This window comes from Miscanthus floridulus, chromosome 4 (genome assembly GCF_019320115.1).
Source record: "Miscanthus floridulus cultivar M001 chromosome 4, ASM1932011v1, whole genome shotgun sequence".
In the NCBI taxonomy this organism is placed as follows: domain Eukaryota; kingdom Viridiplantae; phylum Streptophyta; class Magnoliopsida; order Poales; family Poaceae; genus Miscanthus; species Miscanthus floridulus.
The window spans coordinates 35,001,638-35,073,726 of NC_089583.1; the positions used below are offsets into that span (position 1 = coordinate 35,001,638).

General features: G+C 47.8%; 2 protein-coding genes across 2 annotated transcripts; both read left to right on the plus strand.

Moving 5' to 3' along the window:
* The first annotated feature begins 1,806 nt into the window (after positions 1–1,806).
* On the plus strand, positions 1,807–41,497 carry LOC136551298 (protein SLOW GREEN 1, chloroplastic-like). Its single transcript, XM_066542868.1, has 16 exons — positions 1,807–2,012; positions 2,342–2,482; positions 2,738–2,781; positions 4,559–4,596; positions 5,172–5,262; positions 5,913–6,018; positions 6,110–6,180; positions 6,936–7,005; positions 7,435–7,497; positions 19,357–19,428; positions 19,664–19,765; positions 19,877–19,951; positions 30,069–30,191; positions 30,626–30,742; positions 31,351–31,407; positions 41,107–41,497. Exons 1-16 carry the CDS (start codon positions 1,998–2,000, stop codon positions 41,164–41,166), a joined length of 1,245 nt encoding a protein of 414 aa, XP_066398965.1. The 5' UTR covers positions 1,807–1,997; the 3' UTR covers positions 41,167–41,497.
* A 17,161-nt stretch (positions 41,498–58,658) lies between these two features.
* Positions 58,659–59,487, plus strand: LOC136551299 (putative lipid-transfer protein DIR1). The gene has a single exon (XM_066542869.1). It carries the CDS (start codon positions 58,816–58,818, stop codon positions 59,143–59,145), a length of 330 nt encoding a protein of 109 aa, XP_066398966.1. The 5' UTR covers positions 58,659–58,815; the 3' UTR covers positions 59,146–59,487.
* Positions 59,488–72,089: the final 12,602 nt, after the last annotated feature.

The following is a 72,089-nucleotide window of genomic DNA, read 5'->3' on the forward strand; positions in this document are numbered from 1 at the left end:
TGAGTCATACTAGTATAGGTCGAGTAGCTGCTATGCTTAGGGTATGGGTAGCATGAGTAATCTGCCGTTACTCACAATAGGTGATAATTATGATCACTCATGATAAAATGGTGGAAACGAAAATAGAGACCGGACAGGGATACAGTTTGGGTATTGGTGGGTATAAGAGGTTGTGTCATGCGGCCAACAAGGCATAGCTTGGTTACACTTTTTCTCTGTCTGTGTCAGTTAAGGACCGACCATTGCATTGGGTTCTAGACAAGTCACAGACTTATTATCCTGAGCATATACTTGGATATGGGCGCAGGGAAGACTTATTGCTCTCTTATCGTGGGTTCCGGCTCTTTCTGGACTGACTGATTGGAGGCGAGAATGGTGGAGGTTCTTGCACCGCACTAAGTCTGGGAACTTAGGAGCGAGGGCTTGGAGTCCAAGTTTGGACGGGGACCTAGACCCCATGACAAGAGGGTAATGGGTTGGTCTTGTTTGTGCCTAGGGTATAAGCGGGGCGTGTGTTTTTGGGTATCCAACTGGGGGCATTGATTCATAAATCGCCGGCGTTTCGGTACGGCTTGTCTACAGTCTAGCACCGTAGTAAGAACTAAAAGATGAAATGCGATGAAATAAAACTGATTGCTCAACCCTTGCTTGAAAGTAGAACATGTGCTTACATAGAATGACTAGATAATAAATTAATCATGACTGCTAATAATAACATAAATAAGGATTCAATACTAGAATTGCTTTCTGCAAAATAAAACCCAGCAAACCATAAAAGCTTTGCATATTCCTTAGAGTCGGAAAATTATTCCCACTAGTTGGATAAGTCTTACGAGTACATTGTGTACTCAGGGTTTATTTACCCCTGTTGCAGATTCAACTTGAGGAGTACCCATTGTGTGAAGGATTCTTCTGGTAGGCACAGACGGATCCTTGTTCGTTATCGATAGATGTTTATTATCATTCCGCTGTTTAATATTCCGCACTCTGAATTTAGCAATGTAATAATGAATTTCTAAGAACTCTGGATGTATGAAATGGACTAAGTATTGTAACTCGCTCTCATTATTGGATCCTTAGGGGGAAAATATGGACTATTCAGGCTCTCCCTTGGGGTGTGCCCGACGGAACTCGCCCACTATAGCTCGCTTTCGGGGTGCTTAGGTGTCTGGTAGAAGACGAGCGTCTCCGTAAGTGCGTTATTTCGGACGATTCTGCCACAGTCGGACACGACGAGGCCACTGCGGCACGGCGCAGCGCGGCCATCGGGCACAGGCGGCGCAGGGAGGCGGAAGCTGAGGGGGGCGGGCGACGTGGCCTAAAGCGACGCAGTTGCTGAGCGCAGGTGGCGTGGCGTGGTGGCCGGATGTCAGGAGCCAAGCGGATGCGGCGGTGCGGCGCCTAATGCTTCCATTCACATGGTGATTAGCTGTTCGTTTATCTCTTTCTCGTGTGAGTTTCCTTAGGCAAGCGAGAAGGAAATGAAAAGATTTGAGTGGATTCTTTTTTTTTTCTAGAAAACGAGCGTCTGCCTGCAGGATTCCAGAGGAAAGGAATTGGGATTTTCTTTGTTCCAAACGAGCATTTAAACTTCCTTTTCTCCCTTTTGCGATTCACGTACTTTTCCTTTGATATTCCTGCGATCCAAACGGGCCTTAAAAGGAATTACACGGGCTGAGCCCAACTAGCACATCGAAGCCCTCGAATCCATTCTGGCCCAACGATGCGCGTATTCGGCCTACTGTGTCGCGAGCTAGCTCGAGGCCGTGTTCGTGGTGAGCCCAACTGAGACTAACAACATCCCGTTCCTTCCTCTTGATTCGAACGCCTTATCCCGTTGCTGGACGCTCACACCGCCGCATTCGTTCACCTGGCTTCACCCCGCCTGCGCTCCCTCCCTCTCCCAGTCTCTCTGCCACGACTGGGTGGGGCGGTGGGCTACCGCCGCCGCCGCCCAACGCCAAGTGCCGAGGCCTTCGTCGGTCTATTCGCCGGCGATGAGCACCCACCAGGTATTCCCACCCCTTCTCTTCCCTTCCTGCCGGCTGCCGTGCGAAACCGAGCACCCAAACCTTAACTTAGAGTTATTTGCTAGTGTTTGATGTCTATTAACTTCCAACTTTTGGCAAAATTATCGACTGTAGATGTGTACATCCATGTCCCTTTACTGGGTCCGCCCCTGAATGGTGGGACATAAATTTGTTGCAGCTCTTGATTACAGTATTTTGCATAAAATTAGAAATGAAACAATGACTATCTTTGGGCTTTTTTTATTATTTTAGGACCAGTACTTTATTCAGAGGATAAGTTCATCATGGAAGAGAATTTGACTATGTTGTAGGGATGGTTGATACAATCTGGGCATAGCGTTGATATCAGTGGTTCAAAGATGGTTCTCCATATGACCCACAGGGCGTTCAGTTTTCGATGCTTTGCTGCCAATGGGCGTCGCTTTGGTGCAGATTCTACCAATAAGAGAAAAGTTGGTAGCCTCAATGCTCTATTTCCCTCCCTATTTCCTTCCATCTGCAGCATACCACATGTTTCACAAGCACTAGTGTTAGCAAATAAGGAAATGAAATCATCTTCAAAAGATACTACATATTCCTAATTATGTTAAATTCTGCAACTGCAATGAAGTTGTGCATCTTGTTCTGTGATTAGGAAAGCCAGTTTGCACTATATCTGAAGAAATTGGAGTCACTGATGGCCTATTATGCCTTTGCTTTTCTCCCAGATTAAAAGCAAGAAGAGGCCAAAAGATGTTGCACTGGAACCAAGGTACTCACCTTGAGCATTGTATTATTATAGGTTTTATCCTCTTCGCACTAGAAACAAAGTATATTCTTATCAGGAACTTTTTGTGATTGGCATTTTTTTTAATAAATGGTCTCTTATATTTTTCAACAGTTATAGTTGATTTCAAAGTACAAACTTGTCACAGAAGCTACTCAGATCCTAGAATCACATGCTAACAGTAAACTTTTATGCAAAGTCCAGCTTTGTTTGTCATTACTCGGTGATCCAGTGTAAGAACATTTGAATAGAGCTGCTCCTGCTGATTTCTTTTCTCCTTTTTTTTGGTTATTAATTACTACATGGAGTCAAATTGGGGAAAAAAAGAGAAGGAATTATACTAAAGGGAAATTTAGCTATGCAGTTCCAACATTTTGATCAGTATGTGTCTAAACATTTATGTTTACTATAAAAGCTAATTATTAGTACTAAAATTAATACATGTAAACTCTGTGCATACTATGAGGGAGAAAAGAATATCTGACTTGGTTTTACCGTTGGTAACTCCAATGGGCAAGTGAGTAACTCCTGAAACATTAAGGGCTAACTAGCCTTTTAGAGTATTTGTTTCATAGGATGTGCACAAACAGCCTCGAATGCACAATACTGCTTGGTACTGTAGCACGTCATATAGCAGCCACACACGAGTTAAGGTTTAATTCCAACATAAGTTGTTATCAATATAGAAGAAAATATGTAATTATATGTGCTATAATATGAATTAGGGGTAATATTTTGTGTTTGTCATAAAATAGATATAAGACAAGATTTTAATTGTAGGGCTACCTCCAATATGAAGTTGGCAACGACTTGTTTTCAGATTAGTGATGAAGATTTATATAAATTTAGTTTCCCATCTCAATTTGTTTCTCCCATTTATAGTCACCTCATCTCCTACCAGTCGAATCTACTGGCAGTCCTCTTGGTGGTGTTTGTCCCGTGATGATCTTGGAATCATAACATCATCATCCTGGATTTCGGATTTTCAGAGTCTGACACCCTTTAATTTAATTCCTATGATATTAAATTATTCCATTCCCTTCTGTTCCTTTTTGTTAATCCAATAATTAATTAACTAAACTCTTTGGATTGAGAAAAGAATCCAAAGATGCTAAGCAAGTCCAATAAGCCATAGGTAAGTAGGTCAAAGAAGCCATATGTAGAAGAGTGTTGCAGATGGTAATGCTGGCTTCTCTGTTTGTTCTTCTTGGCCATATAAGTTCCTCCCATTTCCTCATTCTCTCTGTATGCAATCTTTTTTGGCCCACGTTCTAAACCTAAACTCTATTTCTTCTTAATGAAAAGATACACAGATGTCCTGCTTATTGTTGAAAGGAAAGTAAGCAATAAATGAGACGGGTAAATCAGTTGATAATGTTATACATAAGTGAATCATGCATCTAAATCTGAATTTTGTAATTTGTTCATTTGTTTAATGGTGCCTGAACCATGACTTGGGGCTCTTGGTGGGTTTCAACTCTAGCCTACCCCAACTTGCTTGGGACTGAAAGGCTATGTTGTTGTTGTTCATTTGTTTAATGGTGTTACTTATTTCCTTTTTTATGGCTAGAATCTGTTGCTCAAAACTTCCAACTAAGGATTTTAGCAGCTCTTGATGAAATCTGTTTGTTCAAAGCGTCGAACCAAGGGTGTGACCTGCTGTAAATAGCTCATACTTATTTTAGAACTTTAAAGCAGTACTATGTTGTTTCATACATATCTTTGTTTCTTTAGTCATCATTTTTTTTTTCTTTTGATGTAGTGAGGTAATATCTGGAAATCCAAAGAACAGGGACCAATGTAAGTTAGCTTCAATTTTTAGTTAACTGCAACACCTATCTGTTGCAAAAGAATACTGTTGCACTCCTGCACGTTCTGTGTACATTATCCTCATGATGACCAAAGTATTTTGTGTTCCCTGAAATTGCAAAATACTTGATCAATGGCTAAAGTTCATTTAGGCTCTAGCCTATCCATGAAAAACTTATCTGTCTGATCTAGAAATAGTACAATTGTTGATTGACTCACTTTAATGGTTGCCCTACTATTTTATGTTTTTTGTTCATTGTGGAACTTTGTTTTTCTATTAACCTGTAAGTCGAACCACTGAGTTGCAAAAACCAATTATCTGGATTGATAACCCATTCTTTTGTTTGTCTTACATGAATAGTGACTAGAATCGTTGCTAGTGTTCTGATATAGTTGTATCTCATTGACTTAGGTTTGGTATTCTTGAATTTCTGCTTTTAGCTTTGATATTTGGTATATATGTCATTATTTTGTTACCTTGCCTATTTTTCTCTTCTCTTTACATAAAACTCAACTTTAGTTTTACCAGCTGCATATCTCAATACTTGTTCATTCATTGTTTTTAGGGGTGCCAGAGTTAAGAACTGGAAGTGAAAACAAATCTGTTAAACAAGTCATGGATAAGAAATTTTTGGAAAAAGTGGAAGCAGTTCGAAGGTACTGTCATATTTCCTCTATCATCCTGCTACATTTAGTTAAAAATAACTTCTGTTTTTGTAGGATTAAGTTTATTTGTTCTTGCTGTTGTTGGATATATAGGTAGAAATGTTGCTGATTCTTGACAATTTATAGATGGTACATAGAATGCTTTGCTAATGTAAGTGGAAATGTTTCTGGTTACTGACCAATTATAAATAGGACTCAGAATGCATGGCTAATTTATTACAAAATATGAAATAATTGTGTGAGGCGTTTGGCTGAGCGTTCCATTTTAGCCTTTACCTTGGCATGCTGTGTTCTTGAATTTCTGACCTTTGTTTTGTCAAGGACTAGCCTACACCTGATCCAATTCTGCATAGACATCCATATGGTCAATGTCACTTTGTATCTTTGAGGTTATTGTTAGAATTTCTTCAGCTTTGCTTACTTATTCAGAAACATTCCTTACATGAAGGCATGTATCAATCAGTGCAATTTGGATAATATTTCATAATTTGCACCATTATTGCTAGCTCTTGATAATAGATACACTCCTATTTACTATATAGGCTCTGAAAAATATATATATTATTTGGTATATTCCTTGTGAATACTTCTACTTAAGCATTTCTTGTTGCTCTTAACTCGGTTGCTTCTGTTCTGTTTAGGTCTGCTCTTGAGAAAAAGAAAGCTGAAGAGAACAAAGATTATCAAGCTATTGATTATGATGCTCCAATTGAGTCAGATAAAAGTACAATTGGCTTTGGTACTAGGGTCAGTTTTATTTTATGGACTTTCTCATGTTTTCCATGGTAAATTAGTAATTGATCTTCAGGTCATATACTTATCAGAATTCTCTCAGTAGGTTGGAATTGGCGTTGCTGTTGTTGTCTTTGGACTAGTCTTCGCTTTTGGGGATTTCCTTCCTTACAGAAGGTGAATCTACATCTACCACACAAATGGGCCACCAATAGTCCGTTCTTCATTACATTCTATCCATAGTGTTTGCATTTTATATTATTTATTTTATAAATGATTTTCACTTGCCAAGATAGTGCAATGCATTATATAACTGTTGCAACCAAGAAGTTTTCTGTCCTTGTCAAATGTCCTGGTAGCATGCAGAATAATGAAAGAGCAGGCAAAATAGGAATATTTTTTTTTTCAAAATTGCAATTGAAGTGAAATTTTGAAAGTTGAAAATTGAAGTCATTGATAAAAAATTCCAGGCTCAGTTAGAATGTTTTATGTTCTCTGTTAAAACTACATTTTCTTGAAAGAAAAGGGCAGGGGCTCTGCCATTCAAATTGGAAAGGAAGCAAAGAGAGTTGTGTGCAGGGTCGCAGGGAGCACCACAGCCACCCACAGGTTGCCCTCAACAGAGCACTGGAACATAAAAAATGCAGAGTTGCAGACACACAAAAACAGCCCCTCAGGGAAATAAAACAACACCAAAATAGTGGGAACTCAAGTGGAAAATAAAGCTTCTTATTTAGTTCTTTAGGAAAGCAGACTATATTTTTTTAATAAAAACATCAAAACTGGAAGACTTGTATGAGGACTGAAAAGGGGAAGAGCATTCTCTCCTACGGTAACCATCAGATGACTGTAGAAATGGAATAGATACACTTATGAATATTTTTCTTGTGCTTGTTGTGACTACATTGTACCTCCTACACTTCCTTTTTCAGTGTTAGCCCTAGCAAAGAAAGTGCAGTAGTTAAACAAAAGCTTTCTCAAGAGGAAGAAGAAAAGTTTAAGGTAACCATTTCTCCCAATTTTGAATGTTTCGTTTGTTTACTTGCATGTGAAAAAAGAAATGAATTAATTAAAAGGTAATATCCATTGATAGACAATATTTCAATGACAATGGAATATACATTTTTCTATCAGCTATTCACCTGCACCGTAACATTATTCAGGCAAGAATTTGCAGTGAAGAAAATATTTAAACTCTAAATGGCACATAGCCGAGTATCAAAGAATAATAGCTTGGCTCTAGGGTTATTTAAAAGTGGCCACACCTTAAGTACTCAGGTATTGCACAAGTTCTGAATGTGCAATACTGCTGTTTTGTACTACTAATGGTATGATTGTTTTAGAATTGAAGGGCCAAAGAATTGTATTCATTTGCATTCATTTTTGCTAATTTGTTATCATACTAAGATATCATCAGTTCTTTTTTATTAGAATGCACTGCAAGGCTTTCAAGCAACACTGAGCAAGTCGCCTAATGATCCTACCGCTCTTGAGGTGAAGTGCTATTCGACATATCAAATTCGTACTGAAGTTTCTTATGTGCTGGTGCATGTGCACAAAAGTTTCTTAACTATGTCTATGGATGCTCAATTTTAGATTAGTGGTGTAAATGGGGAAAAAGTGTTTGGAGGATTGTTGGTGGTACACCTTGGAATAGCTTTTGATCTAAACTTTTTGATTGGGAGTTTTTTTTTCGTCGTACATGCAGGAGAGCTGCATATCTTTAATATTGACAAGAGAAGGGGGGGGGGGGGGGGGGGTTAAAGAAACGCTTACAACACACCTACACCACACACGATTAGAAGTGCACTATTTTCTAATCTTGCCTGAAAATGAAGGTTGTTTTGATAATATCCTTCAAATATATTTGTAGCCTCTAATTGATACACAGTTTTAATAGCCCTTAGGGCTTCTTTCGATTCAACCATTCCCCTAGTGGATTGGAGGGGACTGAGGGGTAATTGAACTAAATTCCCCCTCAATCCCCTCCAATCCACTAGGGGAATGGTTGATCCAAGCACAATTCCTCTGTTATTCGTTCATGTTCAGGGTGGATTCTCTTTTCAAAGAACTGTTAATTTGGAGTCAGTGAAAGACACCAGGTTAAAGTACAGCATGACCAAAAGTAGCAACTGGGAATTGGGATTCCGGGAAAGTGTTTTGTCGGTGCAGAAAGTGACCAACACGTAAATATTTATAGTTTTGCCGTGCGTTGTGATCGGAGGTGGCCTAGCACTCAATGACACATGATTTATACTGGTTCAGGCAACGTGCCCTACGTTCAGTTTGACTCGGTCGGTGATTTTATTCCTGAGCTCAGGTGCTCGAAGTTTGCAGTGGGGTTACAAACGAGAAGGAGAAAGATGGGGGTACAAGAGGTCCGGTCGGACTCTGGCCAGAGGGGCCGAGAGTGACGGGAGCCTCGCTATGTGCTAAGTGTTCGAGCGTGTGCTTGTGATTTAAACCTGGTGGTTCTGTTGTTATGTCCTAGTGAACTTAATCGATCTGAATGAACTGAATTTTGGGAGAGAGCGCATCCCCTTTTATAGATGAAGGGGATGGCCTTACAAGTGAGAGGGAGAGAGTAAGTATGCTGCTAAGTCTTGCTGCCCACGCCGGCGGGTACAAGATGATGCTAGGCGCCCACAATACTGTTTAATGTCAGATGCACGTGGGAGATTGCGTTGTCTTCTTCAGGTATGGTAGACGTCGGTGCCTGCCATACTGTTGATATCCAGAGGTATGCAAGGGGTTTTACCATGTTTGCCTGGAATGGTAAATGCCGGCGCCCACAACACTGTTGATGCCTCAGAGGCACGTGGGGGGAGCCTTACCGTATTTGTCTAGTATGAGAGTTAATGGCGTCCACAACAATGTAGGGGGAAAATGTCGGTGTCTACAACACTGCTTCGGTTCTGTCATGCTAGGGAGGTCGCAGGGTACCGTTTTGCAGATGTTCAGGGTACGGTCCTTGGTATTGCGGTTGACTTGAGTGCCCTGCCTTACTTTTTCCTTCCGTTTCCTAGTCCTTACCGAGCGGGCGTCCCTAGTCGGCTAGTCCCAGTCGGCGCATCCCCTGTCGGAGACGCGGGTCGGAGTCGGAAGCGGTGTTTGGCCAGGTCTTCCGGTCGGTGAGGCCGTCCGGAGGTGGGCCGGTGTCGGAAGCGAGTACTGTTCCTTCTTCGTGAGGCCTTCCGGTCGGAGAGGCGGGCCGGAGTCGGAAGCCGGTGCCTTTCTTCCTCGGCCAGGCCTTCCGGTCGGAGATTGGATTGTCCTTCTGGCTTGTTTAGGTGTTTTGGGCCGGCCCAAGAGTTGCGCGTCGTTGCAACGTTGTCTGCTGGGCCGAGCCTTTGTTGGGAAGCTGGTCCGCGAGGGACCCCGGGTTTATGAACCTGAAAGGCGCCCCCGAGCCCCCGGGCGATTCGGGTAGAATCGTCTGGGGGATTTTTGTCTTGACGGCGGGTGCGCGCGAGCGCACCCCCGGGTGTAGCCCCCGAGCCCCCGGTCGATTCGGACAGAATCGTCTGGGGGTTTTTTCGTGTTGCCAGCGGGGGATGTGCTCGGTGAGCTCGCTAACGGGTATGATCGGGTGGAATCCGGGTCCGTCGTTCGTGACGGGGTCAGTATAGCCCTCTTGTGACATTCCACTGCTCCTTAACCTGCAACCCGGCAGATGCCTAGGTGGTTCCGGAGACCGACCTGGGTGGCCTGCTGGCCTCCCTTCGATGGAGATTCTGTGGGTTTGGCGAGGTTTAGGATCGAACGAGAAGGTTGAGATGACTCTGTCCGCTTTGGGGCAGATTGGGCGCGGGCCGCTCGGGGCTCATCTACGTTTTCTTCCTTGGCTCTGTTTGACGCGAGGCGGCCTTGGGCCTTTCGTGGGCCGGCCTTCGAACCCCGGTCGGTCGTCGCTCATGTTGAATGAGGCAACTGCCGTTTCGTGACGCAACACGGAGCGCCGTGATGCATTTGACTGCATACGTAATGCTTTAGCCCCCGAACCTCCAGGCGATTCGGGGTAGAATCGTCCGGAGGGCGCGGGTGTATGGAATGAATGCGTGTATGGATGTATGAATGATTTATATAAAGAAAAAGTGGGGGTTGGTAATGTTACCTTGGTGACTCGAGTGACGGGGTTTGAAGAGCTCCAATCGGAAATATCCGACCGGGATCCGTGCTCGTCGTTCGTGACGGAGCCGAGGTAGTTATGTCCGGCGGCATGCGCCGTGGCCTCTCCTTTGGTATCAGCTGATGCCGCCGAGTGGCCACAGTAGTATTTGGAGTAGTAGTCAGTAAATGTAATCATTAAGTTCGCGGGGGAGCCCCTGTGTGAACAGTTTTTGTATCAATGAATACATCAGTTTTGTTTTGTGATAGAATCACTATCCGTTCCTTGTATTTTATCCTAGTATAGCTTTGTTTTTATCCTTTCTTTTTCGTACCTGCCTGTTCGTTCCGTAGGCTGCAGCTTTTAAGAACCTGGGCATGGCCCGCGGGGCTCGGCTGCTCGTAACCGTGGCGGGGTGCGTTCGGATGGGAGTAAGAACAAAGTCACGTAGGGTAATCAAAGGAATGGAATGCGCTTTTGTTCGGGCAAAAAGTTCTTTAACATGTGATAGTAAAAAAGAGAGGTAGTATTTAGTATTGTACCCTCATGGAGCCCCCGAGCGACCTGGGCTGAAAGTGTTCGGGCTGGGGTGCTTTACAGGAGCAAGTATTGAATAAAAGCGGTAAGACCGAATTTAGGGAAAAAACGACGTAGCTGTTCAATGTTCCAAGTGTTGCTGAGAATGTTGCCGTTGTCGTCCTTCAGTCGGTAGGCGCCCGATCGGATCACTTCGGTCACTGTATAGGGTCCTTCCCATGGTGGAGAGAGTTTGTGTTTTTCATTCGTTGATTGGGTCCTCCAGAGCACGAGATCACTGACTTCGAGGATCCTCCTCCTGATCTTTCTTTCGTGGTACCTGCGGAGAGTTTGCTGGTAGTCAGCGGAGCGGATGACGGTCGTCTCGCGTGCCTCTTCGAGCAGGTCAACTGCGTCTTGCTGAGCCTCCGCGGCTTGGTCGCCGTCGAAAGCCTTTACTCTTGGGGCGCCGTGGTCGAGGTCGCAGGGCAGCACTTCTTCAGCTCTGTAGGCCAGGAAGAAGGGTGTGAACCCTGTGGATCGGTTCGGGGTCGTTCTCAGGCTCTAGAGGATCGCTGGGACCTCTGCAACCCATCGCCCGTTGTACTTGTTGAGTCGGTCGAAGATGCGTGGCCTAAGTCCTTGGAGGACCATGCCATTGGCACGCTTGACCTGACCGTTAGTACGTCGGTGTCCGACCGAGGTTCAGTCGATCCTGATGTCCGTATCCATCACTGAAGTCCAGGAACTTCTTCCCGGTGAAGTTAGTCCCGTGGTCAGTGATAATGCAGTTAGGAACGCCGAATCGGTAAATGACGTCGAGGAAGAATTTGACCGCCTCTTCCGAACGGATGTTGGTGATGGGTTTGGCTTCTATCCACTTGGTGAACTTGTCAACTGCTATGAGTAGGTGAGTGAAGGCGCCCGTGCCCTTTTTGAGGGGTCGTACCATGTCGAGGCCCCAGACCGCAAATGACTAGGTGATGGGGATGGTTTGAAAGCTCCGGTGCCAGTAAATGAGTTTGCCGAGCATAGAATTGGCATCCCTCACACCTACAGACGACCTCCTCTACATCTCGCAGTGCAGTGGGCCAGTAAAAACCTTGGCGAAAGGCTTTACCGATCAGCGACCTCGGGGCTGCGTGATGTCCACAGATCCCGGCATGGACCCCGAGGAGGAGCTGCTTCCTCTGGTTGGTGGGGATGCACTTCATGAGCATCCCGGATGGACTCCGTTTGTAGAGTTCGTCACCGAGCGCGACGAAGGTCTTAGGCGCGTCGAGCGATCCGTCGGACTTCAGTCCTTTCGGGCGGGAGAACCTCCTTGAGGAGGTAGGCGAGTAGCGGCGCTCGCAAGTCGGTCTGATCGAGCGCCAATACGGCTACGTCAGCGGATGACGTCGTCATAGAGGCACTAGGGTCGGAGCCCTCGGGCGCCGGCTTGGCGTCGGGGTGTGTTTGGATCGGACCTTTCAGGACGCGGTTGTACGGCTCGTGGAGATCGTTGATGAATATCTTGCTCGGAGACGAATCCCGCCTGACGACCAATTTTGCGAGAAAATCGGCAACATCGTTGTCCTTTCGGGGGACGTGATGCAGCTCAATCCCCTGGAATTTGTCCTCGAGCTTGCGCACCTCCTGACAGTATGCTGTCATAAGGGGGTTTTTGCAGGAGGACTCCTTCATGACCTGGTCAACGACCAACTCCGAGTCGCCGCGGACGTAGAGTCGCGTTGCGCCGAGCTCGATGGCGATGCGCAGCCCGTTGATGAGGGCCTCGTATTCCGCGGCGTTGTTTGAGGCCGAGAAATGGAGGCGGATGGCGTAGCGGAGCCTACTCTCGTCCGGGGAGATCAGAACCACTCCAGCCCCCGAGTCGGGCGCCATTACGGACCCGTCGAAGTACATTGTCCAGTACTCGTGGGTGACGTCCGGGGTCGGTAGCTGCACCTCTGTCCATTCGGCGATAAAATCCGCGAGAGCCTGAGATTTAATAGCGGTACGGGGGATATACTTGATGTCGTGGCCCATGAGTTGGAGTGCCCACTTGAAGATTCGTCGCGGTTGCGGATGATGTCCCTGAGCGGGGATGAAGTGACGACCGCAACTTCGTGGTCGGTGAAGTAGTGCAGGAGCTTTTGGGTCGTCATTAGCACGGCGTAGGTACCGACCTTGGGGTCGGTGAGTACCTCGCCGACGAAGTATACGGACCGCTGGACCTTAAGGTGGTGTCCCGGCTCCTCCCTTTCGACGACCAGGGCGGCGCTTGTGCTGGTCGCGACGTAGAGGAGGGGTTCTCCCCGTTCGGGAGTGACGAGGATTGGGGCCGACGTCAGGGACGCTTCGAGGCTCTCCAGAGCCTGCTGAGCTTCCTCAGTCCAGACGAAGGTGTCCGTCTTTTTGAGGAGCTTGTAGAGTGGCATCCCTCGTTCGCCGAGTCGAGAGATGAACCGGCTCAGGGCGGCCAGACAGCCGGTGAGCCTTTGCACGCTCTTGACGTTGCGTATGGGGCCCATGTTGGAAATGGCCATGATCTTTTCGGGGTTGGCCTCGATGCCGCGCTCGGACACAATGTATTCTAGCAGCTTCCCCTTTGGAACCCAGAAAACATATTTCTCGGGATTCAATCTGATGTTGAATCTTTGGAGGTTCGTGAACGTTGCGGCCAAGATTGCGATCAGGTCGTAAGCTTGAGCCGTTTTGACCACTATGTCATCAACATAGACGGCGATTGTCGGTTTCGGCCGCTCGGCTTGATCAGGTTGATCGAGAGGGTCGATTTGGTCGGCGAAGCATTGCTGCATGCACCTTTGGTAGGTGGCGCCAGCGTTCTTCAGGCCAAAAGACATGGTTACATAGCAGTACGAACCATACGGGGTGATGAACGAGGTTGCGAGCTGATCGGACCCTTTCATCGCGATCTGGTGATAGCTAGCCCGAGTAGGCGTCCAGAAAGGAGAGGATCTCGCAACCCGAGGTGGAGTCGACTATCTGGTCTATGCACGGCAAAGGAAACTGATCCTTTAGACATGCTTTGTTGAGGCCAGTATAATCGACGCATATTTTCTATTTCCTGGTCTTCTTTTTAACAAGAACGGGATTGGCAAGCCAGTCGGAGTGGAATACCTTTCTGATGAACCCGGCTGCTAGGAGTTTGGCGATCTCTTCGCTTATGGCCCTTCGTCTCTCGTCGTCGAAGCGGCGCAGGTGTTGCTTAGCGGGCTTCGAGCTCGGGATGAGGCGCACTGCGTGCTCCGCGACGTCCCGCGGTATGCCCGGCATGTCAGATGGCTTCCATGCGAAGACATCGCGATTGGTGTACAGGAAGTCGATGAGCTCGCATTTCTATTTGGCTGGGAGCTGGTCCCGATCCGCACCGTCTTGGTTGGGTCAGTGGGGTTGATCCCTACTGCCTTGGTTTCCTCGAGTGGACGGAAGGCCGTCGAGGAAGTCAGTTTGTTGCAGTCCGGGACTGCTGGGGTCGACGACTCCCCGAGCTGCGGGAGCTCGGACGAGTTGATGACCGCGGTGGCGAGCTCGAAATGCTCACGATCGCACGTGAAAGCGTGTGAGAAGGTGTTGCCCACGGTGATGACGCCGTTCGGTCCCGGCATCTTCAGCTTGAGGTAGGTGTAGTTGGGGATCGCCATGAATTTGGCGTAGCATGGCCGCCCCAAGATGGCGTGGTAGGACCCTGGGAAGTCCACCACTTCGAAGGTGAGGACCTCTGAGCGGAAGTTGGCTTGGTTGCCAAACGTGACGGGCAGGTTGATCTGCCCGAGCAGGTATGCTTACGCTCCCGGAATCACCCCATGGAAGGGAGAGCCCGCTGCGCGGAGTTTCGATCGGGGGATGTGCATGGCGTCGAGGGTGTCGACGTAGAGTATGTTAAGGCTGCTTCCTCCGTCCATCAACACCTTGGTGAGGCGCTTCTTGCGGACGATGGGGTCAACGACGAGCGGGTAGCGTCCCGGTCTCGCAACGTGGGAGGGATGGTCCCTCTGGTCGAAGGTGATCGGAGATTCCGACCAGCTAAGGAAGAAGGGGACGGCCGTCTCGGCGGCGCGTGCCTCCCTATAGCGCACCTTATGCTGGCGCTTGGACCAGAAGGCATCGGATCCACCGAAGATCATGATGCATTCCTCAGGGTCGGGGAAGCCGTCCCCAGTCCTTGCCCTGCTGTGCCTCATTTCTTGGCTGCCGTCTCTTTGCCCTCTCCTTTCGGCCCGTTGGCCTGTCGCAGGAAACGTTTGAGGAACTCGCAGTCCTTGTACAGGTGTTTGATGGGGTAGGCGTGGTTGGTGCACGGGCTATCCATGAGCTTGTTGAAGTGGTCAGGTAGGCCCTGCTGGGGCTGCTTGCCCGTGCGATCAGCTGCGGCGACCAACTCGGTGTTGTCCGGTCGGCGTCGATCCTTTTTGTTCTTCTTGCCCCTTTGTGTGGAGGCGCCCTCGTCTTGGTCTACGCGCTTGGCCTTGTCTTTGTCCCGGCCTCCGTTGAAGACCGCTCCGACCGCCTCATCGTCGGAGGCGTGGTTAGTGGCGACGTCGAGCAGGTCGCGTGTGGAACGGGGCTTCAGGCAGCCAAGCTTAGATCAGGGACTCGCAGGTCCTGGAGAGGAATGCGCTGATGACGTTCGCGTTGACGACATCAGGGGGGAGTTGCATCGTTGGAAGAACCTGCGGGTGTAATCTCGCAGTGACTCGCTGGGCTCCTCCTGACAGCTCTTTAGGTCCGAGGAGTTACCAGGCCAGACATACGTCCCGTGGAAATTTTCGACGAAGACCCTCTTGAGGTCCGTCCAGTTGCGGATGTTGTCGTGTGGTAGGAATTCAAGCCATGCCCGAACGTGTTCCCCCACGCAGATGGGGAGATATTGAATGATGAAAAGGTTATCATCCACCCCTCCGGCTCGGCAGGCGTGCCGGAAATCTTCGAGCCAAATTCCGGGGTTCGTCTCCCCGGTGTATTTGGTGATGTTGGTGGGCGGTCGGAAGCGCTGTGGGAACGGCGCTCTCCGGATTACGCCGGCCAAAGGCTTGTGGTCCTGGGTCCTCAGGTCTGGGACTCCGGTCGTTTGGCCGGCGACCATGCCTGGGGTGCGTTTCACCTGCTCCCTTCGATGGTTCGGCCGGGACCCGTGTCGTCTGCCCTCATCGCCGCCCGGTGGACGTCATCATCATGCCGGGCCTGATGCCAGTTGCTGATGACGTTGCGAGCGTCTTGGTGCGGACCGGGTCGTTAGCGTACCGGCGGTCGGTGTGGAGCAGGCGCTAGGTCGGACCGCGGCGCAGCCGCTGCCTCCCGAGCCGCGCTTGGTGGCTGTAGCGGTGAGTGGATGAACCGATCCATCTGGTGCGTCCCCACTCCCTTAGTGGGGAGAGAGGGCGCGTGTCGGAGTCACAACGCGGAGCTTTCTGCCTGTTGAACGACGGCGGCTTCTATCAGCGCCCGGAGGTTCCAGTAGATCGCCCGCTCTTAGGGGTCGTCGGGCTCGGGAACACCGCGCAGAAGCATTACCGCAGCAGCGATGTTCTGGCTAGCCCGAGCGAACTGTGGGGGGTCGTTCCCTTCGTTCATGATGTCGCGCTGGACCTGGCGGGCGCGACCCCGGGCGCCGTCCGTCGGGTCATGCGCATGGGGCGCAACGTGCTGCACCGAGCGCGCCGGCGCAGGCGGCGGCTGGGCCGTAGCTCCTCGGCGTTCTCTTGTGCAAGCGTGAGGGCCCCCGCACACTAGTTCGGAGGGGTGTGAGTCTGCACAGACTCCGCAACCACCGGCGGCTGCCCCGGAGCGTCCGCCATAGCGCACTTCCGGGACGGATGATGGCTAGGCGCCACGTCGCCGATGCTGGAGCTGTCGCTCTCAACCTCGTCATCAAGGAGTTCGTGGAAAGTGGTGGGAGCATAGCTCGCCATTCCCACGAATTCGGATATGAGAGGGGGCGGCGCCAACGTCCTTCGGAGTCCCCGAGTGCACGCGTCCGCGGAAGACGTGAGGCCGTAGGGGAACCAGTCGTACGGTGTTTGCGGTGCGGACAATACGGTCCCTCCGGATAATCGGAGGGAGATAGTAAATAGAGAGTAAATAACAGTATGCACATTACTCACAGCGGGGTTTGAACAGAGAGTTTGCTCGAAATGAAGTGCAGACGCCTCGTCGTTGAAGTCATCGTGCGTTCCGGAGCTGATGGAGGGCGCCCCTTCGACAGGCGTCGGAACGAGTGCCTCCTTGCGGAGGTGTAGTACACTGAGCCGGTCGGCGATGAAGTTTAGGCTTCCGAAGAGGAAGGCCTGGGACGGCTCGAAGACGGGAGGAACCCACATCCCAACAGATGGGAGTGGGGGAAACTCCAGTGAGCCGAAGCGAGTCGTATCGCTTGAGCCCGCCATGGCGAAGGTGGCGGAAAAGTGGGCTATTCGATGACCAAAAGTGTGAATGTACAGCGTCTTCCCCACGGACGGCGCCAACTGTCGGTGTAGAAAGTGACCAACACGTAAATATTTGTAGTTTTGCCGTACGATGTGATCGGAGGTGGTCTAGCACTCAATGACACAGGGTTTATACTGGTTCATGCAACGTGCCCTACGTCCAGTTTGAGTCGGTCGGTGACTTTATTCCTGAGCCCAGGTGCTCGAAGTTTGCAGTGGAGTTACAAACGAGAAGGAGAAAGATGGGGGTACAAGAGGTTTGGTCGGACTCTGGTCAGAGGGGCCGAGAGTGACGGGAGCCCCGCTATGTGCTAAGTGTTCGAGCGTGTGCTTGTGGTTTGAACCTGGTGGTTCTGTTGTTGTGTCCTAGTGAAACTTAATCGATCTGAATGAACTGAATTTTGGGAGAGAGCGCATCCCCTTTTATAGATGAAGAGGATGGTCTTACAAGTGAGAGGGAGAAAATACGTATGCTGCTAAGTCTTGCTGCCCACGCCGGCGGGTATAAGATGATGGTAGGCGTCCATAATACTGTTTAATGTCAGATGCACGTGGGAGGTTGCGTTGTCTTCTTCAGGTATGGCAGATGTCGGTGCTTGCTATACTATTGATATCCAGAGGCATGCAAGGGGTTTTACCATGTTTGCTTGGCACGGTAAATACCAGCGCCTACAACACTTTTGATGCATCAGAGGCATGTGGGGGGAGCCTTACCGTATTTGTCTGGTATGGGAGTTGATGGCGCCCACAACACTGTAGGGAAAAATGTCGGCGCCTACAACACTGCTTCGGTTCTGTCATCCAGGGAGGTCGCAGGGTACCGTCTTGCAGGTGTTTAAGGTACGGTCTTTGGTATTGCGGTTGACTTGAGTGCCCTGCCTTACTTTCTCCATCCGTTTCCTGGTCCTTACCGAGCGGGCGTCCCCGGTCGGCTAGTCCAAGTCGGCTCTGATTGCGCCAGTCGGAGAGGAGCTGTAAGCAAGTGTTCGGCGCATGCCCGGTCAGAGACGCGGGTCGGAGTCGGAAGCGGAGTTTGGCCAGGTCTTCCGGTCGGTGAGGCCGTCCGGAGGTGGGCCGGTGTCGGAAGCGAGTGCTGTTCCTTCTTCGTGAGGCCTTCCGGTCGGAGAGGCGGGCCACAGTTAGAAGTGGGTGCTTTTCCTCCTCGGCCTGGCCTTCCGGTCGGAGATTAGATTGTTCTTCTGGCCTGTCGTTTAGGTGTTTTGGGCCAGATCAAGAGTTGCGCGTCGTTCGGAACAGTTGTCTGCTGGGCGAGCCTTTGTTGGGAAGCTGGTCCGCGAGGGACCCCGGTTTTATGAACCCGACATGTTCTTATCAATCAGGACTGCAGATTTCACCACCTTCATAACAAGAAACTACATTTCACAATACACAACTTCATATCAATGTCCACAGAAAACCTTCGAAAACAGCCTCTAGTTCCATTTTGACATAAACATAAGCACTATGGGCGTGATTGGTTGGTTGTATTCGTTCCATCCAGGCCCATCGGATGCAAGCACCGCATGATTGGTTGGGTGCGCCAGCATTCTAGTCAGGCTGACCCCGTGCAAAAGGAGCCGCCGGGCCTGGCTCTCCATGCGAGATTTTTCCTCGTTCCCATGGAGCCTGGCTGGGGTGGTGCCAGCGCACGCGGGAGGCCAAAATCACTCTGGCGCTTGTGCATCCTGGGAACCAAACAACAGCCCTGCTGGACCAAGCTGACAAAACATGAGAAACCAAACAGACCCTCGCATGTGCCCTGCATGGCTGCTAGGGGCCTGGTTGGCTCGCGCAGGGGTTGCGTTCGGAAGTCAACCCATCACCCCCTATATGGATGGAAATAATAATGTTGATGCTTTTGAAGGGGCAAGGCTGAGGGGAATGCGAAGAGCAATGTGAGGAAAAGCATCGGGATGAACAGTTGAGCATGACTTGTTGCTCAGAAACATTTTATATTTTCGACCTTTCAGAGACCATAATTGGTACTCTGCTAAGGGCCTAGTTCCCAACGTCGAAAGTAGCTATCGGACCATCTGACATCTAGATGCGGGATTCCCATTAAGAGCAACGTAGGTGCACAGGTGGCTTGGGTGGTATTTAGAGCACTGTTATACACATGTTTGTTTCTCTGGTTGGTATTAGTATGTAGGAAATGAAATTTTTTGGAAGACAACATGCATTTGAATGGATTTTGATCACATCCATTTAGATACTCCAATTTTCATGAAATGTTTTTTATTTAATTTCTACTCTTTTTGTTTCATACTATGCATATTCAATTTTCATATGGCCACACAGGGTGCAGCAGTATCGTTGGTTGAACTAGGTGAGTATGAGAAGGCATCAACGTTCCTTGAGAAGCTAATTAAGGTGTGCTAATTGTTCGCTCCTTGTTATCATTTAGGCCTTGTTTGGATGCATGTGTATCCACTTCAATCTATATGTGTTGGAGTGGATTGAAATGGAACTTAGTTTAATTCCACTCCAATCCACTTCAAGACATGTGGATTGAAATGAATACATGCGCATCCAACCAAGGCCTTAGATGGTCTGTCAATCTTATGGAATTATTGTCCTGTACATATACATATTCTACTTGATGCAGGTAATCCCTGATAAAGCAGAAGCATACCGTTTGCTTGGTGAAGTAAAGTTTGAGCTCAAGGATTATGAAGGGAGTTCATCATCATACAGAAGCGCTTTATCTGTAAGTAAATCTGTATGCGCTTCTATGTTTTGCACTCTATCTTGTGTAGCAACTGCACTACTTCCTCTTCAATAGCACTTTGAGCTATTCGCAGACTAACAATTGAAACAGTCATCAGATAATATTGATTTTGAAGTTCTCCGTGGGCTGACAAATTCATTACTTGCTGCTAAGAAGCCAGATCAGGTGTGTAAAGCTCTATTGAACATCGTAATAGCACTTTGATTTTCACCTTCTGGGATAGTAATTAATGTTACTAACCTTGGGTATTATGCAAGCTGGTAATTACTCATTAGTTCTGATGACAATACATAGAGTCCATCATTCTATTGGCAATGTGGTGTGGGCCTATAATGTATACTGTCCTTGATACAGTCATAATTGTAGATTGATTAATGCTATTAACAATATTTGGTTAAGCCACGATGTCATGTGGGGCCGCTCCTATTCTAGGAAACGGCGCGCCCGAGACGTCCGTCGCGCTACTGAACGCGCGGCTGGCTCACAGCCGTCGGCCTCAGGCCGCGCGGGGTAGGCTGTGTCAATCAGCGGATAGGAATAGAAAGAGAGATCAAATTGGTTCCTAAGATTGAGGAGTAATTAGCTCCTAGTTGTTAGGCTCAAGGCCTATTTAGCCATGTACGTGGACAAGCAATAGGGCAAGCAAGTTATTATCCATCTAATCTCTCTCTCACCTTCCTCCAACTAAGCCTAGCCGGCCGAGGGGCAAAACCTCAGCCCTAGACGACGACGGCAGGAGATTACGAGCTCCGTAGTCGAGGGCCAGCTACCCTAGGGCACGACGCCCTTGACAACCTGGTATCACGATCCCGGCGATCCTCGCCTACACGCTCCACCTCACCATCCCCACCACCAGCCGCCGCGCCGTCCTCCGTCTCGCCGCCGTCGTCGATTCACGCTGTCTTCGCCCATCCAACTCCACCTCCAGCCGACGTCATGGGAGAACAGCCCAACGTCGCCCTTCAGGCCATCCTGGACGCAGTTAGCCGCCACCCTGAAGTCGCTCCAGACCTCCGTCGACGCCAATTCCCAGGCGATCAAGCGCCTGAGCGAGGAGCGTTCCTCGTGGTCGTCATCTTCCAAGTCTGGGACTGGCGAACACCATTAGGATCGGCCGCTGCGGTTCCAGAAGCTTGACTTTCCACGCTATGATGGCAAGTCCGATCCGCTGATCTTCATCAACTGGTGCGAGTCCTACTTCCACCAGCAGCGGATCATGGAGGAAGAGGTGTGGATGGCTTCCTACAACCTGGAAGAGGGCGCCCAGATGTGGTACATCCAGGTCCAGGAAGACGAGGGCATCCCCTCGTGGCGCCGCTTCAAGGACCTTCTCCATCTACGCTACGGGCCACCGCTGCTCTCCAACCCCCTCCACGAGTTGGCCGCATGCAAGTGCACCGGAACCGTCGCGGACTACCAGGACCGCTTCCAAGCGCTCCTTCCCCCGTGCTGGCCGCCTCGACGAGGAACAGCGCGTCCAGCTCTTCACCGGGGGCCTTCAGCCGCCACTCAGCCTCGCTCGCAAGCTGGAGTTGCGGGAGCAGTACGCGGCGCCGGCCCCGTGAGCTGCGACAAGGGGCCTGCTGGCCGCGCCTCCGCCGTGCCTGGCACTGCCTGCACCACCTGGGGGCCAACCCTCCTGCCCCGAACACCCTCACCGTGGAGGGCCGGCCGATCAAGCATCTGTCCACTGCCAAACACGAAGAGCGCCGCCGGCTGGGCCTCTGCTACAACTGCGACGAAAAATTCGTTCGCGGTCACAACCGCGTCTACAAGCGCCTATTTTTACTGGACGGCGCCGTGGAGGACGCGGAGGATCTGCCGGAATCCTCCGAATCGGCGGCCGCGGACGAGGACTCGCCCCTCTTCTCCCTTCACGCCATCGCGGGCGTTCGCTTCACCGACACCATGCAGCTCGGCGTTGACCTGGGAGGCACCGCACTCATCGCGCTTCTGGACTCGGGGTCCACTCACAACTTCATCTCCGAGTCCGCGGCGCAGCGCACCGGTCTACCCCTCCAACGCCGTCCTCGCCTCACGGCTACAGTGGCGAACGGCGAACGTGTGTCTTGCGTTGGCGTCATCCGCCGGGCCGCGCTCACCATCCACGGCGATCTATTCCACGCCGATCTCTTTGTCATGCCGCTTGCAGGTTACGACATGGTGTTGGGCACACAGTGGCTGGCGACGCTGGGCCCTGTCCTGTGGGATTTTGGCGCCCGTACCATGACATTCCAGCGGCAGGGCCAGTCCGTCTGCTGGCAGGGGGTCCCCGGGCCCGAGGCCACCGCCGTCCGCACCACCACTGCCACAACGACCCTCCTGGACGAGCTACTCGCGTCCTTCGACGACATCTTCGCCGAGCCGCACGGCCTGCCGCCGATCCGATCCCGGGACCACGGCATCACTCTTGTCCCGGGTTCGCAGCCGGTCGCGGTGTGCCCCTACCGCTACTCGGCGACACACAAGGACGAACTGGAATGCCAGTGCGCCGCCATGCTGCACCAAGGCCTTATTCGTCGGAGTTCTTCGGCGTTCTCTTCGCCCGTCCTCCTCGTCAAGAAAGTTGACGGCTCGTGGCGATTCTGCGTCGACTACCGTGCTCTGAACGCCATCACCGTCAAGGACGCCTTCCCCATTCCCGTCGTTGACTGAGCTGCTAGACGAGCTCCACGACGCCAAGTTCTTTACCAAGCTCGACCTTCGCTCGGGCTATCATCAGGTCCACATGCGCGTCGACGACATCGCCAAGACGGCGTTCCGCACCCACGACGGCCTATACGAGTTCCTGGTCATGCCGTTCGTGTTGTGCAACGCCCCGGCAACATTCCAGGCTTTGATAAACGACGTGCTGCGGCCCTTCCTTCGGCGCTTCGTACTGGTATTTTTTGATGACATTTTGATCTACAGTGCATCGTGGGCCGATCACCTGCGCCATCTGCGGGCCGTCTTCGTCGTCCTACAGTAGCACCAACTTTTCGTCAAGCGCTCCAAATGCGCTTTCGGCGAACGCTCCATTGCCTACGTGGGGCATGTCATCTCCGACGCCGGCGACGCCATGGATCCCGCCAAGGTGCAGGTGGTCTCCGACTGGCCCCAACCCCGTTCGGCTCGCGCGGTGCGGGGGTTCTTGGGCCTTGCGGGCTATTACCGCAAGTTCGTCCACGACTACGGTGCCATCGCGGCCCCACTTACGGCGTTGCTCAAGAAGGACGGCTTCACTTGGAGCGACGACGCCGCTGCGGCTTTCCAGGCCCTCAAAGCCGCGGTCACCTCGGCGTCGGTCTTGGCGCTACCGGACTTCGCACGGCCGTTCGTCGTCGAGTGCGACGCGTCCACCCACGGCTTCGGGGTTGTGCTGATCCAGGACAAGCACCCCATCGCTTACTTCAGTCGATTGGTGGCCCCATGGCATCGCTCCCTCGCCGCGTACGAGCGAGAGCTCATCGGTCTCGTCCACCCCATTAGACACTGGCGCCCGTACCTGTGGGGACGTCGCTTCACCGTGCGTACGGACCACTACAGCTTGAAGTTCCTCCTCGACCAGCGCCTCGCCACGATCCCGCAACACCATTGGGTCGGGAAGCTGCTCGGGTTCGACTTCATGGTGGAATACAAGCCCGGCGCGCTGAACCAGGTGGTGGACGCTCTCTCCCGCCGCGACACAGATGACGGCGTCGTTCTGGCCGTCTCCGCGCCACGCTTCGACTACATCGACCGCCTGCGTCAGGCTCAGGCCACTGACCCTGCCCTGGTCACCCTCCGGGACGAGCTTACTGCGGGCTCACGAGGAGCGCCTTGGGCTCTCACTGACGACTTGGTGACATATGATGGCCGGCTGTGCGTGCCACCAACGTCGCCTCTCCTGGCCGAGCTCATGTCCGCGGTGCACGAGGACGGCCACGAGGGGGTGCAGCGCACCTTGCATCGCCTTCGCCGGGACTTCCACTTCCCCGACATGCGCCGCATCGTCCAGGATTTCGTGCGTGCCTGCGCCACGTGCCAGCGGTACAAGTCAGAACATCTTCACCCCGCAGGGTTGCTGCTTCCCCTGCCGGTCCCGACGGCGATCTGGGCGGACATCGGGCTGGACTTCGTTGAGGCGCTGCCGCGGGTACGCGGAAAGTCCGTCATCTTAACGGTGGTGGATCGCTTCAGCAAGTATTGCCATTTCATCCCCCTCGCCCACCCGTACTCGGCGGACTCTGTGGCTCAGGCATTCTTCACCGACATCGTGCGACTTCATGGGATGCCGCAGTCCATAGTGTCCGACCGCGACCCGGTGTTCACCTCTATGTTCTGGAAGGAGCTTATGCGGCTCATGGGTACCAAGCTGCACATGACATCGGCGTTCCATCCACAGTCGGATGGCCAAACGGAGGCGGCCAACCGCGTCATCGCCATGTACCTTCGCTGCTTCACCTGCGACCGCCCTCGCCAGTGGCTTCGTTGGCTGCCGTGGGCCGAGTACACCTACAACATGGCGTACCAGACGTCACTACGCGACACGCCGTTCCGGGTGGTCTACGGCCACGACCCTCCTACCATCCGGTCTTACGAGCCGGGGGACACGCGAGTGGCTGCTGTGGCCAAGACAATGGCCGAACGCGCGGAGTTCCTGGGGGATGTCCGCTACCGGCTGGACAAGCCCAAGCTGTGCAAAAGCTCCACTACGACAAGCAGCACCGCTCCTACGCCGTGGGCGATTGGGTCCTGCTTCGCCTTCGCCATCGCCCAGTCGCGTCTCTGTCCCAGGCGCCCAAAGGGAAGCTGCAGCCTCGCTTCTTTGGGCCCTACCGTGTCACCGAGCTCATCAATGAAGTAGCCGTCCGCCTCGCTCTTCCTCCACGCGCCAAGCTTCATGATGTCTTCCACGTCGGCCTCCTCAAGAAGTGGGTGGGCGAGCCACCAGCTGCACCACCTCCTCTGCCGGTCATTCATAATGGTGCCGTCGAGCCAGAGCCGGAACGCGTGGTGCGCACTCGACTGGACCGTGGGGTGCGTCAAGTGCTCATCCAGTAGAAGGGCGAACCTGCTGCGTCGGCTACATGGGAAGATTTGGACTCCTTCCGCGACAAGCATCCAACGTTCCAGCTCGAGGACGAGCTGCTCGTCGAGGGGGGGGGGGGGGGGGAGAGATGTCATGTGGGGCCGCTCCTATTCTAGGAAACGGCGCGCCCGAGACGTCCGTCGCGCTACTGAACGCGCGGCTGGCTCACAGCCATCGGCCTCAGGCCGTGCGGGGCAGGCTGTGTCAATCAGCGGATAGGAATAGAAAGAGAGATCAAATTGGTTCCTAAGATTGATGAGTAATTAGCTCCTAGTTGTTAGGCTCAAGGCCTATTTAGCCATGTACGTGGACAAGGAATAGGGCAGGCAAGTTATTATCCATCTAATCTCTCTCTCACCTTCCTCCAACTAAGTCTAGCCGACCGAGGGGCAAAACCTCAGCCCTAGACGACGACGGCAGGAGATTACGAGCTCCGTAATCGAGGGCCAGCTACCCTAGGGCACGACGCCCTTGACACACGACTTGACTTTTGTAGCATTAATACAATCTGCCTTATCTGTGGGCGGATCATCTGATCATTAGTTATGTGGGAAGCTCGACCAAAACCCCTGAAGGCAGTATTCATGGAAACTATCTGTTCCTGATAATTCTGACTGTCAAGTGTGATATTGATAGCAATTGCATTGGGCTGTGACATATTGAAGAGAAACAGGGAGAGATAACAGCAAATACCGGTAACTGGAGAGCTCCAGAGACCTTCCAGCAATGACCTTGTGCCTCCAGCAGCACTGACCTCCAATCCTCCATTCGCCTTCACCATTCACCAAGCATGAACCGAAGCAGGATGAAGGGCTGCAGGGGTACGTCATGGTACATGGCGGCCATGCGAGCCAATTCCATACGACAGTGATGATTCCATTATGGGTGGATAAGTGACTGAGGTTGAGCTCAGCTTCACGGTGGGAGACAGCAGAAGTTGAAGACAATCCTGGGGCATGACAGCAAACTGAGCAATAGGCGGATAGGCGGGAGGAGCCGATCTGATGAGATCCACACAATGGAAAATCGGCTGCAACACCGTCCTGTTTAATCATGGCTAGCCGCGAAGAAGAGGGGCTGGGAGCGCAACGCCGGCCTGATTTGCTGCAAGCCACATGACAGATGATGGCTGCAATGGCAGCCTGATGGTGTGAGCGGGTTCACTAGGTGGGCTAAAAAGATTGGTTAGGTTTAACCCTAACCCACATCCATGGCTTTGATACCATATTAGTGTTACTTGTTACGAACCTTTGAGATCTCAGAAGGCCATCACTCCACAGGTGGAGAGGACTATATATAGGGAGCCTCATGGGCTATATGGGCCTATAGATATAAGAGCCTTCATACACTTAACACCCCCCTTCAAACTCAAGGTGGAAGCGGAGGATTTGAAGCATTGAGTTTGATTAAGTGAAGCCGATGCTACTCTCGAATTTGTGCTTTAGTAAAAAAGTCAGCCAATTGCAATTCCGAAGGCACATACCGGAGAGAAATAGTTTTCTGATGACAATGAGACCGAGTAAAGAAGGCATCCACACCAATATGCTTTGTAAGTTCATGCTTCACAGGATCATTAGCAATTTGTATGGCTCCTGTATTATCACAAAGAAGAGGTGTGGCAGCATCACAAGAAATGCCTAAATCAGCCAACAACCATCGAAGCCATACAATCTCTGCAGTAGTAGTAGCAAGGGCTCGAAGTTCGGCTTCCATACTAGAGCGAGATACAACTACTTGCTTCTTGGACTTCCATGCAATAGGAGAAGAGCCAAGAAGAATGCAATATCCAGTGATGGAACATCGATCTGTTGGGTCACTCGCCCAAGTGGAGTCCGAGTAAGCATGAAGCTGAAGCGGACTATCATGCGCATAGAATAAACTTTGAGATGATGTCCCCCGTAAGTAGCGTAGCACGCGAATTAAATGTCCAAAATGAACAGAAGTTGGGGCACAAACAAACTGACTCAAAATATGGACCGCATGCGCAATATCAGGCCTAGTGACAGTGAGGTAAACAAGGCTGCCCATAATATGTCGATATCGAGAAGGATCCTCAAGAAGTACCCCATCAGTGGGATGAAGCTGCAAGTGAAGATCCATAGGTGTGGCAGCAATTCGATTATCAGTGATGCCTGAACGAGCAATAAGATCTTGTATGTACTTAGACTGAGAAATATGGTATCCCTTTGTAGATTGCTTGACCTCAATGCCTAAGAAATAACTGAGAGGACCCAAATTAGACATCTGAAATTCAGCACTGAGCTGTTGCTTCACATGGGAAATGTGATCCTCATCATCACCCGTAATCAGCATATCATCAACATATAGAAGAAGCAACGTACGACCACGTGGTGACAAATGAACAAATAAAGCCGGATCATGATCACTAGGTGAAAAACTAGCAGCCCGTATCACTGAGACAAAACGCTCATGCCAAGCACGAGGAGCCGGTTTAAGGCCATATAAAGCACGGCGAAGACGACAGACATATCCTGGAGGAGCGGCAACACCCGGGGGCGGTTGCATATAAACTTCTTCAGTGAAATCACCGTGAAGAAAAGCATTCTTGACATCCATTTGAGATATAGGTCAAGAAGAAGAAGCAGCCACTGCAATTAATGTACGAACCGTTGTCATATGAGCAACAGGTGCTGAAAACCTCTGGCAACAAGACGGGCCTTATATCTCTCTATAGAGCCATCTGACTTGGTCTTAACTTTGAATACCCACTTGCATGTAATAGGTACCGTGTGCGATGGCAATGGAACAAGATCCCAAGTGTCTTGACGATCAAGGGCAGCAAGTTCCTCAGACATAGCTAGCTGCTATTCTGGAATACGAGAAGCTTCCTGAAGATTGGGTTGCTCATCAACAACAGCATGCACATGGGGAAAACCATACTTCTCTACAGGATGAATGGTACTGTGGTCTCGAAGATTATATCGTGGAGCAACCTGTAACTCATCAGCATGTGAATCATCAATATTTATTATTAGAAGCGTCAGCAGCAGGCTCATCGGGACTGGCCAAGGTGGTAGAACTAGACGAAAGCTGGGAGGGATTTCTAGGACGACAGCTGAAGACATGTGTAATAGGTGGTTTTGAAAAAGAATGAGATGGAGGCAAGGATGTTGTAGGAGGAGGTATAGGAGCAGCAGGCTCATCAGGACTGGCCAAGGTGGTAGAACTAGACGAAAGCTGGGAGGGATTTCTAGGACGATGGCTGAAGACATGTGTAATAGGTGGTTTTGAAAAAGAATGAGATGGAGGCAAGGATGTTGTAGGAGGAGGTATAGGTGGTGTGATGGAAATAGGAGGATCAGATGGTGCAGAGGCATCATCACTGGATGAAATTGGAGGAAGACTCAAAAAGGAGGTGGACTCTGTGGGAGAATATGAAGGCTTGGTGGAAGGGTTATAAAAGAAGGGACGATCCTCATCAAAGGTAACATCACGAGAGATACGTATGCGACGAGAAGAAGGGTCATAACATCGATAACCTTTATGCTCAGGACTATACCCTAGAAAAACACATTCAATAGATTGTGCAGTCAATTTTGTGCGCTCACGAGGTGCAAGCAAAACATAGCAAGTGCATCAAAAAACTCGGAGATGATCATAGCTAAGAGGAGTACCATAAAGTACTTCACCAAGACATTGATCAGACAATTTGGATGAAGGTTGCCTATTGATGAGATAGACAGTAGTGGAAACAGCTTCACCCCAAAAATGCAAAGGGACAAAAGATGAAATCAGAAGTGTGCGAGCTGTCTCAATGAGATGGCGATGTTTTCGTTCAGCAACACCATTCTGAGCATGAGCACCTGGACAAGAGAGTTGTGCAAGTGTACCCTCAGACAACAGAAATTGGCGAAAGGCAGCAGACAAATATTCTCCCCCAGAGTCAGAACGAAGAACTTTAATGGGAGTAGAAAATTGTGTGTGAACCATTCGAACAAAAGACTGATAAATGGAATACAATTGCGAACGGTGTTTCATGAAATAAATCCATATATAGCGAGAATAATCATCAATAAAAATGACATAATATTTGTGGCCACCTTTTGTAGCAAAAGGTGCAGGACCCCATTCATCAGAATGAATAAGATCAAAAGGTCTAGCAGAATGAGAAACACTAGAAGGATAAGGATGTTGTATTTGTTTGCCAAGCTTACAACCCTTACAATGAAAGCTAGACTCAATAGATGTATGACCTAAATAACCTTTATTTATCATGGAGGACAAACGAGATCCATAAAGATGACCAAGACAATGATGCCACTTGGCGAAGGAAGAGGCTGAAGACGATGCAGTGGATGAGACATGAGTTGTAGATGCAACGGACGAAGGAAGACGTAGGGTGTCCAGAACGTAGAGGCTAGAAGCACCTTTACGGCGATGGTCAGTCCCAATCACTTTCCCGCTGCGATGGTCCTGAATAAAACAAGATGAGTCATTAAAACCAACGAAGCAATTCTGGTCGGTAACTTGACCAACCGATAGAAGATTCATAGACAACTGAGGTACAAAAGAAACATTGGGTACAGAAAAATGACTATTGCAAAGTGAACCTTGATGAGTGATATGACAAGATGTACCATCAGCTGTATGAATAGAAGCACCATCAAGGACCGGCTTGCAAGCAACCAGCTGGGACTGATCAGATAGGGAGCCAGCTGTGGCTGGCCACATGGTTTTCTTTGCTGACCCTGGCTGTGGCTGGCCAGGAGCTGCCAGTGGCCAGCTGGGGAGCTGCAGTAGCCTAGGCTGGGGTCGCCACCAGCGCACGGGGAAATCCTTGTGGTGGGCCCAGTTTAGCAACCAAATATTGCAAACTATTGGAGAAAGGCAATCGAGCTACCTACTTATTTTGTTTACTTGGTACAATCATTGGTTTAACAAGTGATTTTTACAAAACTATTGGATATGCTCTTAGTATGAAAACTGGGTTCAATTAGGTGCACAGTGCTTGGTCCTAATATTTGAGGGTTGTAAAATGAATGTTGTCTATGCTCTATGTGATCTACACTTATAAGATATCTTTCTAACATGCCACTAATATTTCCATGTTACCATTTTCTTCATATTTTACTCCCTATTAAGAAAAATTCCATTACTGAATGATTATAATTCTGCAACTTGGATTCTAGTATTGAACTTTTGATTACTTCATTCAGACAAAAAAAAAACATGCCGATTTTGATGAATTAATGCATGCTCAATTTTCTGAAGGCAGTTGATATAATTCTGTTATGCCGTCAAAAGTTGAATGAAAAGAGTCAAACAGGACTAGTGGATTTGGCGGCTGCAAATGACAATGATCGCCAGAAGCCTCAAGATATTGACCCGATCCAAGTAAGTACCTTGTGGTATCATGGGGTCTGCTCTTATTACCTGTTCTTTTGTAAAAACGCAATCTTTTGTGTATTGGAATAGATAACTGAACTCATGCATGACAACATAGGTTTTGACTCTAATGGGGGTTTTATGTATGTGCTCTGTTGTGGGTAGCCTGCGTGCAACTGTAGTGCTCCTTGTACACTGAATTAACTATCCTTTCTTCCTTAATTGAATGGCAAAACTCCTGCCCTTTTATTTCAAAAAAATAATGGGAAGTTTAGGCAAATTGATTTGTAGTTTTTTCACAATGTTGTATAGATACTAAGGACACATGGTCAGTTGCTTATTTTCTGTATAATTCTTGTGACTTCAGTTTGGTCTGTGTAATTGATGTCGATAGGAGAACTTAACTTGTTTATGTACAATATTCTTTTCAAATTCTATCACAGGTTGACCTGCTTTTAGGGAAGGCTTATTCTGATTGGGGCCATATCAGTGATGCTATTTCCGTCTACGATACACTAATAACTGAACATCCTGAAGACTTCCGTGGTTACTTAGCTAAGGTACTTATGAATTTCTCTTCTTTTTGGTGCTATACATAGAGTCAGTTAATCTTTTTAGCACAAAGTAAAGGTTGAAGTCAGAAGTGGTCTTAATTGTTCCAACAGATTTGAGATGCCAATCAGATATAACCAGTTTTAGCATACTGAACAGTGAGTATTACCTCTGATTCCAAATGTAAGTCGTTTAGGACAGCGGCACAGCTCCAATGCGACACTTGACTGTTTTTTTGTAAAAATATACCATTTCAAATAGTGAAAGTTATATATCAAGAAAGTATTTGCTATCATGAATCTACAATCTTAGTAACGTCAGCCATCTGTTGTCAATCTATGTAACTTTTCACATATTCATGAGCCAAGTTAAAGAAGTTTGATAAGCTATAATCCTATAACGGCCTACATTTGGAGTTGGAGGTAATATATATATATATAATCTAATGCAAACCATGAGTAGCTCTTGGCTTCCATTACTTTAGTTTTTGCAGTACTATTGTCTTAATGGATTATGTTGTTTCTATTACGAAGTAATGCCAAACAAAGACCATACTTATAGCAGTTAATTTCTTCTACCAAGCAGCAATCATAATTGTATTGTTATCCAATTTTAGGGAATCATATTAAAGGAAAATGGTAAAGCAGGTGATGCAGAAAGAATGTTTATTCAGGTAGTATTTTCTCTTTTTGCTAATGGCATTGAAAATTCTTGACAAATACTAGTGTAGTTATTTCATATCTTGCTAGTAGAGAAAAAATGATATAGATACCAGGAATAGGGGTCAGCATGTTCGGTTATGGTCCTACTGCTGCATGGCCATGTGCCAACTATGCCTTCCTATGCCATCAAAGAATGTTTGGATGTGATCTAGATCCAAACCGTAGGACAAATAGGAAAACACCACATCCTCTAGTGTTGGGTGACCGACCCTGTAAATATATGGCTGGGAATGGCTTGGAGTACAAAGATAGGTACAATTGATGAGGTAGACACGTGTAGAAACAGCTTCTCCCCAAAAATGAGAAGGAACAAACGAGGAAATTAGAAGTGTTCTAGAAGTTTCTATGAGATGGCGGTGTTTGCGTTTAGCAATACCATTCTTAGCATGTGCGCCGGGACAAGAGAGCTGAGCAAGAGTATCCTCAGATGTCACACGCCTGATTACGGGCCCAGGACATGGCCCAGTCTAGCTAGGCCTTGGATGACCGCGCCACTAGAAGGGGGGCGCGACCAGCGGAGGGGTGGCCTCCCGCCGCGCCGCCGACTTCCAAATATCCGAGAGGATAAAAAATAATAGGAAAGTCTAGAATAAAAAATAGATCTGGTTTATTTAGGAAATAGGATCGGCTTGCTTGTAAAGAAGAAGTCCAAATCTATAAAGACTCTTCTCCTAGTTCCTTGGAGGATAAGTTTAGATTGCTTAGGGGCGAAGTCTCCCAGGACTATAAATAGAGGGGCTATGCCACCGTTCAAGGGTAAGCAACGAATTGGCCTAAGGCCTTTTATCGCCTCCTCTCCCTTCTAAACCTTGTTCTTCTCCCTTGCCTCTCTACAGCCGCCGCCGCCCTCACCCTACATCGCCACCCCCTACCCTAGCCATCCCTAGCCAGCCCCACGGGAAAGGACTCTGACACCTGGTATCTAGAAACCAGATCAATCCTACGGGTCAAGCTCTGATCAACGACGATGGAGAAAATCTGCAACGACGTCCGCAAAATCACCGATCGCTTTTTCGAGGAGATGAACAAGTTCCTTGACAAGCGCCACCAGAATCCTCCATCAAATCCAATTCAACCGGAGACGATCACACCAACGGTGCCAACCGCGCCCAAAGGAGGAGCACCACAAACAACGCCAACAATCAGCAGGCTCTACACCGAAATCAGCCCCAATTTTGCTCCTACAGATGCATCTAAGGGGTCTTCGGATGGAACCGCCTCGGCCACCAAGCACGGCACCAACTCCACAACCGCAGCCAAGGACAATACAACAGGTCTATCTCGACGCCAACATCCATCGGCCTATGCTCATGGCCGCCCGCCAAGCTGCTTGGGTGGTCTAGGACCATACAACTACTACTTCTACGGCTACATCGGCAACCTCCTGTACTGCTTCGAGTTCGTCATCGACCGCACCCGCGACAACATGATCAGGGCTGACCCCGTCCGCGGTAGCCTATTGGTTCGGGTGGAGGCGATATCACCGGCCCAACCTCTTCCACCGAATGGCGTCAACCCTTGGGCCTTGCCTCAGCGCGAGGACGTGCTGCCTGGAGAAGCAGTGAGAGATGTCACACGCCTGATTATGGGCCCAGGCCGGCCAGGCCTTGGACGACCGTGCCACTAGGAGGGGGGCATGACCAGCGGAGGAACGGCCTCCCGCCACACCACCGACTTCTAAATATCCGGGAGGATAAAAAATAAAAGGAAAGTCTAGAATAAAAATAGATCGGGTTTATTTAGGAAATAGGATCCGCTTGCTTGTAAAGAAGTCCAAATCTATAAAGACTCTTCTCCTGGTTCCTTGGAGGATAAGTTTAGATTGCTTAGGGGCGAAGTCTCCCAGGACTATAAATAGAGGGGCTATGCAACCGTTCAAGGGTAAGCAAGGAATTGGCCTAAGGCCTTCTATCCCCTCCTCTCCCTTCTAAGCCTCGGTCTTCTCCCTGCCTCTCTACAGCTGCCGCCTCCCTCACCCTGCACCGCTGCCCCCTACCCTAGCCGTCCCTAGCCGGCCCCACGGGAAAGGACTCTGACATCAGAGGTAAAAAACTGATGAAATATATTAGATAAATACTCACCACCAGAGTCAGAGCGAAAGACTCTGATAGGAGTAGAGAACTGAGTGTGAACCATGCGTGCAAAAGACTTGTAAATAGAACATAATTGAGATCGATGTTTCATGGAATAAATCCAAGTATAACGGGAATGATCATCAATGAAAATAACATAATATTTGTAACCACCCTTTGTAGCAAAAGGTGCAGGACCTCATATATCTGAATGAATAAGATCAAAAGGTCTTGCAGAATGAGAAACACTAGAGGAATATGGAAGTTGTATTTGCTTTCCAAGCTTGCAACCTTTACAATGGAAGCTAGACTTAGACAAATGTATGACCTAGGCAACCTTTATTTATTAATGTTGACAAATGGGATCCACATAAGTCACCAAGACGGTGATGCAACTTGGCGAAGGACGAGGTGGATGAAGATGTATTAGAGGTCACACGTGATGTGGATGTGGCAGAAGAAGGAAGACGCAAGGTGTCCAAAACGTAGAGGCTAGGAGCACCTTTATGAGGATGGCCGGTCCCAATCCTAGTCCCGCTTCAACGATCCTGAATGAAACAAGATGAGTCATCAAATCTGACAAAACAATTGTGATTAGTAACTTGGCCTACTGAGAGAAGATTCATGTTTAACCAATGAGAATTGCAAAGAGAACCCTGATGAGTGATGTGACAAGATGTACCATCAATAGTCTTAATAGAAGCACCATCCGTGACTGGTTTGCAAGAGACCAAGTGGGACTGATCAGATGTCACATGGAAGGAAGTTCCTGAATCAAGAACCCAAGACGTTGAGGGAGCACTGACAGGTGAGGCTGCAGCAATAGAAACTGAACCTCTTGGAGTGGAGCTAGTACCACGACCACAAGCATCACGTGCATGATACTCAGCCAATCTCGCTGGATGTTGAGCATGATGGATAAGTCTGGTTGGTCTGGTCTGTGGGGTTGCTGGCTGTTGCTGCCACAAGAACAGCATCTTAGCATCTTAGACTAGCATCTTAGACTAGTATCTTAGCATATGTTTGGCTGGCAAGCAGCCTATAAATATGTATTCCCAACCCTTTAGGTTGGCATGGCATTTGGAAATAAACCAAAAAATTGCCCCAACTTCTAGTGTCATCCTCTCTCGATGAGAGTAAGAATTCTGCTACTACCAAGAGTAAGAATTCAGCGACTAACAAGTGGTATCAGAGCCGTATTATCCTGTAGCCTGAGCATCTCCTACTCATCTTCTTTCCCAGCCTCGCAACAGCCCCAGCTAAGAGCAGCAGTAGCTCCGGCCGCTCCTGCTCACTTCTCTCCCTCTGCGCAAGCAGCCCTCTCCCCACGCAGCAGCTCCCCCGGTAGCGCGTCATGTCCGCAGGGTAGTCTCAGTGCTCGGTCGCCTTGAGCACGCGACGTTAGCAGGAGGCCAAACTTGCCGCGGCAGAGGAACGCGAGCGAGCGGCGGCAGAGACCGCTGCGGCGGCGGCAAGGGCGTCGAGGCTGGCAGCAGCCAGAGCGGAGGCGGAAGCAGCGGTGGAGGCGGATGCAGCGTGTGCGGCGACAGCAGAGGTCGAGGCTCTGCGCGGCAGCATCAGCAGCTCCGTTTTTGCTGACGACAACGCCGACGCGGACCTCGAGCTGCTGGGGAGGGAGGCAGGACGAGCGCGGGCGGCGCATTGGGCAGCCGCGCACGCCCACGAGCGCGGCGGCAGCCCAGACAGGCGTGGACGCGTCGGCGGCGCTCCTAGAGGAGGCGCGCACGGCGGTGGCGCTCCTAGAGGAGGCGCGCACGGCGGCGGCGCTCCTGGAGGAGGCGCGCACGGCGGTGGCGCTTCTGGAGGAGGTGCGCACGGCAACGGTGGTGGACGGGCCGATGGAGAGCGCGGCCTTCACAGACAGCGTGGCTCTCTCTCCGGATCGGTACCGTGGTTACCACAGGCTCCAGGCTATCGTCAGGGACGTCGGCCCCGACAGTGGGTAGCCTACCCTCACTAAGACCAACTACGTCGAATGGGCTACGGTGATGAGGCTAAAGCTCCAGGTGCGGCACATGTGGGGGCAGTCCGGCACGGCGACAGTCGACTACGTCCAGGATCGACGGGCGCTGGATGCCCTCATCGCTGCAGTCTCATCTGAGATGCAGTTCTCGCTTACCAACAAGCGGACTGCCAAGGAGGCTTGGGACGCCATCGCTACGGCACGCATCGGCAGCGACCGCGCCCGCAAGTCCACACTGCAGGCACTTCGCAAGGAGTGGGAGAACCTAGCCTTCAAGCTAGGTGAGGACGTTGATGACTTTGCTCTCCGTCTCAACACTCTGTTGCAGAAGATGGTGCAGTTTAGCGATGACACCTACGGCGAGGAGAGAGCTGTCGAAAAGCTCTTCCGCTGCGTCCCCAAGAAGTACAAGCAAATGGCTCGCTCGATCGAGTCCCTGCTGAATCTCTCCACGATGTCGATCGAGGAGGCGATAGGTCGTCTCAAGGTCGTCGACAGCGATGAGCCACAGTCTCTCGGGGCCCATCACCACTGGCGGGAAGCTCCTCACTCGGGAGCAGTGGGATGCCTGCCAAGGTGACCGGAAGAAGGGGGTGCCTTCTTCCGCGACTGGCAGTCGCAAGCGTGGCAAGCCGCGCAAAGGCGCGTAGAGATGCCCAGGCCGAGGCGCGAGGACGTGCTGAGGGTGATGCCCGCAGAGGCGCCCAGGGCGGCGCCGCCAGCAAGCACAAGCCGGCACGAGACGACGCCTGCCGCAACTGCGGCCAGCTTGGCCATTGGGCCAAGGACTGTCGACAGCCACGATGCGGCCAGGCCCACGTCGCACAGGCGGAGGAGCCAGCTCTATTCATGGCACATGCAAGCATCGAGCTACCTCCAGCGGACACCGGCCGCAGCGGCTCTCCTTCACCTTGACGAGCCAAAAGCACACGCCCTCCTCGGCGACGGCTCTGGCAACGACAAGACTGACGGGTGGTGCCTCGACACTGGCGCCACCCATCACATGACCGGTCGACGGGAGTTCTTCACCGAGCTTGACTCTAGCGTCCGAGGCTCCGTCAAGTTTGGGGATGCCTCTGGCGTGGAGATCAAGGGCGTCGGCTCCGTCATCTTCACCGCCGTGTCTGGTGAGCACAGGCTGCTCACCGGAGTCTACTACATCCCCGCGTTGAGGAACTCCATCATCAGCTTGGGACAGCTGGATGAGAACGGTTCGCGCGTGGTGGTTGAGGATGGAGTCATGAGGATTTGGGATCGTCGTCGCCGCCTTCTTGCCAAGGTATCCAGAAGCGCAAATCGACTCTACGTCCTTAACGTGCAGGTGGCACAACCCCTCTGTCTCGCTGCTCGTCGGGATGACGAGGCGTGGCAGTGGCACAAGCGCTTCGGGCACCTTCACTTCGAGGCCCTGAAGCGGCTCAGTGCCACGGAGATGGTGCGAGGCCTGCCGTGCCTCGACCATGTGGAGCAGCTCTGCGATGTCTGTGTGTTGACGAAGCAGAGGCGACTCCCCTTTCCCCAGCGGGCGAGCTTTCGAGCCAAGGAGAGGCTCGAGCTGGTGCACGGGGACTTGTGTGGCCCGGTGACACCGGCCACATCGGGAGGACAACGCTACTTCCTGCTGCTTGTCGACGACCTCTCCCGCTACATGTGGGTGATGGTCCTCGGCAGCAAGAGAGAGGCTGCGGACGCCATCAGGCGCTCGCAGGCTGCTGTGGAGGCGGAGTGCGGCCGCAAGCTGCGCGTGCCTGCGCACCGACAACGGCGGCGAATTCACGGCGGCTGAATTCGCGTCGTACTGCGCTGATGAGGGCATTCAGCGCCACTACTCTGTGTCGTACAGCCCATAGCAGAACGGCGTCGTCGAGCGGCGCAACCAGACGGTTGTGGGGATGGCTCGGGCCCTTCTCAAGCAGAAGGGGATGCCGGCTGTCTTTTGGGGAGAGGCGGTGGTGTTGACCATCTACATCCTCAACCACTCGCCTACCAAGGCACTCGATGGCAGGACACCGTACGAGGCTTGGCATGGGCGCAAGCCGGTGGTCTCCCACTTGCGGGTCTTCGGCTGCCTCGCGTTCGTCAAGGAGCTTGGCCACATCAGCAAGCTCGACGACAGGAGCACTCCGGGAGTGTTCATCGGCTACGTGGAGGGCTCGAAGGCCTACCGCATCCTCGACCCGAAGACACAGTGTGTGCGCACGGCGCGCGACGTTGTGTTCGACGAAGGGCGAGGATGGGCGTGGGACAGAGCGATGGACGACGGCTCGGCTCCGACGTACGACGACTTCACTGTCGAGTACGTCCATTTCGAGGGAGCTGGGGGAGTAGGCAGCTCTTCTTCGGCGAGCGCGTCTACCCCAGTCCCCGAGCCTCCACCGACCCCGGTGCCTGTTACTCCGACAGCACCACACTCTCCAGCCAGGACCTCGACTGCGATGAGTCCTTCGCCGGCTCCACCACGGTGAGCCTCGGTCGTTTGTAGAGGCCGAGAGACACGCGGCATGGCACGCCGCAATGCAATTGGAGATGGATGCGGATGAGAAGAACCGCACCTGGGAGCTTGCTGACCTTCCTCGTGGTCACCGCGCGATCACCCTTAAGTGGGTGTACAAGCTGAAGAGGGATGAAGCCGGCGCCATCGTCAAGCACAAGGCTCGCTTGGTGGCACGAGGTTTCGTGCAGCAGGAGGGGTCGACTTTGACGACGCCTTTGCTCCCGTGGCACGGATGGAGTCCGTGCGACTCCTTGCGCTAGCAGCCCAGGAGGGCTGGCGTGTTCATCACATGGACGTCAAGTCGGCGTTCCTTAACGGCGACTTAAAGGAGGAGGTCTACGTGCACCAGCCGTCGGGATTTGCGATCCCCGGCAAGGAGGGCAAGGTGCTCCGCCTGTCCAAGGCCCTCTATGGCTTGCGGCAGGCACCGAGGGCGTGGAATGCCAAGTTGGATTCCACGCTAAAGGGGATGGGCTTCGAAACAAAGCCCGCACGAGGCGGCCATCTACCGACGGGGCAGTGGAGGAAATGCTCTGCTGGTGGGTGTCTACGTCGACGACTTGGTGATCACCAGCACCAAGGATGCGGAGGTGGCGGCATTCAAGGAAGAGATGAAGGCCACCTTCCAGACGAGTGACCTGGGGCCTCTCTCCTTCTACTTGAGAATCGAGGTGCACCAGGATGACTCCGGGATCACGCTTCGACAGACCGCCTACGCTAAGTGCGTCGTTGAGCTAGCTGGGCTCACTGACTGCAACCCAGCTCTCACTCCGATGGAAGAGAGGCTGAAGCTGAGCCGCGACAGCACGACGGAGGAGGTGGACGCTACGCAGTACCGGCGTCTTGTGGGGAGCCTTCGCTACCTTGCCCACACACGGTCGGACTTGGCATTCTCCGTCGGCTACGTTAGTCAGTTCATGCAGCGACCGACGACGGAGCACCAGCAGGATGTGAAGAGGATCATCCGCTATGTTGCGGGGACACTCGATCACGGCCTCTACTACCCTAGGTGCCCTAGGGCGGCACACTTCGTCGGGTACAGTGACAGCGACCACGCCGGCGACATCGACACCAGCAAGAGCACGAGCGGGATCCTCTTCTTCCTCGGCAAGTGCCTCGTTAGCTGGCAGTTGGTCAAGCAACAGGTGGTGGCCCTATCCAGCTCCGAGGCCGAGTACATAGCGGCCTCCACCGCTTCGACTCAGGCGCTCTGGCTCGCTCGACTGCTTGGTGATCTCCTCGGCAGAGACACTAGAGCGGTGGAGCTCAGGGTGGACAGCAAGTCCGCTCTGGCCCTGGCAAAGAACCCCGTTTTCCATGAACGCAGTAAGCACATCCGGGTGAGGTACCACTTCATCCGAGGCTGTTTGGAGGAAGAGAGCATTAATGCGAGCTACATCAACACCAAGGACCAGCTTGTGGATCTGCTCACCAAGCCCCTTGGGAGGATCAAGTTCCTTGAGCTCTGCTCGAGGACCAGGATGGTTCAACTTTCCCACAAGACGACGCACAAGACTTAGGGGGAGAATGATGGATAAGTCTGGCTGGTCTGGTCTTTGTGGGGCTGCTGGCTGTTGCTGCCACAAGGACAACATCTTAGCATCTAGGACAGTATCTTAGTATCTTAGCATCTTAGACTAGCATCTTGGCATATGCTTGGTTAGCAAGCAGCCTATAAATATGTATCCCCAACCCCTTAGGTTGGCATGGCATTTGGAAATAAACCAGAAAATTGCCCCAACTCCTAGTGTCATCCTCTCTCGATGAGAATAAGAATTCTGCTATTACCAAGAGTAAGAATTCAGCGACTAACAGAGCAAAACAATTCTCTAGAGGATGACCAGTCCTGCCACAGTGCTTGCAAGGCTCTAAGGTGGTGCATTTTGGTGCACTGGTTTGCTGCAAGGCTGCCAAAACACTATGAGGCACAGATACAGAAGAAGCATACATAGACTGGAGACGTGTTTCTTCTGCAAGTAAATCAGCCAAGGCCTGTGCCATAGTGATATTGGAGAAATTGTGAAACGACCAAGTACGAATGGAATCATATTTTGCCTGAATGGAGGCAGCAGCCCATATCGCCCGCCTCTGTTAATCTGAGGGCTGTATCTCGCAAAATGATTTGTGTAGTAGTGATGGGTGTGAATGCGCAGTGGGGGAGTCCGTGCCATGGCGCTGATGTACGGTAAGGGGTCTGGCATGATTAGGGCAGCACAAGAGAAGTGTGTTAGATATAAAAACCCAGACTTGGATACCATGTAGAAAAATCAGGAAACACACACACCCATTATGAGGGTTCGGTGAGCTTGTATATATATATATATATATATATATATATATATATATATATATAGAACTACTACTCTATAGCTGGCTACAAAATAACTTATTCTGTAGCCACCTTGAGTTACGATAATTACTATGTTAATTTATGAGATTATAGTAACTCCTTACTAAGTGGTTTACTATAACGTTATGGTAAATATTCCTGTGTGTTATAGTAACCCAACTATAGTAAATATATATTGAAATTATCATAAATTAGTATATAAAATTATGGTAAATGGAGGTGGCTACAGAATAACTTATTCTGTAGCTGGCTACTGAATAGCCTCTCCCTATATATATATATATATATATATATATATATATATATATATATATATATATATATAAAGGGCGTACCCAGTGCAGAGAGCTCCCGCTCTATGCGGGGTCTGGGGAAGGGTGTTAGTGGCAAGCCTTACCCTCGCCTGTGCAATACGAGGAGACCGCGACTTCGAACCCGGGACCTTCCGGTCACAGACGGTAAGACTCTACCGCTTGCACCAGGCCCGCCCTTCTGAGCTTGTATATATATATGGCTGAAAACAGCTTGGAGTACAACATAGGTACAGTTACAAGTCATGTATAGAACTCTATCTTTAATACAAACTTATAGGACTTGATTTCAATTTGAACTAAATCCTAATTTTTTTTAAAGCATTCCACCTCATCCAAAGAGGCTATACAATGTAGAAGTAAACTGAGGTGAAGATAAAATGGAGTGATCAATGTCTTTGATCTGAATTTGTAATGTATGCCTTAACCTTCCATACAGGCAAAATTCTTCGCCCCAGAGGCAGCAAAGGCACTAGTTGATCGCTATGCACAAAGATAGTCGGTGAGACGATCACAGATTGGATGGTGCTGTTTTGGACCAATGAAATTGTTCAGTCCATTCCTACGTGCAAATGTATCCGCAAGTTAGAAGGAAATTCTAAGTAATTTCACCCACCGTGTGCAAACCTTACATTCATAGACAAAATGAGATATATTTGTCAGTAAATAGGTCACGGTTGTGTTTTGCACAGATGACCATCAGGATGTTAGGAACGTCTTGTATCATAGCAACATTATGGAATCTGGGACATTTTGAATTGTATTGTTCTGGAACGACAGAAATGAAACATGTTATGCTTTGCCTTGGAATAAGGCTCAGTTAAACATTTTGATATAGTGTTTATTCCATTATCTAAAAAACATTAAGATATGTTAGGAACAAATTATGTTCGCATGGCACGACCCTATGGCTTCCTCATATATCCATAATCACTTGAAACCTGATCGTCGTTGAGGTGTTTACATCACTTGAATAGTTACTAGGGTCATATCTTTTTGTTGCTCTGGTTAAAAAGGTAGTTGTATTCCCTGTGCACGATTACAGATTATGGTTGCAACATGCCTGAACATTGTATTTGTGCTTCTGTAGTTCTATAGATATCATGTTTATGAATTTTGTTAATTCCTTCCCTGCCCTTTAAATTGTACTCCTTTTTCCCTTTAAATTATAATAACTTCTGCTTAGTTGTATTAGTAATTGGAAGCTTTCTTCCAATTGTTCTGCCTTGCGAAGTGGTCACTTGGGCTGGGATTCCTTAAGTGAAAATCTGAATAAAAGAAATCCACATGATTTAGGAACTTTCGGTGACATGACATGTATGGTGTTCTTATGGAATCCTTAGTTCTCTAGTAAAATTAGATAGGATTATCCTACAGGCTACAGGAGGTATTTGTATCCAATTATAGGTGTTACGGACGCAAGCAGGTTTGTTCACAGAACCGTAAATAGGTTTAATTTTGCGTGTAACCACAGGTAACCTGCAAAAATCATGTTATTTGTGGGTTTGCTGGTAAGCTGACTTGCATCCCTAATAGGTGTCCTCGGTTGTGTTATATATACGGTAATGCTTGGTTCAGGGCATCCGGATGAACGAACAGACCGACCCCGAGCACGTGACGCCCAAAAAAAAAGAGGGGTTGTGTAGTTACAGTTAGGCAGGCCCACACTTGCCCTTTTCTGCGGGGCAACACATGGGAGCGTGTGCGGCCACTTGTTCGGGGTGTAGTTTAGGGTGCATGTGGCACTTGGGGAATCATGCATGTTGCGTGACCACAGAGAGAGGCTCCCTGCTGCGCCTGTTGCTGGTTGGACCAGCCAGCCAGGCCTCTAGCAGCACGTGCCCATGCGGCGCTTGGGGAACCGTGCATGTGTGTGTGTGACCATGGAGAGAGGCTCCCTGCTGCGTCTATTGCTGGCTGGACCATCCGGCTAGGCCCCTAGCCGCACGCGCCCAGGGTCGTAGGCCTCTCTGTCACGCATGTCCTCTGCTGCCTAGCGCCTAGGGCTGCTGCTGCTTGTCGTCCTGCTCTTTTCTCTCTTGTGTTGTCTGCGCCTAGACCAAGCTGCCCCTGTCGCATGTTGCCTGCAGCGTTGCTGCTTTGGCTGACCGGATTAGCCAGTTGCAGGGCCGGCCAGACTGCTTGCATGTTTGTGAGAGGAGCGCGGGTCGACATCTACATGCGTCGTTTGCTGCTTCCGTGACGGTTGACCGGTGGCTATTGAGTGTTGGCCTAAATTTTTCTATCACTCTGGCATTGAGCTTCGTATGTTTTCATGTGTTTCGGATGTATGTTTCATCTGGTGTTGCATGTATTTCATCTTAATATTGCATACGTTGCATTGGCTATACACCAGTGTTGCAAGTGTATACTTCAAATGTTTCATCTGTTTCAGACGTATGTTGTAAGTATTTTATCTATATGTTTCATATGTTGCAATGGCTATATACGTATGTTGCAATTGTGTTTCATCTATTTCAAACGTATGTTGCAAGTGTTTTATCTAGATGTTGCATATGTTGCAGTGGCTATACACATGTTGCAACCGCATGTTTCAAATGTTTCACCTGTTCAGACATATGTTGCAGCAAGTGCTTTATGTTGCAAGTGTTTTCATTAGTAGGCACAGTATGTTTCATGCGTTTTAGATGTATGTTTCATATTTTTCATCTGAATGTCGCTTGTGTTTCATCTACATGTTGCAAAAGTAGATCTGGTGTTGCAAATGTAGTTCTGATCCCCACCTGCATGCATGTCCACGGGCGCGCAGCATAGAAGCGAAACGAGGGTTATAGTAGCATGCAGGGGCACGGGCGCGGGTGGTCCCCACCTACATGCACGGGTGCGCAGAACAGAATGAAGTGAAACGTGTAGGAGTAGGCACGGGCTTGCGTGTGTACATGCAGCACTATGTGGGGGCGGGCGGGCGTGCGCACAGTTGCAGCCGCAAAGTGGGACAATCGAGGTAGGCGGCGACAAGTGTAGCATGATGCTAGCCACGCCGTTATATATATGGAGACACTAAATCCATGTCCATGTCATACTTTGGGATCGTGGAATGATATCTTGTTCATCATTCATGATGACATCACAAAGTAAACAAAAACGAAACAAGCATATGTGGATGAAAAATATATATTTGTCATCAATGATCCATCTATGGACGAAAAATCATATATTAGTAATCAATGCAATCAATTGGAAGTGAACAAGCCCCGGTCCCTTGTGTAAATGTAAGAACAGATATGTTGGGGCACGGATATGTGAGTAGCGGAGGCTAACAGAGTGTGAGCTAACGATAACAGAATTGTTGAGTAATGTCATGTAGGGACAACCGGCAGGGCCTTCGCCCTGCATCTTGGGCAGGCAGAGGGTCGGAGCGCGGAGACAGAGACCTCTCCAATAGTGGTGAGAGGCGCAGGCCATCCAGCAAAGGCGGAGGCCACAACGCCATGGGTGGAGGTCGAGCAGACTTCACCGTGGGGCGGAGGCTCATGGTGCGGCTGAGACGCCGGGCCGAAAATGAGCCTCATTTGGGCCGACGGCTAAGGCCCAAGAAGTGAAGGCGGTTCAAAGAGAAGAAGGTCCAAATTGCCCCGGGCGGCTTGTACTGGCGAAAGAATATTTAGGGAATGTGCCGTAGCTGTTATAGGGCAAAGATGTAAAAAGGGGGGAGTTGGTTATGTTCCTTATTCCTTGTCTAGCAGAAACTAACCGAGCTCTATCTGATCTCCCAGAAGCAGAAGTTGAATCAGTCCGACGGCTAAGGCCCAAGAAGTGAAGGCGGTTCAAAGAGAAGAAGGTCCAAATTGCCTCGGGCGGCTTGTACTGGGGGAAGATTATTCAGGGAATGTGCCGTAGTTGTTATAGGGCAAAGATGTAAAAAGGGGGGAGTTGAACCCTATGAGGGTTGGTTGGTGAATACATTTATAAAACCCTATTTAAGACTAGACCCACCTTCCATGCTCTTTACCTTCACCCAGAGCATTCGACTGGGCGAAGGCTCCATTGTGTCTCATCTGCTGGAAACCCCCTGATTTTCCAACATTAGCCGCGTGTTAGCCAAGCAAAACCCACGATGGCAAGAAAAAGAGCAGCCTTCACCAGGACACCCGCGGAGCCCTTGACTAGGAGACGATCCAGGCGTAATGCCCACAGCACTTATGCTAGCACCCTAGAAGACCAAGTTGTAGAAGAGCCCATGGTCAAAGATCAGCCTCCGGCAGCCGAAGATCAGCAAGCCCCAGATCCCACCCCGGAGCAGGTGCTCCAACAATTACAAGCCCCGTTGCAGAGTACACAACAAGAAAGAGATAGGCTGGCTACAACCTTTGCTGCAAACCAGAGGGCAGCCTAGACATCATTGCAGGTAGCAGAGATCAGGCAACTAGTTGGCCGTCCTACAAGCAGAGATTCAAAGCATGCAGCAAAGCCAGCCCCAGTCCAACACATCCAACTAGCTCCGCTCAGCAAATCAAAGCCAGCCTAACCCTTCGCTAGGTATGGCCGCCCAACCAACCTTTGACACACCTTTCAACTCATCACCAGTTCACAGAACCATAGATTCAAGGTCCCCACTATCCAAAGGAATCCAAACCTCACCGTGGCCACCATCTTATAAGCCCATTACCCTACCCAAATTCAACGGAAGGTTAGACCCATGCTAGTTTATCATGAGTTTCGAAGCAGTTGTAGCCTCTGCAGCCAGGAATGACACTGTCTTGCCCAAGTCATTTGTTATTACAGCCGAAGGAGATACATTGGCATGGTACTCAATGTTGAGCCCAAGTCAATGTTAAGGCCAAGTTCAGTATATTCATGGGAGGACCTCTGAGACAGGATCATCGCTAAATTCAAAGGGTTCACCATTGAATCTTTGATGTCAATGGACTTATTTCAGTGCAAACAGAATCAAGGTGAAGCACTGAGCGATTATTTTTAGAGATTTGTGCAGCTTAAAGCGAAGGCACCAAATGTCCCAGAGGATGTAGCAATTGAGGCCACAATTAAAGGCCTCCGCATCGGAGCCTTCATAGCTCATCTAGCTCAGGAGAAGCCAAGCACCATAGAAGAATTATATAGAGAGTTTGTGAAGTACTGCAGGTCAGACAATGACCTCTGAAGAAGGCTAGAAGAACAAAATTAGAACAAGCAGTACCAAGGAAGTGGTAGGAATGCTCAGAGGGGCAATAGAAGCTAAGGCCAATCACAACGTCAGCAAGCGCCTGTTCAACAAATTTCAACATAGAGCAGCAATGGAGTAGCCAGCAACAGTAGCAGATGCTGGAGGCAGAACAAAACAAAGTATCACAGAAGCAGTACGAAGGCAAGAAATACAATCAAAAGAAAAGCTGGGACAAAAACCAGGAACCAAGGCAGCGAAGGCAGTATTGTTTCTTTCTTGGAGAAAACAAAGGGCACATCACTAGAGATTGCCCAGATGCGAAAGAAACCCAGGAGAGAATAAAAATAGGGCAAATCGTCAACCTTCGCCACAGCAACCCGCCATGGAGGTCAACCACACCTTCGTTGTACCTTCGCAGCAGCCATATTGCCCAATCTACCCAAGCCTTAACTCCAATCAAATTCACCCATCCACCTTAGCAGCCGCATACTACCCCAACTTCCTACCTACATGGCGACCAAGCACCCAACAGCAAGGGCAGGCAAGTAATCAGCAAGCAAAAGCCAACCTCACCTACATAAACCTAAGGCCTCCACACATAACATTCATAGAGACAACCCAACCAGCTTAAGTACACAATATACAACGTGAAGCACTACCTCTGCCACCACCTACACCACAGCTAGCCACCCCCAAAAATGAGCCTAACCTAGAAAACCAACTCAATCCACATACACCATTACCCACCATTGGATTGATATTGCCGATAGCCAAAGGCTCTTCAATGGTATTCTAGACAAAGAAATAGAAGAAAGACCATCTCAAGCTTGTTAACAACATAGTAGTGCAAGGTCTGGTACGTAGCACATATTGATCGATGACACCCATCACATTCTCATAACAAGACCTCTAGCTGGAGAGTTACCCCCATACTGACGCTATGGTGATCAGAGCCAATATAGCAGGCTAGGAAATCAACAGGGTTCTCATAGACTCCGGAAGCTTCGTAGACATCATCTTTGTTAATGCCTCCGACTAGATAAAATTAAGCAGAAGTCAGCTACAACCTTTGAATTCACCGCTAATAGGTTTTAGAGGAAAGAGAATCAATTCATTGGGCAAAATATCTTTGCCAGTTTCTTTTGGAGGTCAGGAAAACGCCAGGACATAATGCGTGACCTTCGACATAGTAGACCTCTACTACCCTTACAACACTATCTTCGACAGAGGGTTTGCAAATAAATTCAATGCAGCCTTTCATATGGGCTACTTGTGTATGAAAATACTAGCTTTGCACGGCACCATCACAGTGCATGGTAGTCAGAAGGAGTCAAGAAATATAGAAAGAGACATCTACTAGTCACAGCGAAACATCAATTCCGTCGAGGCAGCTAGAAGTAACTCACCAGAGCCCACGGACATGCCGAAGAGTAAAATAGATCTCAAAGATCAAGAAGAAACAAAATCAGTCCCGCTGGAGAATGCAGTCCTAGATAGGAAAGTCACCATCGGAGGCAACCTGTCCAGAGAAGAAGAAGCAAAACTCATAGAAACTTTAGCCAAGAACAAAGACATATTCGCCTGGTCAGCCTCCAACCTAAAGGGAGTCTGCAGAGATATAATCCAACACTATCTTGACATCAACCCTAGAATGAAGCCAAGAAAGCAGTGGCAAAGGAAAATGTCGGAGGATAGAATTTTAACGACGAAGGCTGAAGTACAGAGACTATTAGACGCAAACGTCATCAGAGAAGTCAAGTACTCAGAATGACTAGCAAACATAGTATTGGTACCAAAGAAAAATGGGAAGATGAGGATGTGCATAGATTTCATAGATCTAAACAAAGCATGCAAAAAAGACCCGTTCCCGCTTCTAAGGATAGATACCTTCATCAATAAGGCGGCAGGATGCAAGCGCTTTTCCCTCCTGGACTATTTTTAGGATATCACCAGATCTGCTCAACAAAGAAGATGAGAAGACAAGTTTCACTACTCCCTTTGGAACCTATTGTTACACCAGAATGCTCGAGGGACTAAAGGATGTAGGCTCGACCTTCATAAGAATGACGAAGGCAGTCCTTGGTCCACAACTGTAGAAAAACATCATAGCTTATGTTGACGACATTGTGGTAATGTGCAAGAATGAAGATCATATAGCAGATCTAAAGGAAACCTTTGCCAACCTTAGGGAAGCAGGCCTAAAGCTAAACCCAGAAAAGTGTGTTTTCGGTGTCAGTAGAGGAAAAATGCTTGGGTACATCATAGGACCTGAAGGTATTTGGGCTAACCTAGAGAAGACGAAGTCTATAATCTCAATGGTGGAACCATCAACCAAAAAGGAAGTGCAAAAACTCACTAGAAGAATAGCAGCATTGAACAGATTCATCTCAAAATCTATAGAGCGTAGCCTCCCATTCTTCAAAGCTCTAAGAGGCGGAGACAAGGTGAAATGGGAACCAAAACAGTCAAAGGCCTTCTAGCAATTCAAAAACTACATGGCCAACAAACTCTTAGTAATAGTACCAGATCTAGAAATGCCACTATTGTTATATGTGGCAGCCTTCGACCATGCAGTCAGTGGGGTACTTGTTCAAGAAAAGGAAGAAGAGTCGAAGGTCATTCAATAGCCTATCTAGTACATCTTAGAAGTCTTATTAGGAGCAAAGCTCAACTACATGGAAATAAAAAAAATTGCATACGCTGTCCTCATCTCATCGAGGAAGCTGAAGCATTACTTCCAAGCACATGAGATCAAAGTGCCTTCTTCGTAACTGCTTCAGAGACATATTCAATAATAAAGAGGCCTCCTGGAAGAATAGGAAAATGGGCAATAGGACTATCATAGTTTGAACTCAACTATGTGCCTAGAACAACAATCAAACCACAAGCGTTAGCAGACTTTATGGCAGACTGGACACCTTCAGCGCATCAAACCCTGCAGCCCCAACCTCGAATCTGGACACTCTACATAGATAGAGCCTAGGGGCACCTAGGAGCTAGGGCCTCTGTCGTTTTGATAGCACCATCAAGGCCTTCGCACAAAGTATGCAGCAAGACTAGAATTTAAAGCAACAAATAACATAGCAGAATATGACGATCTCATACTAGGCGTCAACAAGGCGAAGGCACTCGGCGCAAAGACAGTACTAGCAAAAATAGACTCCCAAGTCGTCACAGGACAAGTTGAAAAGGAATATGTTGCAAGAGCACCAGAGTTGGCCAAATATCTGGCCACAATAAGGGCACTTGAGCAGAGGTTCCAGGGATTCACCCTAAAGTATATACCAAGAGCAGAAAACACAGAAGCAGATGAACTGGCGAAGGCTTCTAGCAAATAACTCGCCCATTCCAGAGGGAACTTTCTACCAAAAATTACAAGCACTAGCAACCTAAGCAGCTACGAAGGCATTCAAAACAATCCTAGTCACCGAGTCCGAAGACTAGAGGCACCTGATTACAGATTATCTAAACAACATCCATCAATCAGAAGATGAAGCAAGTACAGCAAGAATAGCAGCCAGAACAAGAAGTTACACACTAAAAGATGGCACCTAGTACAAAAAGGGGTAGTCCAGCCATTGCTCAAGGGTATAACGTAAAGCAAAGGCAGAGAGCTCCTCTAAGAAATCCATTCAGGGACCTATGGTTCTCACATCAGCCCAAGGGCATTGTCCACGAAGGCAATCAAACAACAATTCTATTGGCCCACGCATATCAAAGATGCGGAGCAAATTGTTAAGACATGTGAAGCATGCCAGAGCACATCCCCACACCAATCAAAGCCTTCGGCTGTAGTACAACTCATCCCACCCACTTGGCCATTACAAAGATGGGGCATGGATCTTGTCGGACCCCTGCCACCTTCATAGGGGGGAAAATTCGCTATAGTAGCAATTGAGTACTTCACAAGATGGATTGAAGCCAAGCCACTGGCAACAATAACTTCAGAAACAGTAAAAAGGTTCTTTTGGCAAAATATAATTCTATAGGTTCAGGGTACCAAGAACATTAACAGTGGACAATAGGAAGCAGTTCGACTCAGACAAATTCAAAGAATTCTGCAAAAGTATAGGCACAAAAATAGCCTTCGCATGAGTCTATCATCCAGAGACAAATGGGGCAGTAGAAAGAGCTAACAGAGTGATATTCTCAGCAATCTCGAAAACCCTATTTAACCTTTGAAAAGGTAAGTGGGTAGAGGAACTACCGAAGGTAGCGTGGTCTCATGACACCACAACATCCAGGACGACAGGCTTTACATCGTTCAAGCTCCTGTATGGTGAACAAGCAATGCTACCCGAAGAGATCAAGCTCAGAGCCTCTGGGTAATGAAATAGGTCTTGGCAGCAGATCAAGAATACTCCAAAGAAACAATTGAAGAGACAAGACTAGAAGCAGTAGAAAACATTCCCAAATACCAAGAACAAACTAGGAGATGGAGAGACAGCCAGGTGGTTAGAAAGCTCATACGAGATGGAGACCTAGTCCTAAGAAGGAAGCCCAACGCAGCTAATGTAGGAAAACTCCAACCAAATTGGGTAGGCTCATACATGGCGAAGGCCGCCGGAAGACCAGGGTCGTTCTTCCTGATAGACGGCGATGGTAAAACAACCACTCATACCTGGAACATCGATAGTTTGCACAGGTTCTACATATAATTGTAAAGGGGTGGCCTCCACGGAACTATAAGCGAAGGTCACCTCACCTCTTAGTTTTCACATTTTCTCTTTACATTCCGTGCAAATGGGACCTATACTCTTTTCCTCACAAAGGGGGCTCCTAGCGAAGGTGAGGTTTTTAATGAGGCAGGACCCATGTAAAACCCTCTAAAATATAAAGAGGAATTCCCCCAAGAATACTATGAAAAGTGGAGGTCGAAAGTGGTAGCAGTGGAGACACAACATTCGACAACGACACCATGACAAAGAGGACCTTCCACTGCCTTAGCCGAAGGCTCTAAAGCATGGAACGACCTCTGCAGCTAAATTATCCTGCAACCTTGACAAAGCCCTGTCCACATCTAGGCATCAAGGATTCACCAAAATGGCCAGAAGGCCAAAAAACCCAACAAAGACCTACCTTCGCCATATGCATCGGGCAAGAAAATACCGGCCGGAGACCTATCCTTATTAGACACCAGAAGACTATCAGGAATTAATAGCTAAAGTACAACAGGAGTAAAGAGCCAAAGATACGCGAGGTGCAAAGAAATTTGTCAGTCTTATTATGACTTCAAAACGTATCTAAGCAATAAACATCGGCCAACCACCAATATTTATTAAATCATACAAGCAGTAGACTATAAACCCAGCGCCCCAGCACTAGCCTCAATCAGTGAATTACCGTATCCTAAATTCTAGAAGAGCACTAGGGGGAGCCAAGGCAACTAAGAGACAATTCACCATACAACATGGCAAGAAAACCATGGAGGCTGGAGTTTCCTTAGAAACGAGAGGACAAAAGATACCGTGTGAAGACTCGTAACTACAGTAGCTCACGCAACCTAACGAAGGCCATGTTGAGGCTGTACGCATCTTCCACATGAAGTTGTGTAGCCTCCACGGGGCGTTGTATGACCACAGTTCGGTAGCAAGTAGCCAGTGTTAGAGGTTGTGGGAGGGTATCGCACGAAGACTCATAACATCCCCCCCACAACCAAAGACACCAGCTAGTGCAACCTGGCATCAACCTTGTTCAACGGGAGCGCAGCTGCTCCAGCATAGCCAAAGGCAACAACAAAATAATCTAGGCGCAAGCGGAGGCAATCTCCAAGAAATGCTTCATCAACCTCCGTTGCTTGCTCAAATTGCTCTATGGCCTATGGTTCACAACATCAGCAAGATCGAACACGAGCACCTCCGTTCTTCTACGTCGACGTGCAGAAGCATCCTCACCAACTCCAAGCAAGCATAGAGACAGAGGCCAAAGTGACAAGCTTCCAAAAGAGCCTTTGCAAGGTGCCCAAGGTCGAAGACTAGCACCTCGACTATTCCATGTGGATGCGCAAACTCGTACTCAACATCGACCAGAGAAGAGAGAAGCGGAGGCAAGAGCAAGAAAATAAGCGCCATCTACTAGAACCCTTCAGCATAGGTAGCATTTGTAACCAGATTCTTCAATAAAACAAGTGTCCAACAAATTATCTCAAGCTAACTCTATTCAAAGAAAACAAACATATTACAACACAGCGCGTCACAAAGCACAAAACAATACAAACAGAAAGGTAGTCTTATAAAAAGCCCAAAGGCAGTAACAATGCAAACGCAAAAGGCGTTGAGCTTTCCAAAGCAAACATTAAAAAGGCGTGAAGGCCAACTAGACAATTTGGCACAGGTTTAAAGCTAAACCGTGGACCAAGGCCCTCGCCAAGCTACTAACCGAGTAAATTCCACACACTCATCTTCTATATCACGCACCACGAAATTAAAGATATCACGAACCGAAGGACGACAGAAAGTGTCACGTCAATACTCCCACAACTCTTCGCTGACATAAATACCATCTTGCATCATAGTTAAAGGAACAATGTCTCGTGCAGGCACCTGAGGGGTAACCTGCGTAGGGCAAATGTACATTAAGCTTACAAGTATGCAAGGCACCACGTGAGACCACCATCGACTAAGCCTAAAGTATCATCTAAACAACCTAGAAACTACACCTCCGGAGCTGTAGGTGTGGAGGCAGCTTCCCTGGGCTTTTGGGCATCCGAAGCAACAACAGAAGACTTCTAGCTCGCTATCTCACCGGTCTTTGATGTTTGTGCCTCCATAGCAGCATGTTGAGCCCTAGCCTTCTGCAAATCCTACACAAGCACAAGAAAAATTCATAAGAACTAAGACAAAAAGAGAAAACAACAAAAAGATAGAAAATTCACGATGGATACACATATAGGTAAGGAACGAACCACGACGCGATAAGCCTCCGCAAGGGACCGGGCTTTGGCACGACCAAATTTGAACCAAAAGTACTTCATAAAATTTCTAATTGACTTGGTAACTTCCCCCCGAAGTTTCACCAAGTTTCGAAGGTCCTTCAAACTCCCTCCCCCTTTTAGCCCAACAAAATACGTACAACCTAGCTTTCCAAGGGTCTTGTAGAGATTCATGGCATAGGAAAGCGCACCAAAATCCATAGTGCCTCCAACAAACTCTGGTAGCTTAATAAGATTTTCCTTGAACTAGGCAAGTATGCCATAGACGGAGGCATCGGCTGGCAAAGGTGAAGTTGCACCGCCAAAACCAGCCAAAGCCGTCCGATATAGCTCAATGCTCGAAACACTAGCAACCTGTGCCTCTTCTAGATGCTTGTTTAGCAGATCAATTTGAGCACTCAGGGCCTGGCTCGAAGACTTTTCTGCATCAACTTCCTTCTGAAGGCCCTCATTCACATCGATCGCCTTCTGCAATCGGGCAAGGGCCATTTCCTTGGCGGCCTTTGAGCCAGCAACATCCTTCTCCAGGGCCCCCACTTGGATCTTCAAATCCTCAATAGTTTGACGGGCAACATGAAGGTCAACCACTTCTATAGCAAGCTATTTCTTCTCTCCTCAACCCTGTTTAGCTCTTTCTGAAGGACCTCAATAGCCTTGTCTCGTTTGATAACTTCTTTGGACGCACGCTCCTCAAGGATCTTCGACATATGATGCCCCTAAAAACAATAAACGTCAATGGAAACAGAGAAGACAATTAAGATTGAAGAGGTAAGAATACAAAGCCTACACACTCACCACACAGTTATGCTTGAGATTGTAATGCAACAACTTGTAAAAGTCCACCTTCTTAAAATGATGGCGGGCACGATCTAACAAGAAAACAAAATATAAGAAAAAGTAAGGAAAAACAAACAGACAAAGAAAAAGAAATGCAACCTCCTATCTCGTTGTATAGAACATGTAGGGTTTCTGCCCACCCACTTAATGTGTCGGCAAAGCCTTTGCCTAAAGCAAAAGAAAACAATAAGAATTAAGCAATGGCAAGTAAAAAGGAAAACGCAAGAGCTAAGTGAAACAAACCTCCACCGCCAGGAGGGGCACGCTCCGAAGGACCAGCTCCAAGCTGTAGTGGGGCCTTCGGAGGAGCATGCAACCCCACTCAGGCAAGATCCAAGTCAGCGGGAGCAGTTTTTCCCCTAGAATTGGTGTCCCTGTTGCCTTGGTCAAATCAGCTAAAAAACAAAAGAACATATTAGAGGAGGAATGGAACAAGTAAAATAGAGAAAGCACTTAAGATAGATTTACCTAGATGCAAGGTTTCATCAAGAAAACCCGACACTCCGGTATCCATAGCACGGGGCAAGGAAGGCGCAACCTCCAGACCTTGGGGCAGAACCGAAGATGGTCGCTCATCGGACTTAGCCTTTGACTCCTCCAAATGTTGGGCCTTCGCAGAGCGGCCAACTTTGACAGAAGTGGTTTCCTCATTGGCGGAAGCGGAAGCAGAGCCCACCCCCGTAGCGTTACCATCGGACTCAGATGAGTCATCACTAAGGATACAGGGCAATGGCTCCACACTGGAGGCTCCCGCCCCAAGAACAATAGCCATCACCTTAACGGATGAAGCCATCAGGTCCTCGTCCAGGCGAGCAACCGAAGCCTCTGACTGACCAGCATCAACAATGGGACGTGCAACTTCCGACTCATTATGGGTACTCTCCACCACTTCTTCAGTGGCATCCTTAGTGTTCTTCGCCATCTTTCGCTTCTTTGCAACAACCTTTAGAGCGTCAGTCTCCTTCCTTTTCTTAGACTCCGCTCAAGCCGTAGCAACAGGGGTTGCAGTGGACTTAGAAGCCTTCACCGCCTTATCCTCGATCGACTTCACAACCTTATCTAGAATCTTTCAATCCCCATACATAACCTTCATTTCCTCGAAAACATAGTTTAACCGGGGCATAGTCCCACCAATGACACGGTGGGACAAGTACTCCCGATCGAAGATCTCTCCAATAATCATAGAGGCAGACTTCTCCATAGTTCTCACAAGCTCTTCATAAGTTTCGTCTTCAGCATGGTCGAGGTTGAAGCAGGGAACGAACTCGCCCTCTTCACTGCCAAAGACTGGAAGTTTCATCTTTACTAGCTTCATCTCAGGCCTAAACTTCCCTAGGAGCCAAAAGTTGGATGCCACCATTTCCTCCACAAGGTCGCAACCTCCGGAAAAACAATAGGCCTTGGCAAAGGCGGCATCGTAGGCTGCCTGATCAACATCAACTTCAGCCGTAGGCCTAACTTGAGTTCAAGGCCTCATGTCTCCCTTGGTAGAGGTAAACAGATACTTCTTGACCTTCGGCTCTGCTTTGGGCTTCACACCAGGGGTCTCACATAAAACCAATACCAGGTCCAATCCTTCTCCCACTTATTTTCTAGGCATAGGATATCTCTAAGCCACCAGCGTTTTGCCCCCTCTTTGCCATAAAGGTGCAGCTAGCAAATTGATAATCAACGTCTTCACCATTGACCTTTCCCTTCTTCGGTTGGCGCTAGAGCTCATAGTAAGCGTAGAATGTATCCAAATTAGGGGGGAGCACCACACATCTCACAAGCATAGCAGAACTTGCTCAGGGTGAGAATCCCATTGGGGGTAAGATGGTGTAGTTGTACCTTGAAGGTCTCCAAGACCAAGCGAAGGAAGTACATGGCTAGAATGCGGAGACCGCAGGCGAAGAAATCCTTGAATATGAAAGTTTCATCAGTCTCCAGTTTGTAAGCATCGTACGTGACAACATGCACCAAACTTTCTCAAATTTTTATCATAGCCTCCACATACGATATCACGACATCTCAACAAGTTTCATGATTTTCGGACTTCGTTTGCTTTTTATAGAATTCAAAAATACTTCGCACGTAAGTTTGAGGTCATGTTTCGTGAACAAGATGTCCGAAATTTCAGGTCCGTTCCTGGATACGGCCTCACACTACACTCAGTAACATGACTATCATTTTTTGAATCATTAAATTTCATTATTCGTACCACGGTGCAGTTCAAATTTATATTTTTCGAAAAAATTTAAGTAAACGAAATAAAGTAACTAAATATATCAAAAAACCACAAAAAATCCCCAAATTCTAACTAAGAGTTCCTGGTACTTTAAAAGGGCTGCACAAAAAATTTAGAGGCCAAAAACAAAAAAAACTTTGCCGAGTGCCGGGGCATGGCACTCGGCAAATGGGGTCTTTGCCGAGGGCCAAGAATAAGGCACTCGGCAAAGAGGGTTTTGAATTTTTAAAAAAAATTTCTCTTTGCCGAGTGCCTTCATAGGGGCACTCGGCAAAGACATTTTGAAAAAAAAAATTCTTTGCTGAGCGCCGTGTCAAGGGCACTCGGCAAAGTATTTTTCAAAAAAAAAATCTTTGCCGAGTGCCAGATCTGGGACACTCGGCAAAGAATTTTTTTTTTAAAAAAAACTTCTTTGCCGAGTGCCTAACAGCAGGCACTCGGCAAAGAAGGACGTGGTCGAACACCGTTACACGGGGCAGCTTGCTTATGCCGAGTGCCACGCTTTTGCCGAGAGCCTGACACTCGGCAAAGAAGTCATTTGCCGAGAGCCTTTTTTTGTAGAGTGCCGGGCACTCGGCAAAGAACTCTTTGCCAAGTGCAATTCTTTGCCGAGTGCTGGTACTCGGCAAAGAAGGTATTTGCCGAGTGCCCGATTTTTGACACTCGGCAAAGATCCCATTTCCAGTAGTGAACACATCCAGGGTTGGAAAGAGAAGATGTTGTCGTGGGCAAGGAAGGAGGTTCTCATCAAAGCTGTGGCGCAAGCGATACACCCACGTTTGCAATGGGTTGCTCTGAAATTACAAAAGGCCTTTGCGATCAAATTAGTAGCATGATCTGCAGATACAGGTGAAACCAGCAAGAGGGTAAGAGCATAAAATTCATTGGCTCAGTTGGGAAAAGCAAGCCGAAGAGCGAGGGGGGTGGGGGGGGGGGGGGGGGGGGGGGGATGGGTTTTAGAGACATATGCTTTTAATCTGGCGATGCTAGCAAAACAGGATTGGCGACTAGTGCAACAACCGGATAGTCTCTGCGCACGAATCCTAAAGGCTTAATATTTCTCGAACTTAACATGTATGACTGCAACATCAAGAGATGGAATATCCTACACTTGGAGAAGCATCCAAAAAGGCATTGCAGTTCTGAAGGAGGGAATGGTATGGAGAGTTGGCGATGGGAATGGGATTGATATATGGCGTGACCCCTGGCTACCGAAAGAGCACACTCGGAAGCCGATCACCCCAAAGGGGAACAATCTACTGCAGTATGTCTCCAATCTCATAAACTCCATCACTGGAGATTAGGACACCCAGCTGATCCAAGGCATGTTTTGGGATGAGGATGCATGAGTGATTTTGTCTCTGCCGGTAAACACTGAGTGGGAGAACGTCTTGGCCTGGCACTATGACAACAAAGGGATATTTTCAGTCAAGAGTGCATACAAGGTCTGTAGGAGGAGCATTTTGTTCAACCAACTGTGAAACGGAGGTGTGTCCAATGCTAGAGATGTCCTGTGCCAATGAATATGGAAGATGGAGTGCCCGAAAAAGATCCAACATTTCTTATGGAGAGCCGGCGCTCACAATAGCCACCCACTCATGGCTAACCTGGAATTCAGAAGCATGGACATTAATAACCGATGTGTGGTTTGCAACCAGAAAGGGGAGGCCGGTGGTCACCTCTTCGTCAAATGCAGTAGGGTGGGAGATATTTGGGCGTCGTTGGGCATGTCTGCACATCAAGAACAACTAGTCGGTTTTGAATCAGCGCGGCAAGCAGACCCTGCCAAGAATCCCACAACTAACTTCGGTTGTGGGGATGTGGATGTGGTGGTGGGAGCGAAACAAAATCCGAGAAAAAAGTGGTGTAGTGTTATGTGGGAGAGAGAGTTCAAATGTCAGCAAAGGAACCTAGGACTGTGAATAGGACAATTTAGAAATGGCAAAAACCAGCTCCAAGCTTCCTGAAGATTAATTGTCACGCATCTTTTTTCTGCAGAGAAGGTGGAGATGGGGGATGGGGCTATATAATTCGCGATGAAAGAGGTGCCATGATTTTGGTTGGGAGAGGTTGGCTATCCCATATTCTGGACCCTTCCCAAGTGGAAGTCGTCACGTGCTTACAAGGGTTACAGGCAGCGATTGATTTGGGCATAACCAAAGTGCAACAGGAAACCGATGCCTTTCAGGTAAAGCAAGCTGTGGACTCGAAGAAATGGGATCTCTATGGTGGATTGATCATGGAAATCCAATAACTTGTTCATTCGAACTGTGTCGAGTTCCTGTGTTGTGTGTAATAGCGTAGCGCATGCTTTGACTGCGCTCGGGTGTGCGTGTCTGGAGGATGATGATCCCGTTTTGGCTCATCTCCCAAATTGTATCATGAACATTGTTGCCGTCGAGGGTGGAGACACTGAATAATGGAATTCCGTTTTCGTTTTAAAAAAATCAAATATTTTATTTAAAATGAGGATAATATGCAAACGACTAGTATCTGAAATCCGCAATCCAGGTATATATGGGGAAACTCCAATCATATCAGAACTAGAATGCATGCAGGTCCGATGCCACATCAGCAGATCCTAGGAACTCTCTCGGCCACACAAGCTCCCCGTGGGTCCACCGCACTCACCGGCTCTTCCTCCTCCCGTGAACCTGATCGCGAGTGGCGTGCTGACATGCCCAGGGTACAAACCGACACGGGACCTTCACGGGCTGCACCGCTAGCTGCCTATATAGTCATGACGTTCTCATGCAGATGACTGCATGCATGCGCTTTGCTCGCAGACGCCTGGCTTCTGTTGATATTGCAGATGACCACGCTCACTAGTCACTTCTCTTCTCTCAGACTCTCACTATGTTAGCCGCAACGGCAACAGAAGTACCCCTCCCCCGCTATAAATTCCCCCCGACAGGGAACGGAGCTAGCTAGCAACAATCGCAAACAAACATCTAGCCACACAATCACCCACATCCGAGTACAGTCACGTAGCGGCTAGCTAGCTAGCAAGCTCATCTGTCGCGACGACATGGCGGCCACCAGCAGCAGCAGCAAGTCGTCGTCCTCGAGCTCGCCGCAGCTGGTGGCTGCCGCCCTGCTTGTGGCCGTGCTGGTGGCGGCGGAGGCGGTGTGCGACATGAGCAACGAGCAGTTCATGTCGTGCCAGCCCGCGGCGGCCAAGACGACGAACCCGCAGGCGGCGCCGTCGCAGGCGTGCTGTGACGCGCTGGCGGGCGCGGACCTCAAGTGCCTGTGCGACTACAAGAACTCGCCGTGGATGAGCGTCTACAACATCGACCCCAAGCGCGCCATGGAGCTCCCCGCCAAGTGCGGCCTCGCCACGCCACCCAACTGCTAGCCAAGCTAAGGGCTGGCATTGTTGTACGTGTGTGCATCTGCAGCAGGCTGCAGGGCCCGTACGTGTCTCATCTTGACACGTACTAAAATGTTCTTGCCGTGTGTGTGCTTCATGCATGCTGGCGTACGTGTCTATTTTGTGTGCGTCGTGTCTTTGGTACATATAGATGCCCGGCCCGTGGTTGGTTTGGACTGTTTGTGCGTACGCGCACATGTGTGTGAGATGTGTCACTAGCTTGTCATGTACTCGGTCCTGTGTGTGCCTGCCGGGCAAGTTGCATCTTGTGCCCTCGCTCTCTCTATATATAAAGAGTGTTTTCCATCCTAAACATTAATTACTACAGTACTTAGTTGTCTTCGATCTCAGGTGAATTTGTGTGTGCAAGAACTACTTGATCTCTGCATGTAGTACGAGGCAATATTATATTGTTTAATTTCGTTGGATTAACATGCATGTGACTTCTAGATGAAGTCATTAGGCATGTTTATTCCAGTTAACTTTTCTCTGCGCTAAGCTGAAGGTGTGTTTGGACTGAGGACAAGGTTGGATGCATATATATATATATATATATATATATATATATATATATATATATATATATATATATATATATATATATATATATATATCCATGTTTACAAAGATATAGTTATCCAAGTTGAGTGTTTGGTGGGATGAATGGGATGAGCCAGTTTAATATTTGATTCCATGGATGGGAGTAGATGTCATAAGAATACTTAGATAATTAATGTTTTTAACTAAAAACGATACCAACTAACAATACATTAATTAATAAATATGTGCTGACACTATTTTGTTATTATAGTTACTACTCTCTACGTTTCAAATTGTAAGTCGTTCTGTCTTTTCTAGGTACATAGTTGCTATGCATCTAGATATAGTAAAAATTTTATTCCAAAAAAGTAAGAACGACTTACAATTTGGATGGGATAAAGTTATGTAAAATGAAATAATTTAATTAGCACTATTATTACTACCTTAATTGGCACACAAATCATGCACTAATCATCATATATAGTAGCACACATAAACTAATCTTGCCATCATAATTACCAACTAATAATATAATATAATAACAGTCCTTAATTTATTTATTAACAACCAAGATTACAAAATGTGACAAGCCATTTTTGGTAGCTAGCTCATATAGTGGGAATATTCTTTCTAGGTGACCGTTCCATCCAACTTGCACGTGAACAAAAAGCTTTAGTCACTAGTAGAGAACAGACCTTTCATCCGAGGCCAAAATGGGCTCTAGTCTCGGCATTTTTTGCGCCCGGGACTAGAGAGACCTTTAGTCCTGGTTGGTGTATCCAACCGGGACTAAAGGTCCCTGCCCAACGGCTACTGCGCTCGGCACAGTGGTAGGGGACATTTAGTCCCGGTTGGAGCCACCAACCGGGACTAAAGGTATACTTTTACTCCCGGTTGGTGTATCCAACCGGGACTAAAGGTCTCTGCCACCTCTGTTTGGTGCAGGAGCCGTTGGGAGGGACCTTTAGTCCCGGTTGGAGCCACCAACCGGGACTAAAGGTCCCCCCTTTATATATCGGCCGTCTCCTTCCTCCCCGAGCCCGAGCTCAGCACATTTTGAAGCTCACTGCAAGTGTTCTTGCTTCCTCCCTCCATTGTTCCTCCATCCATTCTTCGATTCCTCCATCGATTTCTTCGATTCCTCCGTCGATTCTTCAGTTGTAAAGGTTACAAATCTCATACTCTCATTTTTCACCATTGTCTTATCTCATTTTGTTCACTATATATATGGTTCGCATATTTACATGAAGGAAGGTTAAAGTAGCTATTAAAAACTAGTATTCACCGTTCATTTGTATCATGCATAGCACACTTCATTGTTTAGAGATATAGAGAATTTTAGAGTTTTTAATTTTATTTGTTTATAAAATGAGAAATTTATAGTGTATTAAAAAATGAGTATAGGGACTAGTGCCTCCGACTGGTATGACAGATGCAATGCAAGGCCGTGCAATAGAAAGCAAATCCGTTCTCTTTTGACGATACGCCCGAACAGCCGGGCCTGACAGATTTGGTGGTTGAACGGGTCCGTCGGCCGTCGCCGTGCGACTGTACGACAAAGAACGGCATCGATCGACCATAGTATTTTATTGTCTGGAGTCCGGTCCGAGGTGCAATGCAACGCAATGACAATTGACAATGCGTTGCTAGGTCAAAATATGGTCATTTCTATGGACTCCGCGACTAAACATTTTATTTTAACTTTTTATGAAATGAAAAACTTAGAAAATAGTTAGAAAATTATAGAAAATCCGTACTAGTTGAACTTGCGGACCATGTTTAGCTCGGCCAGCATGTTCTCTGCCGAGCGGTAACGGACATCAAGGAGGAGCTTTGATTCTACGAGGGAGAGCGGCAACGGTCGTGGAAGACCGTGTTCCCTTCCTCGTAGAATTGGAGCTCTTCCTTGACCAAGTACGGTGCCGTCTGGTGGAGAAATGCTCGTCGAGATGATCTCGTAAGCAAGGTCAACTAGTACGGATGGTTATTTATTAAAACATGTTTTTGAGCTATAAATCCTGCTGGCCGTCTTCTTCCTCCCCGAGCCCGCCCGAGAGCTTAAGTTCAAATTTAAGCAGTGTTCTTACTCTTTCTCCATCCATTCTTCGATTTCTAGTTAATTTGCGGAAATATCATGTGAATTACTTACCTGCCGCAGTAAAAGACGAGAACACAATGACCATTAAAAATATCATTGTTTAGAGATATAGATAATTTTATAGTTTCTTAATTTTATTTGTTTATAAAATGAGAAATTTATAGTGTATTAAAAAATGAGTATAGAGAGTAGATGGCAACTACTTCCGGGTCCTCGGCCTCTCATGGGTTTCCAAAGCGACTTAGGCCGGGCCTCCCTCTCATTCCATGCGGCAAGTGTCGTGATGAGACGAAGATTGTGATGGAGTACCGAGTGAAGAAGGAGGGTCCCAACAAGGATCGTATCTTCTACAAGTGTCCAGATCGCAATGTGAGTTATTTTATCGTATTTAATGATTATGGTTAGTTTATACCTATTTTCATGATGGTTGTGATTAAAGTTCTAATTTTTTGTTTTAATTTCAGTGGGATGACAGTGGACGATGTTCAGGCTTCTACTGGGAGGAAGAGTATGTTGAACTCGTGCAAAAATATCTTGCACAACAGGCAGATACGACGGCTAATGATGCAGTGATCCAGCCGAAGAAGCCCAAAGATGTTGCACAATCAGGGGATCTATCTGTTTTAGTTGAGATTGGTCGTGAAATCCTTGTGCTCCTGAAATGTATTTTAGCTTTAGTTCTTTTAGTTGTAGTTGGGATTGTCTACATTGTAGCGATGCTTTCATAAATTTGTACCTTTTGTGGTGGCACACATGTTGTATAAATAATTAATTATGATCTAGGTTTTAATATGGTATTTATGTTATGTAATGCAGATGAGCCAGCATTGGATGTACAATGCTGATCGCCGCTCCCAAGAGTTCATTGACGGCGTGCATTCTTTGTTACGTGCGGCCGAGGCAAACAAACGCGATGGTTTCATGTGCTGCCCATGTGCCATATGTAAGAATACGGTGGAATATCCTTGCTCAAGGACTCTTCATTCACACTTGTTCAAGTCGGGTTTCATGCCAAACTATATTTGTTGGACGAAGCACGGAGAAACCGGCGTTGTAATGGAAGAAGGTGAAGAAGAACAATGGGACGACAATAATATTATTCCCGATGGTGCATGCTTTAATGATACTGCAATGGAAGAAGCTGAAGAAGAGGTAGCCACAGAAGATGAGCCTGCTGATGATCTTTGTCAGGTCATTCGTGACGCACAAAGAGAATGTGAAAGTGAAAAGGAGAAGATCAAGTTCGACTTGTGATGCAGGGCAGAAAAAGTTGGGAATCACACTAGAATTGCTGCAATGGAAGGCAAAGAATGGTGTATCTGACAAGGGATTTGGAGAGTTACTAAAATCCAAAAGAAGATGCTTCCGAAGGACAATGAATTGCCCGCCACTACCTACGAAGCAAAACAAGTTGTCTGTCCTATGGGGCTAGAAATCGAGAAGATACATGCATGTCCTAATGACTGCATGCTGTACCGTGGCAAAGAGTACGAGAAATTGGATGCATGCCCGGTATGCCATGCATCGTGGTATAAGATCAGGCGAGATGACCCTAATGATGTTGAGGGCGAATGTCCGCAGAAGAAAATCCCTGCCAAGGTTATGTGGTATGCTCCTATAATACCACACTTGAAACATCTGTTCAGAAACAAAGAACATGCAAAATTGTTGCGATGGCACAAAGAAGACCATAAGGTAGACAATATGTTGAGACACCCTGTTGATGGGTCCCAGTGGAGAGCAATCGATAGAGAATTCCCGGAGTTTGCAAATGACACAAGAAACTTAAGGTTTGCTTTAAGTACAGATGATATAAATCCTTTTGGAGAGCAGAATAGTAGTCATAGCACTTGGCTTGTTACTCTAAGTATCTACAACCTTCCTCCTTGGTTATGCATGAAGCGAAAGTTCATTATGACGCCTGTGCTCATCCAAGGCCCGAAGCAACCTGGCAATGACATCGATGTGTACCTGAGACCACTTATTGACGAACTTCTCATTTTGTGGAATAAAGAAGGTGTATGTGTGTGGGATGAGTACAAACAGGAACACTTTGATCTGCGAGCATTGTTGTTCGTAACAATCAATGATTGGCCTGCTCTAAGTAATCTTTCAGGACAGTCAAACAAGGGATATAATACATGCACACACTGCTTCGGTGATATTAGAGGTGTATTCTTAAAAAAATGTCGAAAGGTCGTGTACCTTGGCCATCGTCGATTTCTTCCTATAAATCACCCCGTAAGAAAGAAAGGCAAGCATTTTAAAGGGAAGGCAGACCACCTGACCAAGCCTCGCAACCGAACCAGTGAGGATGTACTCGATATGGTTAATGATGTGAAAGTCGTCTTTGGAAAAGGACATGGCAGCCAACCTGTTCCGAACGACGCTAACGGTCACGCACCCATGTGGAAGAAGTCTATATTTTGGGACCTACCCTATTGGCAAGTCCTAGAGGTCCGCAGCTCGATCGACGTGATGCACCTGATGAAGAATCTTTGTGTGAACCTGCTAGGCTTCATGGGTGTGTATGGAAAGCCTAAGGACACATTTGAAGCACAACAGGACCTGCGTTGTTTGAGAGAAAGAGACAACCTGCATCTAGAGAAGACAGATGATGGACGCCATTACTTATGTCCTGCCAGCTACACTCTAAGCAAAGAGGAGAAGGAAATCATGTTTGAATGCTTAAACAACATCAAGGTACCATTTGGATTCTCCTCGAATATAAAGGGTATTATAAATGTGCCAGAGAAGAAATTCTATAACTTAAAGTCCCATGACTGTCATGTTCTCATGACGCAATTACTTCCAGTAGCATTAAGAGGAATTCTACCTCCAAATGTACGTCTAGCCACCATGAAGCTATGTGCATTCCTCAATGCAATTTCTCAGAAGGCAATTGATCCAACTTATCTAGCTAAACTACAGAATGATGTGGTTCAATGTCTCGTCAGCTTTGAGTTAGTGTTCCCTCCTTCCTTCTTTGATATCATGACACACCTCCTAGTTCACCTAGTCAAGGAGATTTTCATTCTCGGTCCTATGTTCCTACACAACATGTTTCCCTTAGAGAGATTCATGGGAGTCCTAAAGAAATATGTTCACAACCATGCTCGCCCAGAAGGAAGCATCGCCAAGGGCTATGGAACAGAAGAGGTCATTGAGTTCTGTGTTGACTTTATTCTCGACCTTGACTCGATTGGTGTTCCTGAATCGAGACATGAGGGGAGACTAAGCGGAAAGGGGACACTAGGGAGGAAAACATATATTAGTACGGAGGATGATTATTTCAATAAAGCGCACTACACAGTTCTATAGAACTCCTCTTTGGTAGATCCGTATATTGAAACACACAAGGATCTCTTACGATCTGAGTTTTCAGGGAAGACTGAAGCTTGGATTACGCGTAAGCACATGGAAACTTTCGGCGGTTGGTTGCAAAAAAAATGTCAAGGTGATGAGAGCATCCATGAGCAACTGTATTTATTGGCTATGCAACCATCATGGCATATCATAACATACAAAGGGTACAAGATAAATGGGAACATATTCTACACAGTAGCCCAAGATAAAAGGAGTACTAACCAAAACAGTGGTGTCCGCATAGATGCCATAGACCCGAATGGGAATAAGCAGACATATTATGACTGCATAGATGAAATATGGGAACTAGAATATGCACCTACTTTGAAGATCCCATTGTTCAAGTGCCAATGGGTCAAGGTGACCGGAGGCGGGGTAACAGTAGACAATGAGTATGGAATGACAACAGTAGACCTTAGTAATATTGGGTACAAAGACGAACCATTCGTCCTTGCCAAGGATGTGAATCAGGTGTTCTATGTCAATGATATGTCTACCAAACCAAAAAGAGGGAAAAATGATAATGACTCAACCAAAGAGCCAAAGCGCCACATAGTTCTTTCAAGGAAAAGAGTCATCGTGGGAATTGAGGACAAGTCGGACATGTCAGAAGATTATGAAAAGTATGACGGAATTCCGCCCTTCAAAGTGAACAAAGACCCTAGCATCTTGGTAAATGATGAGGACACTCCATGGTTACGACGCGATCATAACCAAGGGACATACATAAAGAAGAAGTTCACTGCTGTGCCCACTTGATGATATAGTGATTTAATGTAGTGTGCGTTTGAGATATTATGTAATAATTGTGAATTCAGATGTTTATTATGTCGTGTTTTAAATTAAATCAATGTTTGATTTGGTGGGATTTCTCTCTCGAAAAGTAAAATTAGGATATTGAGTGATGAAAAATTAAAATATTAACGTTAAAATGATGTGAAAACAAATTTCCTATCCAAAACCAATAGTTTTAATAATTTTAATTAAACACTACATTTTTGCATTAACGAAATAATAAATATTAGTTACATTATGTTTTACAATTATAACAAAAAATAAAAAAAGTTAGGTTATAGATTTTTCCTATGTGCAATAAAGAAAAAGAAAATCCATATTTTTAACAAAATAATTTTATGCCTTTTATTCAATTTACTATGTATTTAACAAGAAAATCCATATTTCTATTAAAAAAGTTTGCTCAAAATAGGCGGGAAACGAAAACTGTAGGCCACCTTTACTCCCGGGTGGGAAGCCCACCCGGGAGTAAAGGTGGGCTACAGTTTCGTGGCCCGCCAAAAAAACTCTTTACTCCCGGTGCGTGTTATACCTTTACTCCCGGTTGGTAACACGCACCGGGAGTAAAAAGACCTTTACTCCCGGTTGGTAAGACGCACCAGGAGTAAAGGACCTTTACTCCCGGCTGGTGGCTAGCACCGGGAGTAAATCTCCCTGGTATATAACCACCAGCGTCTGGCGCAGATCGATCTGCTCCTCTTCTTCCTCGCGCTGCCGTCCGTTCGCCTTCCGTGACACCACTACCGTCTTCTTCCTCGTGCGGCCTCCACCGCGCGCGCCCGTGGCCCTCCTCTGCGCACGCCCATGGCCCTCCACCGCGCCCTCCTCCACACGCATCCGAGGCCCGGCCTCCACTGCCGAGGTGATCATCAGTTCGTCTCTCTGTACATTGTCAGACGGTGGAAAACTTTAAAAAATGTTATATTTTGCTGTGATACCGAATATAGATGTTCTAAAGTAAATTACAAATGTCCTAGATTTTATATACGCAAATATCATATAAAAATGAAGGAAAACTTTAACGTTTCTTCATTTGTGAACTTTGAATACAGATATAATATATTAATGTTGCTAAAGTAATATGAGCATTACATATTTTTTCGGGAAGACTATCTTCAAACTTTATATCATAGCATCAGAGACAAAGTACTGTACCTATAGAAGAAGAAAATAAATTCTTATCATTTCAGAAATAGTAATGGTTATATTAACAATAAGACACATATACTTACATTTCATAATGACTTATACTTACATTATCAGCATAGAATTTTCTCATATGATGAATGACTACATGGTTCACATGGTACATAGGATCACAACATCATGCACCGACACCGCCCTGGCCTGCCTCACGTCGTCGTCGTCAGCACACCGGCCCGCCTCATGTCGTCATCGTCAGCACACCGGCCCCCATGCCGACACATATATATACGTCATTTGTATTCATATGCATGTATATATACGTCGCGGAGCACCGCCGCCCTCGTTCGCCCATGCGTTTCTATGTATACGGCGGAGCACCGCCGCCCTCGTTCACCCATGTGTACAAACATATATACGGCGGAGTGGAGCACCACCACTCTTGTCACACCGCCCTCTCTCGCGGCCTAGTCAATCAACATTCATATTATTGTTATCGTTAACGCTAAACAATCACACCAGGGCGAACCACGCTGTTGATGTCACCGACGTGGTTCGCCCTAGTCACCGACGCAATTCGCCCTCGACCATTTATGTATAGCCCTAATTCACCCTAGTACCGACGCAGTTCGCCCTAGTGTTGATGCATATTGTTCATATATTTTATGCATGTAAGCAAAGATTTGACGTACTATATATTGGTTTTGTTTTTTGAAGCTAGATGGCCAACCCGAGAAACATGGATGAGGAGGAGTTGATGATGAATTTGATCAACACTGGCACTCAAGTTGCCGGCGATGATGGTGCTAACAATAACGTGCAAGAGGATGCAGATGACGGGAGTCAGTACTTAGCTCTTGAACAAAATGAGCAACAACATATTGGCCAAGTATATATTTTTTATTATTAGCTATATATATTATCATATGTCTTATGTGTGCTCATGACATTAAAAATAATGTTTATGTTTTGTAGCCCTCTGGATCGACATCAACAACTACAATGAAGAGTAAAAATGTTCGAGGTCCCAAAAAGCCATTGGAGGACCGCTTCATCATCTCGGAGTTCAATGTGGATACAGGCGAACTAGGGGGGGGGGCAAATAAAACAAAATTCGTGCACCACTGTGGTTACCTTGTATGGGACCGGCTCCCAATTAGTACCCACGAATGGAAGAAGAAGACCAATGCTCCTCATATCAGTTTTGTCTCCAATCGTGACAAGACGTTAATTTGGAATGATGTCTTGCAACATTTCACGCTCCAAACAGATGGTTATGGTGATATAATAGATGGTGATGAATTGAAGGAGCGAGTTAGGGATTGGGCAATAAAGAAGATGGCCACCCAGTTTCAGACTTGGAAGAAACACTTATACATGACGTATGTCAAGAAGAACATAACACCAGATTTTACTGTCCCAGACCCGATCTCAAAGCAAAGGCCCCATTGGAATGAGTTTGTACAGTACAAGACGTCGGAAGAGGGTGTGAGTCGGGTGATAAAGAACCAACGTAATGCCCAACAGAAGACATACCACCATAACTTGGGATCAGGTGGCTACCCGACTGCCATGAAGAAGTGGAACAAAATGTAAGTAGACCTTCTTGCTAAGGGTATCACACCAGAATCACTCGAGTGGGGAGAGCGTGCAAAGAATTGGTTTTTTGCTCATGGGGGAACACTGGACCAGGAGATAGGGAAGTGCATTTATGGCGCAAGACTGCAAGAAGCAGTAGAAAGATTGTTTTATGCTCAGAGAGCTACTGCTAGTGGTGCGTTTAGGCCCAACAAAGAGAAGGATGAACTAACATACGCCATCGGGACTATTGAACACGGTGGCCAAACTAGAGGCAAAGGAAGTGTCTCGTGGGAGCATGGATTCCCTCAGGACAGACCTTCCTACAGAAGCCGCCAGAGAAAGAAGGAAGAAGAGGCACAACGGCTCCAGAGGTTGGAGGAAGCAGTGCGTGAAGCACAGGAGCGGGAAAAAAACCTTGAAGCGAGAATGCAGGAGGAAATCAGAAGGCAAGTGCAAATAGCAGTGAGTGCAAGCAAGCAGACATCAGAGCCAGGAATCAACATTAGCCAATCTGTTCAGTTGAAAAGCAGCTGCGCTTCCACAGAGATACCAAATCAAGGGGACACAGGACTGCGCTTCCCTGTGGATGATGTCACTGAACCTTTTACATCGTGTGAGCTACACATTCCGAAGGGGAATTCCACAATCAAGGTGGCTATTGGTATTGTTAATCCTATCGACCGAACCAAGACACCAAGGATTCATGGGAATATAATCCAAGAAGGATATGCTACCATCTTGGTAGATAAAGCTAAAAAAGGTTTTAGTGATTTGCCTCTTGACATTCCTGGAGGTGATGGCGAGAAGAGTCTAGGAGAAGCAGAGAAGACATTCATTCTATGGTGCAAGCGCTACATCATCATTCCTGGGATGTCGCCTCCACCTCCTCCTGAACTACCTCACCATAGGTGCGGATGAAAACACAACATCATTAATTTATATTGGCTTAAATAATTAACAATCTGCTCATAATAATATGTCATTTCTTTTTTTGTAGCAGATCCTCCCTCAACCTAAATCCAATTGTTCAATCGCCAGATCATCATAGTGCTCTGTATGATGACAATGTGTTGGAAGGCGAGGCTGCATCCACACCATCTCCAAAGAGGTCTCCAACACCGCAGCTGCCACCTCCAAGAAGGTCTCCAACGCCGCTGCCACCACCTCCAAGGAGGTCTCCAACGCCTCCCCTGCCCCCGCCTACCAAGAAGCCAAGTACCAAGAGGCCAGCCTCGCAAACAAAGAACCAGTCCCTGCCGGCAAAGAAAGCCACCGTGAAACCAAGGACTATTCCCAAAATAATATCTGAACAGAAGGAAGAAGTAACTGATGCATATAAAAAAGATATGTCCAGATTCTATGACAAACTTAAAAAGAATCAAGAAGCAAGGAGAAACCCGGAGAAACCGTACTTCTTCGTAGCTCTAGATATTCTAAGAAAAAAGGTGGCTTCTTACCAGCAACAATAGCGAGAATCTCGTAAGCCGTCCAAATCAACGTTAATGGACTATGACCACACTCTCACCAAGTCAATTGAGGCGGCACAGAAAAAGAAGCGGGCAGGGAAAGGAGTTGCACAACTCGGACAACAATCGCACCAATCAGCCCCCCCGCTAGTTGTTGGTAATGAATATGGTTCGAATTTAGGATTAATGCATCAGGCAAACATACCTCCGGATGTCGATTTGGATCACCTTGGTGAATTTATTGATGAGACTGGTCTCAACCTTTACCAGATGTTTGGTGATGGAAACATTGAGAGTGCGGCGGAGGTTGATATTTGGAAGAAAAAATTTGTACTAGGCCAGAGTCTATACAACCCTCAAGCCTTATCTGATCTAGGGACGCAAATGTACCTGCTAAACAAGTGGTACATGCAGGCGTCTACCGGTGGAGACTTCTGCGTTGGTGTTAGAATTAGAGACGAACATTAGTTCCGTGGCGATGATGTTATGTATGTTGACTTTGCAGAATTTCATCAACTATGCCACCTGACCTCTCTAGACAAAGTTATCATTAGCTGCTATTGCCTATAAGTAATAATTCTTTCGATCTATTATTAAACTCATCATATGTGTGTATATGCATATAAATTATCCTAACAAGTACTATATATATGCAGATTTACAATGACAGAGCTCAGAAAGGAAGGCTATAATGAAATTGGTTTTGTTGATCCCCATATAGTATTCAAAGATCCAGTTACTCCAAAGACTAATTGGAAGTCTGAGTCAGAGAGTAACCTCATGAACTTCTTAGTGAACCAACGCCACAAGAAGGATATACTCTTTCCCTACAACTTCAAGTGAGTGTTAATAATGTCGATCATCCTTAATATCTCATATGTTGATTCTAGTTAATTAATGAGTGTTATGTGTTATATCCTATAAACACATGCAGCAATCACTGGATATTGATGGACATCGATCTGGTGAAAAGTCACTTGATAATCTATGACTCGATGAGAAAACCACAACAAGACTACCAAGATATGATAGATATTATCCAGAGGTAATTTCGGTATCTCTAGCAACTATATATACACACAAACATGATGATTAACTATATCTGATGACGTGGCAAATTTTTTATTGGGCAGTGTTTGGAAAACCTTTATTGAGAAGCAACACATGGAAAAATGCAAAGCGCCACTGAATGTAATCCCTTTGAAAGTAAGTCCCCTGAATCGCATCATCTTTATTAATTAAACATATAGCTTTCACCAGATCACCAGATTGGATGACAAATCTTTTTCTCATAAAGTGGTGTCTGAGGCAGGAATAGGGGAACAACTACTGTGGTTACTATGTTTGCAAGTTTATCAAGGTGGTCTCCCAAAGAACTCCTACAGAGAGACTCAAAGTACGTTAAAAATAAACTATATATTCATTTAATTATTATTATTGATTGTGTTACTATGTCTTTATATATATATATATATATCTTTTTTGTACATATATTAATTTATTTTCCTTTAATTCAAACCTGTAGGCTCGATGGTTGGAGGAAAAGGTCATACGGCAAGACCAAATCAAAGCAATTCAAGAGTCTATAGCTGGATTTTTTAATGAGCAGGTCATCGATTCCAAGGGAGAGTTCTACTTCGACCCAACACTGCCATTGAAGCCAAGCTAGAGGATGAGAGGAAACTTGTTATATCACAACAACTGTAATGCAATCTTTTGTAATATATGCACATGAAATAATATAATGTAAAATACACATATGCATGCATGCATGTAAATATATATATGATGCATGCATGCATATATATATATATATATATATATATTTCTATGCTTGAATTGTGTAATTTAATATGTTCATTGTGCTTGAACCGAAACATACTATACGCGCGTATAGTGCATGCATGCATATATATATATATATATATATATATATATAT

What these genes read in the sequence shown, in the direction of transcription:
- LOC136551298 (XM_066542868.1), top strand. An exon ending in AGGAAGAAGAAAAGTTTAAG is followed by an intron (nt 7,006 to 7,434) that starts GTAACCATTTCT and finishes CTTTTTTATTAG; the next exon opens with AATGCACTGCAAGGCTTTCA. An exon ending in CATACAGAAGCGCTTTATCT is followed by an intron (nt 19,766 to 19,876) that starts GTAAGTAAATCT and finishes CAATTGAAACAG; the next exon opens with TCATCAGATAATATTGATTT.
- LOC136551299 (XM_066542869.1), top strand. Translation starts at nt 58,816, where the DNA reads ATGGCGGCCACCAGCAGCAGCAGCAAGTCGTCGTCCTCGAGCTCGCCG.